The sequence below is a fragment of the Myotis daubentonii genome, chromosome 8 (assembly GCF_963259705.1).
Source record: "Myotis daubentonii chromosome 8, mMyoDau2.1, whole genome shotgun sequence".
In the NCBI taxonomy this organism is placed as follows: domain Eukaryota; kingdom Metazoa; phylum Chordata; class Mammalia; order Chiroptera; family Vespertilionidae; genus Myotis; species Myotis daubentonii.
Window position 1 is genome coordinate 2,970,133 of NC_081847.1, and position 67,989 is coordinate 3,038,121.

At 63.4% G+C, this 67,989-nt stretch overlaps 1 protein-coding gene across 4 annotated transcripts; it reads left to right on the forward strand.

The window, feature by feature from the left end:
- The first annotated feature begins 1,299 nt into the window (after positions 1–1,299).
- Positions 1,300–55,491, forward strand: KCNQ2 (potassium voltage-gated channel subfamily Q member 2). 4 transcript variants are annotated; one of them, XM_059705049.1, is made up of 18 exons: positions 1,300–2,190; positions 18,101–18,191; positions 18,682–18,808; positions 19,098–19,273; positions 20,109–20,234; positions 20,393–20,503; positions 21,252–21,347; positions 24,105–24,199; positions 25,261–25,290; positions 28,433–28,501; positions 38,222–38,251; positions 41,787–41,840; positions 44,819–45,042; positions 45,643–45,751; positions 46,195–46,326; positions 48,479–48,586; positions 51,112–51,235; positions 51,869–55,491. In XM_059705049.1, the coding sequence occupies exons 1-18, from the start codon at positions 1,895–1,897 to the stop codon at positions 52,598–52,600; spliced, it is 2,730 nt and encodes a 909-aa protein (XP_059561032.1). In that variant the 5' UTR covers positions 1,300–1,894; the 3' UTR covers positions 52,601–55,491. The 4 variants fall into 4 exon arrangements, with proteins under 4 accessions (XP_059561032.1, XP_059561033.1, XP_059561035.1 ...); XM_059705050.1 differs by lacking the exon at positions 41,787–41,840 and having other exon boundaries at positions 1,301–2,190; XM_059705052.1 differs by lacking the exons at positions 41,787–41,840; positions 48,479–48,586 and having other exon boundaries at positions 1,301–2,190; positions 44,855–45,042; positions 45,646–45,751.
- The last annotated feature ends 12,498 nt before the right edge of the window (positions 55,492–67,989 follow it).

The window sequence follows — 67,989 nt, forward strand, 5'->3', positions numbered from 1 at the left end:
ACTGACCGGGCCGGACGCCTAGGCCAGAGGCGTCAGGCCTGGGCAAGGGGCCGATCCTGCGATTGGAGGGTGATGGGGGTCAACGCCTGAGGGCTCCCAGTATGTGAGAGGGTGCAGGCTGGGCTGAGGGACACTCCCTGCCACACACACCCAGTGCACGAATTTCGTGCACCGGGCCCCTAGTTTTTAAATAAATGGAATTCCTGTCACTTGCATGGAATTCACCCCAACTGAACATGTTCATGATTTGCTTCACCTAGGCTGCAGGTGTGCTGGGGGGACACCAGACAGCTGACAATGCACAGGACACAAAACTGAAGACATAGATGATCAGTGAGCCGGCTCACTGAAAGGACATCATAACAGAGGAAGCAGAGGCTCACACCTTGACGCGCCTCCCGGAACCTACCAAGCGCCTTTGCAGATGAGAGAAGAGAGGGTCCCAGCAGTCATTCCCCGCCCCTCCCCAGCCAGGCTCCCCCTCACCCCTCACCTCCAGCATCGCTAGTCCTTCAGGGGCTACTTCACTGCACATCAAAGTCCCGGAAGAGACTCCCCTGGGAGGGACTGGCCGGTCTCAGGGGACCCAGGTGGAGTTTGCACATCTGAGTTGCAGCCACTTTGTCCAGCCCTCTGAAGGGTGAGAGCGAGGGTCACCCAGGTGCCATCCCTGTGGGTCCAGCTGTGTGGGGATGCAGAGTGCCCCTCCTTTCCTTTTGCCATCCAGCCCGCCCCCACCCTTCTGAATGGACCAGGCTGGTGCCTCCGACCTCAGTCTGGGCTCCGCAGGGTGCAGTCCCTGGGGCTGACCACTGGGCAGGTAGGCGCGGAGGTGGGGTCAGGAGTGCGGCCCCTGGGACCTGCCCTTGTGCACAGTCCAACACCAACACTTTGGATGACTCACAAATTAGCCCTGTGCCTGAGGGGCCATTGTTTTCTGTCAAATTAAAAAGAAAAAACAGGCCACATGGCTACTAGCTTTGGAGGCCAAAGGGTAGGGCTAGAGCTGTTTTTGAGCCAAGTTACCAGTTGGACAGCGACCACTTCTGAACAGGCCTTTCACGTAGTAGACCCCGCGGTGCTGGGCCAGTGTGGGAAGAGGCGGAGGTGGTCCCGAGAGCCCCCGGGCCCTGCGTGCGGCTCTGGCCCGGGCCTGGGCTCCGGCTCCGGCCGCCCCCGCTGCCCCCGGCGGAGTCCTCGCCCCTTCGGCCCGGCGCAGCCTCAGGCCCCCTCCAGGTCTGCAGACAAAGCCCAGGCCTCCAGGGGCGAGTCTCTCCGCCCACCTGATCGCTGTGCCCACGGCCCGGCCTCCGTGGTGGGGAGCCGCGCTCCCGGCTCTTCTGCCAGGGCCCCGCCTCTGCGCCCAGGTCAGGTCGCCTCTTAGGAACCCTCCCGGCCTAGACGCTCCGGGCACGGGCGAGGGCCAGCGTGGGGTGGGGGTGGGGTCAGGCCGGTCCACCCGAAAGCCACCCCGCCCCGCTTGGAGGTGCCGGGACCGCTCGGGCGTGTGCTCGCCTGGTCCTGTCCGCCTCAGAGGAGGCCAAGGGCAGGTTCTTTCGTCCGCGCGGCCGCGGCGGCGGGAGCGGGAGCGGGAAGGGGCTGGCCGGAGGCACAGAGCCCGGCCTCCTCTCGGTTCCCGCCTCCCCCGCGGCCCGCACGGCTTCGCAGGGGTTAACGGGGGCGGGGCAAGGCGGAGGGCGGAGCGAGGTGGCCGCCCGTCTCCCCTCCTCCCCCGCCCCGCGAGGCCCGGGCCGGCTGGAGCGCGGAGCCGCTGCCGCCGCCGCCCCCGCCGCCCCTGCCATGCGGCTCGCGCGCCGGGGGCCTGGGCTCGGGGCGCCCCCAGCGTGCCGCCCCCGCTGAGTCCGCGCCCCTTCCGCCGGGCGCCGCCGGCACCATGGTGCAGAAGTCGCGCAACGGCGGCGTGTACCCCGGCCAGAGCGGGGAGAAGAAGCTCAAGGTGGGCTTCGTGGGGCTGGACCCCGGCGCGCCCGACAGCACCCGGGATGGCGCCCTGCTCATCGCCGGCTCCGAGGCCCCCAAGCGCGGCAGCATCCTCAGCAAGCCGCGCGCGGGAGGCGCGGGCGCCGGGAAGCCCCCGAAGCGCAACGCCTTCTACCGCAAGCTGCAGAATTTCCTGTACAACGTGCTGGAGCGGCCGCGCGGCTGGGCCTTCATCTACCACGCCTACGTGTGAGTGTCCGGCCTCCGCGCCCCGCCGGGAGCTTGGGACCGAGCCGGGACCGCGTCCCCGGGCAGAAGCGCAGGGCGCAGACTGGAGAGATTTTTGGAGAGATCAGGCCGGAAGGAGTTCTGGGGTGCGGGGTTCAGATCAGAGTGGGGGCGCCTGTCCCCCGCCCTCTCCCGCCTCCCCCCTGCGGCTTGGCTGGGTCGCCTCAGCCCCTCCCCTGCGGGATGGGGTTTGTGTAGCCACAGCCACCCCTCCTTGGCCCTAGAGAGGCCCCTCCCCACGGCCATTGCACCAAACAAAGGGCCTGCGGGGAGGGAGGGTGGCGCTGCCCGTCTTGCCTCTGGATCTGGACTCCTGGGGGTCCCCCTAAGCTGGGCTCCCCCAAGGAAAGGGATGATGGGGGAAGGGCTGGCCTACCTTCCCCAGCCCCCCCAAGCAACTCACTCCATCTGGGGAGAGCTTCTGGGTTGCTGAAATGGGGAGGGGTCCTAACATGACTCCCCTCCCCCAACCCGAAGCTCAGGGAAGTTGAGTCCTGACCCTGGTGCTTGGAGCTGGCCCTGACCCTGCCTGCATCCCTGGATCCCCCCCCTCCCCCCTCCCCTATCCCCCTCCCCCACAGCCCCCTCCCGCACAGCCCTGAGGCCTCTCAGCGCCTTGGAGCAGAGCAGCCCGGCTGCAGAGCAGCCCGGCTGCGAGCTGATTGGGAGGAGCAGGGGTGTGCCTGACGCCCCCTGCTCATCCCAGGCTCTGACCCTCCTTGGCAAAGTGGACACCCAGGTGGAGAGGGGCTGCTGCCGGGGCCTGCCAGCCCTGACCGGAGAAGGGTGGTTGGTTCCCAGGCCTGGTGTTCAGGGAGCTCCTGGCCCCGGGTCAGGGCCAGTGGCCTCTGGCTGGCCTCTGTGCACATGAGTGTCGTGGGTGGTGTCTGAGAGTGCGTGTGCCTGTGTCCTCCGTGCACGGGCTCTGGGAGTGCAGGCACTCTCCCATCCCAGCCAGGCCGGCCGCTCGGCCATTTTGTGTGCGAAGCGTTTTTGGATGGGAGTGAGGGGCAGATTCTGGGAAACTGCCTCCCCCTGGCCTGATGCCCACCTGGATGAGAGGGGTGTGTGCTTGTGAGTGTGACCCACTGAGTGTGACCAGGGACCTGGGCCCATGTGTCTGGACAGACCCTCCATGGGAGGGGGCGGTGGCCCTGGGAGGGAAATGCCAGGCTGCTTGTGGGGAGGGTGTCCTGGGGGGACGCTGTCCCCAGCCCCGGCACCCAGCCGCCCTGGGAATCGCACGAGGCATGGGGTCCTGCATGGTGAGCATTAGCCCCAGGGCCCCCAGATGGCTCTGTTCTTCCGGGCGGGCTGCTCAGATGTGCTCTTCGGCCTCGGAAGGCCCGGTGTCTGCTTACCAAGGACCCTCCCCATCTGGCTGGGGCCCAGGGGCCTCTGGGTGGGACAGGCTGTGGTCATCCAGGTCCTGGCCCGAGGTGACCTCCGGTACATACACAGCCCATCCCCACAGCCCAGCCGGTGCTGGAGGGTTTGCCATGCTTTGGGCACAGATGCCCCTGGCTGGCAGCTTTTCCTGGGGGTCCCCTCCGGGTGGCCTCTCCCTGCTTGGGCCTGAAGTGGGCAGCTCTGTGCCAACTGCCTCCTGAGAGCGGCCATGTTCAGAATGAGAGCAGGGTGTGTGGGGACCCTGGGCCGGCTCTGTTCTGTTTTCTCTCTGGGCAGCCCTGAATCAGGGCATGGGGCCAGCAGCGTGGGGGGCGTCGTGGCATTAGCCCTCACTGCCAAGGCAGCCCTGCCCTGCAGCCTCTCAGGCCTCCTCGGCCCCTCTATCGAGGGCACGAGCTCCCCGTCGCCCCCAGCTCACCAGTGGGGGCTCAGACTCATGGAAAGGCAGCTCAGTGGTAGGCGATTTCTCTTGGGGAGTGGGATAGGCAGGAGGGATCTGCAGCTGCTGTTGGTTTAGGCGCTTAAGTCTAGTCTTTGCAGGCCTCAGTGATTCTATCAGTAAAGTGGGCACAGAGGGTCTGGTGGAGATGACTCCCAGGGCTGGTGCAGTGGGCTCTCCCCACTATGACAGGGCCATCCTGCTGTTGTGACTCGTTGCCTGCCATCCTGTCCCCAGGTGTGGAATTCTCCACTCTCCCTGTGCCCAGCCACCCATGGATCCCAGCCCCACCCTGACACAGGAAGCCTTCAGTGCCCACTGACCCCCAGGGTGTGGCCGCCCGGTGCCCTGCTCCCTTGCCCAGCTTGGGCTGACAGCCTGACTCATGCTTTGGCTTGTGGATTCATTAATTAAATGAAGTGCAAGTTCCTCCTCCTCGCCGGTTCTGCGCGGGGGTTCTGCATTGGGCTTGGAAACTGGTGGAGGGTGGGGACACGGTGTGGGGCTGGCAGTCCTAGTGGAGACCCATCCTGGGCCTGGGGCAGCACTGAGCCCTTCTTGGTCACCCTTTAGCCTTTTGTCTTCGCGCCTGGTTTCTGGAAGATGGGGGTGTCCCAGTGGATCTCGGGGGACAGCTGTTGCCAGAGGTGGGAGGGAGGCGACTGCCCTGTGGCCTCTGGGCTTTGTGGGCCTCAGGCCAGGTCCCCCTCCCCTCCACCCCCTGCGAAAGGGCCTCTCTCTGCAGACATGCCTGGGCACAGAGCTGTGGCCATCCCTCTCCTGGCCTGTGAGCTTAGCCAGAGGCACTCGAGACAGGAGCTGTCCCTGAATTGCAGGGGGAGGAGGGGGGAGGGGTCGGGGGGGAGGGGTTGGAGACCCCAAGATGTGGGCCAGCCTTGGCAGAAATACCTGGGACCTCCCTGCCCGAGGCCCCAGAGGGTCCTTCCTGTGCTTGTGCTGGATGGAGAGTGGGCCCTGGGCAGGCGCCCCAGGGCACACATGTGCTCAGGGTGGAATTCTGGGAGGGCAGCTTGAGCGTTTCCACGGCTCCCTCAGTGCTGCCTCCCTCAGGTGTCGCCTCTCAGCAGTGACCCCTAGCAGTGACCCAACCCTTCCATGGGAGTCCGGCAGCCCTGTAAGTGCTCCTCCCCACGTCCACCCTCACACCACGGCCGGGACTCAGGCCCTGGGGGTCTGTGCACCTGAAGGTGGGGGATTCTCTATGTAAGAGGATTTTCAGGTACAGGGTCCAGAGTTTGCAGGGGTTTCTCAAAGGGGGTTCAGAGGATGTGCTTGGGAGAGGGCCTGTGGGGGTGGGGACTGCGGGCTCTGGGCCAGCCTGGCTGGGACCTTGTCTCCACTGATGCTCCCAGACCTCAACCCCGAGTTCCTCATCTGTAATGTGAGGGTAGCACAGTGCTGGGTGCGTGTGACAGCCGTGCAGCTCGTCACCATGACTGGCTCAGCAGGAGGGGCCCCGTCCTGAAGGGGGTGTGGAGGGCCCAGCAGACAAGGGCTGGCCTGGGCTGACAGCGTCCTCAGCCCCTGCCCCTCAGTCCAGCCTTGGCCAGTTCTCAGTCCCGGCAGCCTGAGTGAAAGTCTCACTGCCAGCAAGGGCCTGCTGCCTGATGCGCATGGGAAATAACACGGTGGCACTGGCTTTTGAAAAAAGAAAAAGTCTTTTACTGTGAGGTCTACAGGCAAGGAGACAGGAGGTGGTGCTCAAATCTGTCTCCCCACCCAGGGCTCCAGCCGGATTTGAGGGTTTCAGCACCGCGTCTTCCTGGACAGCGCACCTGCGCTTCTGAAAGGCTCAGGCCCTCGTGCTGTCCCAGCCTGAGGCTCTGTGGGGGCAGCCGGAGGGTCCACAGCGTTACTGTGAGGTGTCTGGGTGTGACTTGGGAGTGAGGTTCACAGGTGTGACTCATGACTGGTGTATCCAAGGTTCAAACTTGGGTTTTGGGTTTTGTTAGAAATAGGACAGGATCAGTTTGAGCCGGCTCTGTGGTTGCCAAGGGGTTCGGGGCTGCTGCTTAGACACGGGGGCGCCCTTGGACGTGAGGCCTGGGTCTGACTCTTGCCCAGGAGACTGGCTGCTTTCCTAAGGAGACTCGAGCTCTGTGCTGCCAGGCATTGGGAGATGCTCCTGCTCTGCTGATGGCAGACATTCTGGCATCCTGAGGCTCCACACATGGAAAACACCACTGTGGGCAGCTTGTACCCATGAACCCCTGGACCGTAAAAAACGCCACGTGGGCCCTGGGACACTGGGTTTCCACGAAGGCTGTGTCTGGCGCCCCTCCCCCTTTAGGCTAGTCATGTGCTGACCTAGCTCACTTGGGCCGCGAGGCTGAGCCCACTTTGGATGGGACTGTCCCAGGAGCGTGGGAGATGCCTGCCAGGAGGCTGGAGCTCAGCTGAGCTTTCTGACACCCATCTGCGGACGGCGCTGGCAGCCTCTCTCACGTGCCTCCTTCGTGGCAGCGCACAGGCATGGCTGGCAGAGGAAGCGCGCCTTCCTGTTATGACTGCGTGGCGCCTGTCTGGCCCTCCCTACAGAGCCCCAGCAGCGGTTTGGGTCCAAGGCAGAAAGAAGAGAAGCAGACCCAAGATTGTCCCTCAAGAACGCCACCATCCACGCTGAGGGAAGTTGCTGAGGAAACAGCGTGGTGCTGGGCCTGACTCAGGCCTGCCCTGCCCCTGGCCAGGCCCCCTCTCCCCTCTGAGCCCGACCTGGTGTCCACAGTCCCGCATCCCGCTGACCTGTTCGCTTGCTTCCCTGGCAGCTGGTACAGCAGTGAGCGTGCTCCTGGTGAGGGGGGAGTGTGCAGGAGAGAGCCAGTGCCAGAGAGATGACTGTTTCTAAAGCCTGGCATCACTCATGTGAAGTAAGAGAGTCAGAGCCGTTTATTTAGCACATGGGCTGGTCTGGTGTTGGGGATGGGGGTTGGGGAGTTTGTTATTTGAGGCTGAGACAGACCATGCTTTTTTGTTGTTAATCCTCAGCCGTGGATATCTTTCCATTGATTTTTAGAGAGAGTGGAAGGGACGGGGAGACAGAGAGAGAAACATCAACGTGAGAGAAACACGTCAATTGGTTGCCTCATGCACGTGCCCCAACTGGCACCGTGCCCTTGACAGGAATCAAGACCCTTCAGTGCTTGGGCTGATGCTCTAACCACTGAGCACGCTGACCAGTGCATAGACCATGCTTTTAATTCATCTGGAAGGAAATAGGGCTGAAGACCTTGAAGGTCTCAGTGCCCCTCAGATGGGCACTCCCTGGCCCTGCTCGGGCCTATTCCGGAGGCTCTGCTGGACCCAAGTGGGAGCTGTGAGGACAACTTTGCAGAAGAATAGGTGCCTCTAACATGATTTGCCTCAGGAAGTTTGTGTGGCTGTTTCTGCAGCCCATTCAGAGTTGTCTCACTGGAGTGCTGGGCTGGTCGGCATCGGGAGCCTGCTGCGGAGGGGGCGAAGGGCAGGGATGCAAGCCCCAGTGGAGGGGTTCCTCCTGTCAGCAGGTCTGAGCTCTGGTTAGGTGTGGGGTCAGTCACAGGGGGTCTTGGAAAGGTGTTTCCCGGCTCCCTATTCTATAGGGACTGGTGAGACGATGGGTGTTGGAGTTTGATGTGATTCCTCTCAGGTGCTTCACACACCTGCTGTCATTTAGCCCCAGACACTGAGCTGCGGGCCCAGGTGAGGTAAGGGGGGCAGCCAGAGTGCAGGCCTGGCAGGCACCGGGCTTCAGCGGCCCCAGCTTCCCCTGTGGCCCCCGCGTACAGGGAGGGGAGGCCCGCTAGGGGTGGTGACCTGCCTGCCCTCCAGGAGGCTGTGGCTTCTCTCCAGCCACTGGCTGCCCAGAGCCTCTGTCCCGCTGCCCAGCAGCAGGCGTTGCCAAAGGGAGGGGACGCTGGGGCAGGCAGGACCATGCCTTTTGTGGCAGCTCCTTGCAGAGGCTCTGATGGTCGGGCTGTGGCTGCTCCACTTGGGAGAAATGGGAGGGTGGGTGAGTCCCAGGCCGCCTGCCCCCAGTCTGAATTTCGTCTCCTGGATGTTGGATGGTGTTCCTTCTGGATCATTCTGCAGAGTGTAGGCCCCTCCCTCCCCCAGGTCCTGTCCACTCGGCTCCAGCCCTACCTGGCCCCTCCGTCTTCACTTAAGTAGACAGCTTAGAACTTAGAGTTTGCTTTCCTGTTTAGGTTTGGAAAGAGTACTTGAAGCTTCGTAGGAGGATGAGGCCATGTTCTCCTGGGAGCCCAGGTGTGGGGAAGTGGTGAATCGCTTCCAGAGCTGGTCCCTCGGCAGGGGGCAGGGGGTGTGGTGGTGGGAGGAGCCTGGGCAAGCACTTTGCCAGCTGGTGTCTGCGTCCTGTGTGCAGGGCACTGAGCTGGGCCCCTGGTGGACAGGTTGTCACGGGAGCCTGAATGGGTCCACAGGAGTTGAGAAGTTTGTTCACCCAGAGAGACCCAGCCTTCATGAGGACGCGGTGGCTCCCAGCCCAGTATGCTGAGGGAGAGGGCCGAGCCGGGCGCTGGTCGTGGTCCTGAACACGAGCTCGTGGCTGTCTCTCCTTTTGGGCAGCAGCCGGCCCTCGTGGAGTGGGGCTTGGCCCCACTGGTGCTGGGGAAGGGGCTGCTCATCTGGATCTCCTGCTTCCGACTCCAGATCCAGCCCTTTGTGCTCACAGGGCCTCTGCTCCCCAGAGAGCCTCCTCTCTGACGGGGCATTAATGAGCTGAGAGCTGAGCACCATCTGGGGAAGGAAGTTGGTGTCTGACCCAGGCAGCGGCAGCGGGCTGACAGTGCCACTCTGTCTGAGCAATGGGATGCCACGGCCTCTGAAACACTTGGTTATGGTTTATTACCTTTTCCGATTGCAAAAATGACAATAACCATCGTAGGAAATTGGAAAGATGCTGGAAAACGCAAGGAAGATTGCTCACCCTCCTGAGTTATTCTCAAGCATGTGGGCTTGGCTGTGCATTCCTTCCACAAGAAAGGACGCAGCTCTGGGGTCCTGTCTGTGCTGTGGTGTACAGCGACAGTGTCCTTGAAGAATCCCAATGGAGGCATCGCTGGTGCCTCCTTGTGCAGGCGACAAGGTCGCCCTGTCCCCAGCTCCCCTTTGTCCGGGGCCCCTGGTGGCTCAGGGGAGGAGACAGCAGCCGTGGTGCTGTCTGGAGGGTGGACGCTGAGTGATCACACATCTGGTGACCAACCGGGAAGTCGGGACCAAGGCTGGCCTGGGAGGGGCATGTTCAAATGAGGCCTGCGGCGGGGAAGTGCTCTCGCCGAGGCTGAGAGGACACTCACTAGAGACGTTTGTAGGGCACAGGTATGAGGGGGCAGCCTGAGAACTGATTGGAGGGTCTTTAGGATGAGTTTAGGGGAGACTGTCATGGGGGAGGCAGGCCTGGCTGTCCTGTCAGCCTGGGGGCTGAGACCAGTGTCCCCCTCCGCCTCCCTGGTCCTGCATGGTGCTTCCTGTGTGAGGCTGAGGGCCCAGCAGGGCGGGGACATGGGACCTGCAGGGGCAGGAGTCAGCCGTGGTGGCCCTCTGCTCAGGCCAGCTCCTCTGGCAGAGCAAGGACTTACAGGACCCCAAAGGTACCGCATTGGGGGTGGTGTGGCAGGGAGCTCAGGACGGGCAGGCCCAGGGGACACAGGCCAGGACTGGGCCCACAGAGTGAACTTGGGGGGTGGGGCTGAAGCTGACAGACACGGAGCTCAGTGCAAGCTGTGGAAGGAGACACTTCTGTGAGGGGAGCCCCCACAGCAGGAAGCCGCCCTCCTGTGGGGACATGGCAGTGTCACCCCTCGGGCTTCCCCAGCAGGTGTCTTTGGTCTGGTGGGAGGGATGGGGCCCTTGCCAGTAGGGGGCTGCCCATGGCTCTCCCCACCCAAGCCTGTCCTGTCACAGAGGGAAACTGAGGCACGGGTGGGGAGGGCATGGCCTGGGCAGACCAGAGCTTCCCGAAGGCTCGGACCTGCCAGCATGGCCTTGTCTCGCTTTTTCCTCTTCGTTTCTTTGCCTCCATTTTCTTTAGTTGTGTGAGATTCACTGAACACACAAGTAACCTTTCCAACCAAACAATTCCATGATGCTGAGCGTATTCTCTGGTTTCAAAATTTCCCCATCGCCCCATGAAAACACCAAGCCCGTCCGCCCGTGTCCCCTCCTCAGCCCTCGGGGACGACTGGCTGCCCTGGAGCCGCGCCGTCTGTTCCTCAGGTGGCAGCCGCCGTCTGTGATCCTTCCTGCTCGAGGCTGAGGGTGTTTGCCCACACGGAGGCCCCCACCTGTTCGTGTCCACCTGTGAGCCACTGTGACACCCCTGTTCCAGTGTCTGCGTATGCTGCCACTCCTCAGGAATGGGGCCTTTTTAATGAGTTGCATTTGCCCCATCGTGGGCTCCCTGGGGCGGGCAGTGCCCCCCAGACCCCGCCCTCCACCTTGCAGCCTGCTGTGCGTGGCCCTACAGTCTGAGTGGGGCTTGGGCTTTGGCTCTCAAGCTGGATCTGACCACGGCGAGGGCAGTTTCGGCCGCCCCTCGGCAGCATGTGGGGGCCGCCCCTGTGTGTGGGTTTTGCTGTGCACTTGGGGAGCCTGGGAGCAGAGCAGGTGAGGAGAGCAGTGGACCCCTGCTCAGAGGGGTCAGGACCCCCTGCCCCTGGAGAGTAAACTGGAAAGAGTTGGGTGCTGGGCAGCCTCTTGGGGAAGCTGATGTTGAAAAGGAACCCTGGGAGACAGGGGCAGCGGCTGTGATGGATGTGGGGCAGGAGAGTCCCAGGCAGCAGAGGAGTGTGCACAGGCGCGGGTGCGGGGGTGGGGGGTGGGGGAGCTGGCCCGCGAGGCTGAGAACAGCAGAGGGAGCGGGTGCTCTTCCTCTGGGCTCTGGCTGCCGTGGGCACCTGGAGAGATGGGACAGTCAGGGCCCCGGGTGGAGAAGAGCCGAGATGCGTGAGGTCTTGGGAGGGAGAGGGATGTGCACGGGGACCCCTGGTGGGGGTCGTTGTCTCTGTGGAGGTGGGGCTGGGAGGTGAGGAGACCCAGACGGGGTGGCTGCTGCCCGATGTGTGTGGGCAGGCAGGGGGTGGGCTCTGATGTGGTGGGGAGGCACTCAGGCGAGCCATTGTCCAGCCCTGTGGTCTGAGTTCGGACAGGTGACTAATAGGGAGCCAATCACCCAGGTGCAGCCACTGTCTCTGGGGGTCGCCTGGCAGGCCCTGGGGAAGCCGCCTTTGCTGCGTGCGGAGATGGCGGGTTCCTGCCAGGCCTGGCTGCCCGGGACAGCCCTCCACACAGGCCGCAGCTGCCGGGGCACTAGGCCTCTCCCGGAGGCCTGCTCTTCCTGGAGGAGGGTAGGACCCCGACCTCCACACCCCCTGTCCTGGAAAGAGCCCGTGGCCGAGGCTTGGGAGGGATGCTGGCCATCTTGGGTCCCCTGAGAGCACCTTCCTGCCCTGGTTTCGGGAGAGAAGGGCTGGATGAGGGGCCGGTGTGAAAAGGCTGTGGACGTGGACGGGCTGTCCAGCCAGCAGGGGAGGGGCTGCCAGTGGGGGTGGGGCACAGGCCAGCCAAGGCTGCTGGTGGAGGCTTCAAATGCTGAGACAGGAGCCGGATCCGAGGATCTGGGGCCTCTTAAGTCGTGGACTCCCTGGTCCGAGCCAGTTATTGAGCATGTGCTGTATACAGGGTCCCGGGCGCTTGCCTGCGTTTCCTCCCTACACCCTTAGGCCCAGGTGGGAGCCACCAGAACCTTCCACCCTCAGATTAGGTGTCGGGTTGGACAGGAGTGGCCTGGGGGCCACCGCTTGGTGAGCCTTGGCCCCAAGGGAATGGTCTGTGTGCACAATCTCCAGACTTGGCCCCCGCTCCCTCTGACCCTGGCGGGATCACAAAGTGATTTTTCACGCCTGGTTTCCACCCGGAGCAGCCGTCAGCAGCTGGGCTTTCCGTCACTCCGCAGATTGGAAGTGGCAGTGGGTCCTCGAGGCAGAGCAGTTTATTAGGGGCAAAATTAGATTCCAGGCTGAAGTGCTAGCCGAGGTCCTCCCAGACAAGGCGGGCGGGGTTCCCCAGGGAGCCTGGCCAACAGGCTGCAGCGGGACCTGCCTTGAGCTCACACTGGCTGCGATGATCACCTGGCCCAGTCCCTGGGCACTGGCTGGAAGGGACATCATTCTGGGAAGGGGTGTTTCTGCAGACCCCTCCAGCGGAAGGGGGGGCTCGACCCTGTAGGCCCCCCCCCCAGCTCTTCAGAGCGTCCTGTCCTCATCTGTGAAATGACAAAGAGCCCCTTCCAGCCTTTAGGGTTGTCATGTGCCTGGTGTTGCCACCAGTTCCAGCCTGTGGGGAGCTCGATGTTAGGGACCCCTCCCCATCCACCTCGTCAGCTCTGCCTCAGAGCAGCCTGCAGGGCCGGGGTAGGGGGGCTATGAAGTGACTTGCCTTCACCCTACCCCTGCTATTCACTTGTTAAATGTTTGTTTCATTAAGTATGTAAAATGAGATTAATAACCCAGCCATCTCTTGAGTCAGTCTTTGGGGGGAGTGAGGGAGTCTGGGCTGGGGACCCTAGGAGGGGAGATAGGGCTCCATCCACCTGCATGGAGGTACTGCCCTATTGCCCCCTACCCCCCAGTGGAGGGGGGAAATCAGCAAGGAGGCGGCATTGGCTTTGTCATGTTTTTGTTTTTTTTTAAAAATTCCTGCATTCAGATGGGGAGGGCAAGAGGAGACAGATGCAGAGGGGCGTTTCTCTGAAGGTAACGGGGGGGGGGGGTCCCCTCCTAAGCATGAGGGCAGGCAGAGGGCATGTGCACACACCTGCATGCAGACGTGCACCTGGGCCTGCAGGTGTGGCAGGGGCCGACCACCTTGTGGGCGTCCTCAGGCCTTGCCTTGGGCTCCTCTGGTTGGTGACTATGCTCTCCACCCTGGTGGCCCATCACCTCCCCCAGGCCCCTCCCTGCCCGTCTCTTCCTACACCAGCCTCCCAGCCCTCAGGACTCTGTGTCCCCCTGTTTCATAAGAGGGGTCCTGCCTCTGCTCAGTGCTCAGGCTGCACCTAGAAGCCCCCGATGTCTGGCTGAGGTGTCTCCTACTTCTGTGGGTCCTGGAGGATGGGGCCAGCCTCCCTTGTGGACGCTTGTGACTGGGTCAGCGCTCGTGATTCTGGGGGCCTCTCAGTTCAGGAGGCCGTTCTCCCACCGCCCAGGCGAGCGCTCAGCCTGAGGTCACTTCCCACACTGGCCACCCTGACTGCCTTCCATCTTGACCCCTGGAATCTGGACCAGCTGCTTGAGATGCTTGTCTCCTTGGCAACTGCTGCCAGGATGGACTCTCCACTTCGAATTCATTATCATAATTAGCTTCAGGCTGCGGGAAACCACCCTCCATCTCCCATCTTTTCTTTCCTGCAGCCTGGACATCACCAGGGCTCCCAGGGCTGGTCCAGGTGTTGGAGAGGCCGGACAGGGCTGGCCTCTAGGTGCGGGCAGGTAGGGCTGCTCACCTGCCATCTCTCTTGTCTCTGTGCGGGGGTTAGGGGGGAGAGGACCCAGATCCTCGTGAGCTGCCCTTGTCCTCCAGGACTGGAGGGGGCAGCGCTCTGGGCACACAGGGCTGCCTCGGGACACATGGAGTGCAGTGCTGCCCCTCGCCTCTCCCGAGGGCAGGAGCGGGAAGAGGGTGCTTTCTTTCTTTTTAAAATGTTTTTATTGATTTCAGAGAGGAAGGGAGAGGGAGAGAAGTAAAGAAGCATCAATGATGAGAGAGAATCATTGATCACTGCCTCCTGCACACCCCCCACTGGGGATCGAGCCCATAACCCGGACATGTGCCCTGACTGGGAATCGAGCCGTGACCTCCTGGTTCATAAGTCATGCTCAACCCCTGAGCCACACTGGCTGGGCGAGGGGTGCCTTCTGACCCACAGCTCCCAGCTCCCGGAGCCCGGGGTGCGGGAGCTGGGAAAGGTCTGCGGGAACGGGCGGGAACACCGCCTGCTCGCATCCGGAGCGGGTGGGAGACGCGGGCTCGGCCCACGTGAGCCCTGGAACCGCAGGGCCGCATTGGCTACCACGCCCTCACCCCGCAGGAGGGTGAGCCTCCTGCCTGAGACCGGTCGCCCGGGGCTGGGCCTCAGTGGAGTGTCCCTGTCACTGAGGATGCTGTGCCCAGAGCCCATTGTCCTCTCAGGGCCTGCTCCCTCCTCTAAGTTCCCTCCGGCCGGGGCGCCCGTGTGCGGGGTGGGGTGGTGGCGGGCCACCAAGGTGCTCGCTGATAGGAAGAGGCTGGACATAATGTCCTTTCTCTGCTGTCCAGCGCTTGGCAGCGGGCGGGGGCCGGGGGGCGGGAGGGGGGTGCAGTCTGTAGGAGCCCAGGCCTGTCTGTAGGATCAGGCCTGTGGGCCTGGCTTGTGGGGATCTGTCGTCTTTGGGGAGGTGACAGGGAGACGCGTGAAGCCCCCTGTCTGAGCCTCCTTGGGGTGGGTGCCAGGAGCCTCACCCACTGGGTGCCATCTGTGCCCGTCTGTTCCAAAACTTCAAAAACAAGCCTGGAGCTGTTGCTGGCACTTTCTGGGGTGGGGCCACTGGGAGGCGTGGGCTTGTCTTCTCCCTGCTCTCCCGCCACTGCACTGGGACAGAATGTTCTGGAATGTCCGTCAGAGCTGTCCTCAGGAAGCGGGGCTGAGAGGGCCTGGCCACTTTGGGACTCCCGAGGGATGGCCTGTGTGGGGGAAGCCCTGCGCACGAGGGTGACAGCCAGGCATCTCCCTGCCCGCTCTCCTGTCTGTCAGACTCGCCTGGGGCTGGCCTGGGATACAGTCCTCCCGAACGGGGCACCCTCCTCCCTCTTCAGGAGCACCCTGCCCCTCTCCACCCCAGGCCGCCAGGAGCCTCCTCATGGACACCTCCGTGGGGAAGCCACTGGGTGAGGTGACGCCTGGCTCCCGCATCCCTGGCGCCCCTTTTGTGATGGGTGGTGCCTTCCGTGCCTCCCATGCCAAACCTTCAGGTCCCAGCCTGGAGCTCCCATCCCACCCCTGGCGGATCCACTCTGGGCACGGGCGCCCCTTTCCCACGGCCAGGTCGGGAGAAAACACCACCAGGCAGACAGACAATTACAATTATAAGACACAGAAGATATTTGGACTTTTTTCCAGGGCTCAGTTAATTGAATAAATGGGCTAATGAATGAAGGAAATGAATTGCGGTTTGAAATGTGACTGGTTCACCGTGGGCACTGTGTCAGCAGGACTGCCGGTGCCCATCACCCTCTGCCAGCGCCTCTGCCATGCCCACGCCCCAGGGAGGGGCTCTGTGTCTCTGGGCAGTCACAGGCTGTGGGCGCATGGGCAAGGCCACCGGAGGCTTCTTGGTGCTAAGTGCATGCTCAGGGCAGCCAGGCTGGGGCTCAGGCAGGACGCCCAGCAGTAGGGCACTCGCAGGGCTGGGGTGGGGCTGGGCCCGAGAGGGTGTTGCCGTGGCCAGGCTCAGGTTGGACAATGTAGTGTTGGCCCCAAAGGATCTCAGCCCCTCCACCCACTGGGACACTTATGGTCTCCACTCTTGGGACCCGTGGAGCTGGAGCTGGGAAGATGGGGTGTCCAGGTCGTTAGGACATGTGGGGGGGTGTGATGTGGGGCCCTGGAGCAGGCCCTCAGCCACCACGGACTCTGCTTCCTGAGACCCCACCCCACCCACCCTGCCTGTTCTGGCGGGTCCTCTGGGTGCTCTGGGTCCTCTGGGAGCTGAGGGCTCTGGGTCCTCTGGGTCCTCTGGGTGCTCTGGGTGCTCTGGGGGCTCTGGGTCCTCTGGGAGCTGAGGGCTCTGGGTGCTCTGGGGACTCTGGGGGCTCTGGGGGCTCTGGGTGCTCTGGGTCCTCTGGGGGCTCTGGGGGCTCTGGGTGCTCTGGGGGCTCTGGGGGCTCTGGGTGCTCTGGGGGCTCTGGGGGCTCGGGGTGTCTGGGGGCTCTGGGTGCTCTGGGGGCTCTGGGGGCTCTGGGTCCTCTGGGTGCTCTGGGGGCTCTGGGGGCTCTGGGTGCTCTGGGGGCTCTGGGGGCTCGGGGTGTCTGGGGGCTCTGGGGGCTCTGGGGGCTCTGGGGGCTCTGGGGGCTCTGGGGGCTCGGGGTGTCTGGGGGCTCTGGGGGCTCTGGGGGCTCTGGGGGCTCTGGGGGCTCTGGGGGCTCTGGGTCCTCTGAGGGCTCTGGGTGTCTGGGGGCTCTGGGGGCTCTGGGTGTCTGGGGGCTCTGGGTCCTCTGGGGGCTCTGGGGGCTCTGGGTGTCTGGGGGCTCTGGGTCCTCTGGGGGCTCTGGGGGCTCTGGGTCCTCTGGGGGCTCTGGGGGCTCTGGGGGCTCTGGGTCCTCTGGGGGCTCTGGGTCCTCTGGGTCCTCTGGGTCCTCTGGGGGCTCTGGGTCCTCTGGGGGCTCTGGGGGCTCTGGGGGCTCTGGGTGTCTGGGGGCTCTGGGTCCTCTGGGGGCTCTGGGGGCTCTGGGGGCTCTGGGTCCTCTGGGGGCTTGGGGTGTCTGGGGGCTCTGGGGGCTCTGGGGGCTCTGGGGGCTCTGGGTGTCTGGGGGCTCTGGGTCCTCTGGGGGCTCTGGGGGCTCTGGGGGCTCTGGGGGCTCTGGGTGCTCTGGGGGCTCTGGGGGCTCGGGGTGTCTGGGGGCTCTGGGGGCTCTGGGGGCTCTGGGGGCTCTGGGGGCTCGGGGTGTCTGGGGGCTCTGGGGGCTCTGGGTGCTCTGGGGGCTCTGGGTCCTCTGGGGGCTCTGGGTCCTCTGGGGGCTCTGGGGGCTCTGGGGGCTCTGGGTCCTCTGGGTCCTCTGGGGGCTCTGGGTGCTCTGGGGGCTCTGGGTCCTCTGGGGGCTCTGGGTCCTCTGGGGGCTCTGGGGGCTCGGGGTGTCTGGGGGCTCTGGGGGCTCTGGGTCCTCTGGGGGCTCTGGGGGCTCTGGGGGCTCTGGGTCCTCTGGGTCCTCTGGGGGCTCTGGGTCCTCTGGGGGCTCTGGGGGCTCTGGGTCCTCTGGGTCCTCTGGGGGCTCTGGGGGCTCGGGGTGTCTGGGGGCTCTGGGGGCTCTGGGGGCTCTGGGTCCTCTGGGTCCTCTGGGGGCTCTGGGGGCTCTGGGGGCTCTGGGTCCTCTGGGGGCTCTGGGTGTCTGGGGGCTCTGGGGGCTCTGGGTCCTCTGGGTCCTCTGGGGGCTCTGGGTCCTCTGGGGGCTCTGGGTGCTCTGGGGGCTCTGGGGGCTCTGGGTGCTCTGGGGACTCTGGGGGCTCTGGGGGCTCTGGGGGCTCTGGGTGCTCTGGGGGCTCTGGGTCCTCTGGGGGCTCTGGGGGCTCTGGGGGCTCTGGGGGCTGTGGATCCTCTGGGGGCTCTGGGGGCTCTGGGTCCTCTGGGTGCTCTGGGGGCTCTGGGTCCTCTGGGGGCTCTGGGGGCTCTGGGGGCTGTGGATCCTCTGGGGGCTCTGAGGCTCTGGGGGCTCTGGGGGCTCTGAGGCTCTGGGGGCTCTGGCTGGGGCTCTGGGTGGCACTTTGGATGGGGCCTGGGCATCCACGCTGCCTGCACAATGGCTCCCGATGCCTGTTAGTCAGGAGCTGGCAGCACAGCCAGCACACGGAAGTCCGTGGTTGGGACCCCCACCAGGGCACCGGGTCACACAGGAAGGGCCGCCCGCAGGAACACAGGCAAGGATTCTGGGCTGGCTGTGCGTGAAGGTCGGTATTAACAGGAAGACAGAAGAGTTTCTGCCTCAGAGCTGAGGAAGGACACGTGAACGAGGAAGCGTGGTGTTTGGGAACGCAGCTGGCATCGAGAGGCCAGTGGGCGTCTGGCTGCGGTTCTTACGTGTCCAGGAAGCTGGGCCTGTCCCCTTTTACTCTGAGTTTTGGGGCTGACCAGGCAGATGAGGGGCATGGGCGAGAGTGTGGGGTGGGTCCTGGGGCTACTCTGGGCTTCTCCTGTTTTGTGTCCTGGCTCACGGGCTCCTTCACCACCTCGGCTGACGGCGCCTCCCTGGTCCCAGGTTCCTGCTGGTCTTCTCCTGCCTCGTGCTCTCCGTGTTCTCAACCATCAAAGAGTACGAGAAGAGCTCGGAGGGCGCGCTCTACATCCTGGTGAGCCCGCGGGGGAGGGGCTGGCCCTGGACAAGGCGTCCCACCCGCCTCTCCCCCACACCCCAGCCCCCAGTTATGCCCCAGCCTGACCTGGCCTGGTCCCCACCGTGTCATCATAGCACCTGACCACCCCCATTGCCCCTACTGTCCGCTCTCACAGATCCCGAGGGCCCACCTGGCGCCCTCCACCGCGGAGACGTGGGTGTGCCCCGGTAGACGTGGGTGCGGGTAGGGCGGGGGCTGTGATGCTCACGGCAATCCCATGAGGGCCAGAGGCGGACGCTATGGCAACCACTGTAATTTCGGTGCTGCTGTGAGTGACAGAGGGGTCTCCCCTGTCCAGAATGCACCTCTGAGGAGCCCTCCCACCGCAGCCCTCCCCTGGGGCTGCCCCAGGCTTCGGGGAGGACCCTAATGACACAAGCTCAGCCAGGCCTCCCCAGCCGCTGCCGTAGTCCCTGCAGTGGCTCAGCTGCGGCTTCCCCTGCAGGAAATTGTGACCATCGTGGTGTTTGGCGTGGAGTATTTTGTGCGGATCTGGGCGGCGGGCTGCTGCTGCCGGTACCGCGGCTGGAGAGGGCGGCTCAAGTTCGCCCGGAAGCCCTTCTGTGTGATCGGTGAGGCCTGGTGGGGGTGCAGGATGGGCATAGGCTCTGGAAAGAGTGGGGAAGCCAGGAGAGACTGCAGAATGCTCCGCCCTCTTGGCATCAGAGGTCGTGGTTAATGTGGCCTGAAAGGCAGGGGCGCAGGGCAGCTGTGCCCAGGGCAGGGCTGGCGGATGATAGTCAGTCTCCACACTGGGTGGGTGCTCTGCATGCACCCCTGTCCATCTGTCCATCTTCCTGGAACCCAGGTGGAGGGTCCTGTCCCCCACACACAGCTGCCTCGAGCTCCCCCTCTCCGCAGACATCATGGTGCTTATTGCCTCCATCGCCGTGCTGGCCGCCGGCTCCCAAGGCAACGTCTTTGCCACGTCTGCGCTCCGGAGCCTGCGCTTCCTGCAGATCCTCAGGATGATCCGCATGGACCGGCGTGGCGGCACCTGGAAGCTCCTGGGCTCTGTGGTCTACGCCCATAGCAAGGTGAGCCGGCCTTGGCGGAGGGTGCAAGGGCTGGCTGGACAGAGCCCAGGAATTCTGGCCAGCTTTCCCGCACAGCCCCCAGCCCGTTTGGCCCTGTATGAAGCCACTGGCCCCGAGGTTGGATGGGCGTGCTGGGATCGATACCCGTCACTGCCCATTTAGGCTGCAGCTGGTGGTGGCTGCTGGCAGTGGGACCCTTAAGGTGGCTGCAGCTGCGTCCCAGCCAAAGCCTCTTCCCACGTTCTAGGGAGCTACCAGGAGGCCCAGACCCTGCCCTGCCTGGCTGTGCCCCCCTGGTGTGGGTCGGCTCCATTGCGGTGCTGGCCGCCAGCTCCCCAGGTCCCATGTCCCCCTACCCACTCTCCCTCCTGTCTGAGCCCTGAGGTGGGGGCTTGTTCAGCAGGAACAAGGGCGTTGGTCCCTCAAGGTGCTGAGGTGCTGGACCCCTCAAGGGAGGCAGGCAGTCAGGTGTCTCCCCAGGCTCAGGGAAGTTGAGGTAGGGTGTCAGGTTCCAACATTCTTGCCTGATGGCCTGTCAGCTGCTTGGGACACTCCCAAATCTGCATAGATGTGTGTGCTGGGCTGTCCTTGCCACTGTCTTCCCAGGTGTGAAGGGCACGGGTGTGGGGACACCCAGGAAAACCAGCCACCCTGTTGCCTGCTCTGAGCTTGGAGCCATGTGGCTGGGCAGCTGCTGGCCCAGGCTACTGGGGACTGTGCATCCACTGCCGACGCCCTGGAGACACCGAGCCTCCTGGGACGACCAGCCCTGGTGCTCTGGGGGCGGGTTGGGCTGGACGCTGGCCAGGTGCTGTGACATGGCTGTCTCTTCCAGGAGCTGGTCACCGCCTGGTACATCGGCTTCCTGTGCCTCATCCTGGCCTCGTTTCTGGTGTACTTGGCAGAGAAGGGCGAGAACGATCACTTCGACACCTACGCAGATGCGCTCTGGTGGGGCCTGGTGAGTCCCAGCCGCTGGGCTCATGGTCCTTTATTGAGGATGTGCTCACTGGGCAGGGCCTTCCTTGGGGACCCTCATCTACACCCGCCCGCGTGTCCTCTGTGCCCCTGTATGGCCGCTGCCAGGCCTGGTGTGTGAGCTGACTCGCTGTCCTGCAGATCACCCTGACAACCATTGGCTACGGGGACAAGTACCCTCAGACCTGGAACGGGAGGCTCCTGGCGGCCACGTTCACCCTCATTGGTGTCTCCTTCTTTGCTCTTCCTGCCGTGAGTCCTGCTCCCCTTTCTGCCTTTGATGGAGGTGGGGTGTTGGGCTCCCAAGGTAACCTTAGGCTGCTCTGGGCACCTGTCCCCTAAGGGAACGTGGGACAAGAGCGGGGCTCCAGGTAGGGCCCACAGCCCTCTGGGAGCTGGAGGTGGAAGCTCAGGTGCAAGGAGGTACCCTTCCTGGGAACCCAAGTGGAGCTGCTTGGGCCTGGCCTGGTAGCTTCTAGAACACATCATTAGCGTGCTCCGAGTGTCCCCAGGCTGTGGCTTCTGACCCCATATCTGTTGGTCACTGTCAGCTCCTCCCGGTCCGGAGGGACTGGCCAGTAGGGTCCTCATGACCAGGATCAGTGCTGTGTGATGAAACGGCTCCCTTGTCGGGTCTCCAGGGGACCAAAGACCCCATCTCCTCAGAAAAGGCAAAGACTCTGTTCTGCCCACCTACCCCCGGGCCAGGCAGAGGGCCAGCAGGTGAGCGGCAGGCAGCCTGGAGAGTCTGGCCTGCACTCGCTACAGTGTGGACAGACCAGGGAAGGGGATTAACCTTTGGGCCCAGATATGTTCAGTGTGGGCACTGCCATGCTCCTGCAGGCTGACATGTCCTTTACTTCACATCCAAGTGTTTCCCCCCAACCTGGTATCCAGGGGGTTAGGGACTGAGAAGGTGGGAGGTGGAGCCAAGAGGCAAGTGTGGGGTGGGGGTGGGGCACTGCGGTCCCAGGCGCTTTCTGACACCAATGACTTGTAGGGCATTTTGGGGTCTGGTTTTGCCCTGAAAGTTCAGGAGCAACATCGGCAGAAGCATTTTGAGAAGAGGCGAAACCCTGCTGCAGGCCTGATCCAGGTGAGCCCAGGTGGCCCCCACTTAGGACCAGTGGAACCCCCCACCTGGTCCCATTGTGTCCAGGAGCAAAGCCCTGCTTGGTGTTGTCCCTGTGTGTGGGCAGGCCTTTGTCCCGCTAGGAACTTGGGCAGGAAGGCTAGTGCATGTGCTGAGAACCAGTTCAGAGGCCCAAGGCTGGACAGTAGCACAGGGCACTATCTCACGGGTCCTGCACGTGTGGGTTGGGGCTCAGAGACTACCTCTCACGTAGCCAGGAGTTGCTGAGCCACATGTGTGCTACCCTTCACACAGCCAGCCCCACCACTACGGAAACAGCAGCACTCCATGTCCAGCGGTGCTTCCTGAGCCCTCTAAGAGTTTGCCTTGGCTTTATTCACCTGGAAACTCACAGGGCTCGGGTGTCTGTCCAATGCAGCGGCCGCTGTGCGAGCTGCAGCCACTGGGGCCAGGTGCAGCAGGTGTGACCAGCCGTGGGCAGATGGAAAAACCTAGAAGGCACGGTTTGGGAAGCAGACACAGGAAGAAAGTAGGACTCCGGAAAGACCCCGTATGTGAGGGAACTACAAGACCACACACATGTCCAGGGCTGGATGCAGGGTCAGAGATGACTGGAGAAGACCCCAGCCTTCCCCTCAGGCTGACCTCTGGCTTTGTGCAAGCAGGAAGTACAGGCTAATGCGGAGTTGTAAGTGGCCTCACCACATGTTGAAGGAGTGTCCAACACAGAGCCAATTGGCAAAACTGAATCGTGTTCCTCGGGTTTAAGGAAACCTCCGTTAAAGCAGTAGCCGACCACTGGCTAATGGAGCAGAGACACAAAATACAGCGTGTCCGAAATAATTTAGAAAAGTCAGTAAACAAACAACCACAATCAACAACAGCAACAGCATACCCCGAGGAGGGGCAGAATCTGACTTCCAGAGGTTTGACGTTACAACATCCAGAACATCCAGTTCTCTTTTTCTTTTCTTTTTTTTAAAATTTAATATATTTTTATTGATTTCAGAGAGGAAAGGAGAGGGAGAGAGAGATAGAAACATCAATGATGAGAGAGAATCATTGATCGGCTGCCTCCTGCACACCCCCTACAGAGTCTGCAACCTCGGCATGTGCCCTCACCAGGAATCAAACCATGACCTCCTGGTTCATAGGTTGATGCTCAACCACTGAGCCATGCTGGCCAGGCCAGAGCATCCAGTTTTCAGCAAAAAAAATTATGAGGCAGAAGAGAGGGAAAGAAAGGGGCAAAAAGAACATTTGAAGAAATAAGGTTCAAAACTTTCCAAATTTGATGGAAGATGTGAATCGACACATCTAAGAAGTTCAGTGAACTCCAAGGAATAAAACAAAGACCCACAAGACACATTGTGGTCAAACTAAGACCCAAAGACAAAGACAGCATCTGAAGGTAGCAAGGGAAGCGGCTCTTCAGGGATGAGGATCCTCGGAAAGACTAACAGCTGATTTCTCATCAGAAACTATGGAAGCCACAGGCAGTGGGATGACATATTTAAAGTCTTGGGGGAAAAAATGCTGTCAGACAAGAATCATATTTCTGGCAAAACTATCCTTCAGAAAAGAAGGAGAAATGGACATTCCCATGTAAACAAGAGCTGAGGGAGTTTGTCACTGGTAGACTTGCCTACAAGAAATGCCACAGGGCATCCTTCAGACTGGTCAGTAACTCAGGCCGTATGAGCACTGGGAGAGGTAGCCAGAGGCAAACAGAAGAGCAGTATTAAATTTTTGGTTTGCAACTCATTTTTTTCCTATGTGATTTCAAAGACATGCATAAAGCAGTAATCACTAATCTACATTTCTGGGCACACAACGTATAAAGGTGTAATTTGTAATAATGACAACATAAGGGGGCCTGCATAACAGCAGTTTTGTATCCTACTGAGGCTAAGTTGGTGCACACTTTTAAGTACACACCCGAAGGAATTGAAAACGGTGTTTACTTAGAAATGTGCACACCAGTGTTTGTAGCAGCCTTATTCACAGCAGCCCAAAGACGGAAACAACCCGTGTGTTCATCAACAGAAGAATGGATGAACGGAACTGCTGTCACCCATCACACCGAATACTGTTTATTCAGCCTTAAAAAGAACGAGGCACGTGGATGGGCCTCGCAAACACGCTGCGCGAAGGAAGCCAGCACCAGAGGCCGTGCGTCTCTGATTCCATTGGCTGGGAACCCGGAGGACTGTGTGGCCCGGGGTTGCCGGAGCCTGGGGTGCACAGGGGTGATGGCTGAAGGGGGAGGGGGTGGTTGATTCTGAGGTGATGAGGATGGAACCAGATGCTGTGACTTCACCACACATACACAAGTTGGGGGTGGAGACCCAGGCCAGGGCAAGACGGCTAGCTAGCAGGCCAGGACCCCACACTGTGCCCACGTTGACTCCCCCATGGTCTGTGGGCCACTACGCTGGGAGGATGGAGGCCTGTGTTCCTCGTCCCCCAGCTCCTGTGGTCCCACAGGCCATGTATGTCTCTTCAGGACTGGGGAGGCAGGAGGTGACCATGAAACCAGGCTATAAACTGCCAGGTGTCAGGTAAGACTGATGAGGAAAGGAGCAGCCTGCTGGTGTGCCCCCAGTCCCGCCGCCAGACCCTGCCAGCTGCGGCGGGCAGGTGTGCCCTCCAATCTACAGGGTGAATCAGGGCCTGTGGGCAGAGATAGGTGGGAGGGCCCGTGTGGTCCCCACGCCCTGGCCCTGCCCTCGTGGTTGACCCGTCATGTCTCCCCTGCAGTCTGCCTGGAGGTTCTACGCCACCAACCTGTCGCGCACGGACCTGCATTCCACATGGCAGTACTACGAGCGCACCGTCACTGTGCCCATGTACAGGTACCGCCGCCCTGTGCCATCGCGCCTCCTCGCCTTTCATTTCCCATCTGTTCTGAAGCCCCATTTTTTGATGTTCATTATTTTTATTGATTTTTGTTTCTTTTTTTCTTTAAAATTTATGTGCTTTTCAAAATGGAGTTCCGTGTGTGGTTTATTTCGCTGTTGATTTAGCTTTGTTTCATAGCTCGCAGCTTTTTTTTCACCTCCACCCCCCCACTCAGCCTCCTCGCCAGGTACATGGTGTGGGCACTGCGGGGATGGCCCCCGAGAGCTCGGGCACACGCCCCAGCACAGGACCGGGGGGCAGCTCCCCCTTAGAGGACTGGGGTCTGTACACCGGAAGGAGGGTGACCCCTGAACACAGCGAGGCTTTAGGACCGGGAGATACATGCACCCCGGGGTCCTAGGCGCCCCTTGTTGGGCGGAAAGGGGCCGGAAGCCCTGTCTAGGCGTGGTTGGCGGGACGCTGCCAACAGGCCCATGAGTCCGCGTGGCCAGCAGGCAGAGCTTTCCAGGCAAGAGCAGCTGGCAGCCTGGATGAGAGTGGCTGCCCAGGGTTTGTCTGTGCCGGGCTGTTCCTTAGACGTCAGTCTGAGGTCATAGGGGCTGGGGGCTGCCCGGTACCTGCCCAGGCCTCATGCCCTTGGGAGGGTGGGTGCTGCCCTGCCCTCTGCCCTCTGCCCTCTGCGGTGAAGCTTCCCAGCCCAGGATGCCCCTTGCCCGCCCAGGGTTGGTGCTCAGGGAACCCTCACCTGAGGGGCTGGGCAGGGTCCTCCCGAGGTTCCCGAAGCCAGGGAGGGCCTGGCAGGAAGGCTGTTCCCGCTGCCACCGGCCTCCGAAGAGACTTGCCATCTGGGAGCTGCGCCCACGTCCATGGGGAACGCCTCCCGCCCCGCAGCTCCAGGCACTGTGGCCCCTCCCGCCGGGCGGACGACTGCGCTAATTTTCTCTGTTCTGTTGTTTCCCCCACTCTCCTCGACTGTGTTTTCATTTTCTTTTCCTTATCCCGTTCTTTTTAAATGTCCGTTCTCTCCCTTGTGTGTGTGTGAAACACTTGAAAGCTCGCAAGCTCAAACCTACGGGGCCTCCAGGTAGGACATGCATGGGACGAAAGCGTGGTGTGGTCTGTCCCCTGTGTGACTGTCACGGCCACCCAGTGTGCCAGCCAGTGGCCGCCCTGCCACGCCCCTGCACCCCTGCCCAGTCTGGGCCTGGCCAGGCCCTGCCCTGTCACCCTGTGTCCCCGCCCGGAGTGCACTTTCCTCGCCTCCCCCGTGCCCTCTCTCAACTGTCCCCCCACACCCCCAGCCGCTTTCTTGTGCTGGATCCGTCTGTCCAGGTCTTGGTCCTCATCCTGCTTCTTGCCTGTCTCAGTGGCTGGGGTTCCTCCCTCGTCCACCCCCACCCCATGAGCCTGTGTGTGCACAGCACAGACGTGCTGGGGCTGGAGACTCCTCCTCCCACTCGGGGGCCACTCCACACACGGCCGGCCGGCCGGGCAGCTGGCCTCTGGGCCTGCCTGGGCCCTCCCTGTGGATTCGACACCCCTTCTTCCTGCTGCCACAAGAGGGAGACACAGGCCCTGGGAGGAGAGGTGGCCCACGGTCCATCCCGTCCACTGGATCTCTGTGTCCGCGTCTGCACTGGGGCTCTCTCCTGCCTGGAGGGAGGAAAAGATTGGGGTGCTGAGCTGCTACAGGGAATTTCACCCCACACAGCACTCCTTCCCTGCGGAGGGGGCGGACTGCTGGACCCACACAGCCTGCAGCGCGAGCGGCCTCCGTGTGGACAGAGCGGGGTCCTGGGCAGAAGCTCTCCCGCCCCCTCCAGGGCCCCGTCCCTTGGTGGCGCGGAACCTTGTTAGGAAGTTAACCCGCCAGCCCCAGAGGGAAGAAGGGTGTCGGGCTGGGCAGTGCAGGGCCAGGCTCCACGATGGGCAGGCCCTGAGCCCCCACGGCATCCCCACTGCTGACCCCGAGGCTCCACGCTGAGAAGAAGGCGGTGGCAGGAGCCGTGTCCTCCCTAGTCTGGGAACCGGGATTCCTGAGGCTCCAGGCTGCCTGGGCAGTTGGGGAGATCCTGACAGACTCCGAGACCTGGACGTTTCCCTGATCACCCTTCTGGCCGGCCCAGATCCTCCAGGGTCTGCAGAGGCGCCCCTCCCCTCCCCACGGGGCCTCGGTGGCTCCAGGTGCCCGCGAGCTGGCTGACCCCCAGACTAGCTGCTGTGCCTCCTGGGAGATGACCCTGGCGTGTCCCCGCTCCTGTCAGCACACTGCACCCCCATCCTCCACGGCCGCTGCCCTCGGAGATGACGGCTGTGTGCCTGGCCCTGCGTGTGGTGCCTGCGTATTCCTGCCCACAGCCCTGCCCGCCTGTGTTCCGTCCCCTGTGCTGTGTCCCGGGCATGACGTCCCCTCTGAGTGTTCCTAACCTTGGACCTGCATGTGTGGGGCCGTCCCGGGCTCTCTGCTCCAGGCCCGTGGCTGGTGGCCGAGGAGAGTGGGGGAGCAGCTCTGTCCCTGTGTTCAGGCCTGGGGAGGGAAAGGGCTCCCAGGGCCACCCCTTCTCCAGCAGGTCCCAGCACGCCAGGAAGCAGGGCTGTGGCCAGGGAACAGGGCTGTGCTGGGAGCTGCGGGGCTGTGTCTGGACCCTGCTGGGCGGTGGATGCCTGTGGACGTGTGGTCCCTAAACCAGTTTCCTGTGCCCCTGTGAGTGCAGGCCGAGCCCCTGAAGTGGGGTTTCTGGGAGGAGGCCAGCCCAGGCGAGAAGTCCCAGCAGGGGCAGTGCCTGGGGGTCAGGGTCAGGGCCACTCTAGGAGGGGTCTTCGCTGCTGAGGGGCAGATCCGGAGTTGAAGGTTTCTGGCTGTGCCGGGCCTGCAGATGGGCAGTGACTGGCAGGCCCGGGGGAGGAGGGTGACTGGAAGAGGGGAGTGCGGAGGGGCCAGAGGGAAGCCAGAGACGAAGGGGCAACCATCAGAGTCAGGTGTGCAGTGGAGTCCACGACCTTTCTGAATGCGTGAGCATGAGAATGACAGGAGCCCATCACACTGAGGGACCAGACTTTGAAGGCCTAGGCTGAAGTGTGGGAGGGGAGGAGCGGGCGTGGAGGGGCTGGGCGAGGTCGCCAAGGTGAGGCTCAGACACAGTCCGGGGGTGGGGATGGGGGTGGGGTGGGGCCAGGGGCCCCTGGAGTCAAGAAAGACGCAGGCTGGGGCTGGGGAGAGGGCTGGGGCTGGGAGAGGGCTGGGGCTGGGGCTGGGGCTGGGAGAGGGCTGGGGCTGGAGAGAGGGCTGGGGAGAGGGCTGGGGCTGGGGCTGGGGAGAGGGCTGGGGCTGGGGCTGGGGCTGGGGCTGGGAGCGGGTCTTGGAGCCTGGTTTTAGGGAGGGACTGGGACTCAGCAGGCTGAGGGGTGAGTGGGGTGTCACAGTGATGGGGGCTGGGCCAGGAGGGAGAGGCCTGGGGTCACACCGGGTGAGTGGAAATGAGGGGCAGGAGGTGGCGAGGAGCTGAGAGTGGTGTGAAGACGTCTTCCTGATGTTGGAGGGGACTCGAGCCCCAAATGAGGCTCCTGCCCCGTCCTGCAGGTGGAACTGGGGGGCCTGGGGCCTCCCCAGGAATCTCCTCGGTCCACAGATCTTACGCCCTGGTGTGAAGGCAGGCCTGTGTGGAAGTCCGCCTGGACCTGCCCCGGGGCCAGCAGGAGGGGTGGGGTTGTGTGTGTGTGTGTGTGAGGCTGTCTGTGGGTGTGATTGGGTCTGGGGAGAGGGGCCTTGGAGCAGAGCCGGGCCAGCTGTCCAGGCCTCTCCCTGTCCAAGCAGCCTCTTCACAGTGACCTTGACCTTGCCCTGACTTGGCAGAGCGGGGTCTGGGAGCCTAGGCTGTTGGTACTGTGTGTGTGGCTGTGCTGCCCTGGGGTGTTCAGGGATGGGGAAGGGGACGGGAGGGGGCGACCCCTGCCTGTGCCCGGTGCCCTGCTTGACCCGCTCCATGCGGTCAGGGGTCGGAGTCTCCGTGGATGGCAGCCTGGGCGCTGCTCCCTTCCCTCTGCCGTGCATGCTGGTCACCGGCCACTTCCAGGGCCAAGGCCCCAGGACAGGTGTGGCCAGAGCACGCAGATGGGCTTCCTCTGCCGGCGACCACCCCACCCCGTCCCTGGGCTCCTGTGTGTGAAGTGGGAGCTGGGGCGCGGTCCCGGCTCAGGCGGCGGCCTCACTGCCCTCTCCCCCTCAGACTGATCCCACCGCTCAACCAGCTGGAGCTGCTGCGGAACCTCAAGAGTAAATCCGGACTCACGTTCAGGTCAGCGAGGCGCTGCGGGCTGCAGCTCGGGTGCAGGGGTGGGCTGCCGTCCTCCTGAGGGCACTGCTGCCCCTAGGGACCTGGACGGGGGGACACCGGACACCGGCTGGACACAGGGCCGGGTGACGTCCGCGTGCTCGACAGAGGTGGGTGTGGAGTGGAGAGGAGGGTCCCGGTCCCCGTGTCAAGAGCTCTGAGTGGGCAGAGCAGCTGCACGGTCCCTGCCGCCCCGTCCCCCGGAGGCGGGTCTGGGCCTGGAGCCTGTGAAGGGACGGCGGTTGGGGAACCTTGTGGGTGTGAGTAAGTGAAGGGTCTCAGTGGGAGGTCGCTCTGGGACAGCGAGGCCCTAGATCCAGGCACGCGTGTCCTCACGAGGGGTAGCGGAAAGGGCCGTGTGAGTGCAGGGGGAGACGGGCCCTGGAGCCTCGGTCCCAGGAGCCAGGGCAGGACGGCCCCCGCAGTCCAGGGGAACCCCCTCCCCAGCTTGGACCCGGCTCCAGAATGGGGGGTGTCGATTTCTGTGGTTCAAGCCCCCAATTGGTGGTCCTCGATCCAGAAGAAACAGGAAGCTCATACAATCGCGGGAAGTGGGGCCAGCACGTGCGGAGCGGCCTGGCGCCTGGGTGCTGCGCAGGCAGTTTGGGGACGGCTGTGAAGAGGGCGAGGGACGAGCCCAGGTCGTGTGGAAGAAAAGGCTGCTGGGAACGGGACGGGAGGGGCCCTGTGTCCAGTTGCTGGGACTGCGGTGTGAGGGGGAGCGGGACGGGAGGGCCCTGTGTCCAGTTGCTGGGACTGCGGTGTGAAGGGGGAGCGGGACGGGAGGGCCCTGTGTCCAGTTGCTGGGACTGCGGTGTGAAGGGGGAGCGGGACGGGAGGGCCCTGTGTCCAGTTGCTGGGACTGCGGTGTGAAGGGGGAGCGGGACGGGAGGGCCCGGTGTCCAGTTGCTGGGACTGCGGTGTGAAGGGGGAGCGGGACGGGAGGGCCCTGTGTCCAGTTCCGTGGACTACGGGGTGAAGGGGGAGCGGGACGGGAGGGCCCTGTGTCCGGTTGCTGGGACTGCGGTGTGAAGGGGGAGCGGGACGGGAGGGCCCGGTGTCCAGTTGCTGGGACTGCGGTGTGAAGGGGGAGCGGGACGGGAGGGCCCTGTGTCCAGTTCCGTGGACTACGGGGTGAAGGGGGAGCGGGACGGGAGGGCCCTGTGTCCGGTTGCTGGGACTGCGGTGTTAAGGGGGGACAGGATGGGAGGGCCCTGTGTCCAGTTGCTGGGACTGCAGTGTGAAGGGGGAGCGGGACGGGAGGGCCCTGTGTCCAGTTGCTGGGACTGCGGTGTGAAGGGGGGACGGGAGAGCCCTGTGTCCAGTTGCTGGGACTGCGGTGTGAAGGGGGAGCGTGACGGGAGGGCCCTGTGTCCAGTTGCTGGGACTGCGGTGTGAAGGGGGAGCGGGACGGGAGGGCCCTGTGTCCAGTTGCTGGGACTGCGGTGTGAAGGGGGAGCGGGACGGGAGGGCCCTGTGTCCAGTTGCTGGGACTGCGGTGTGAAGGGGGAACGGGACGGGAGGGCCCTGTGTCCAGTTGCTGGGACTGCGGTGTGAAGGGGGGACGGGACGGGAGGGCCCTGTGTCCAGTTGCTGGGACTGCGGTGTGAAGGGGGAGCGTGACAGGAGGGCCCTGTGTCCAGTTCCTGGGACTACGGGGTGAAGGGGGAGCGGGACGGGAGGGCCCTGTGTCCAGTTGCTGGGACTGCAGTGTGAAGGGGAAGCGGGACGGGAGGGCCCTGTGTCCAGTTCCTGGGACTACGGGGTGAAGGGGGAGCGGGACGGGAGGGCCCTGTGTCCGGTTGCTGGGACTGCAGTGTGAAGGGGGGACAGGATAGGAGGGCCCTGTGTCCAGTTGCTGGGACTGCGGTGTGAAGGGGGAGCGGGACGGGAGGGCCCTGTGTCCAGTTGCTGGGACTGCGGTGTGTAGGGGGGACGGGACGGGAGGGCCCTGTGTCCAGTTGCTGGGACTGCGGTGTGAAGGGGGAGCGTGACAGGAGGGCCCTGTGTCCAGTTCCTGGGACTACGGGGTGAAGGGGGAGCGGGACGGGAGGGCCCTGTGTCCAGTTGCTGGGACTGCAGTGTGAAGGGGAAGCGGGACGGGAGGGCCCTGTGTCCAGTTGCTGGGACTGCGGTGTGAAGGGGGAACGGGACGGGAGGGCCCTGTGTCCAGTTGCTGGGACTGCGGTGTGAAGGGGGAGCGGGACGGGAGGGCCCTGTGTCCAGTTGCTGGGACTGTGCTGTGAAGGGGGAGCGGGACGGGAGGGCCCTGTGTCCAGTTGCGGGGACTGCGGTGTGAAGGGGGAGCGGGACGGGAGGGCCCTGTGTCCAGTTGCTGGGACTGCGGTGTGAAGGGGGAACGGGACGGGAGGGCCCTGTGTCCAGTTGCTGGGACTGCGGTGTGAAGGGGGAGCGGGACGGTAGAGCCCTGTGTCCAGTTGCTGGGACTGTGCTGTGTAGGGGGAGCGGGACGGGAGGGTCCTGTGTCCAGTTGCTGGGACTGCGGTGTGAAGGGGGAGCGGGACGGGAGGGCCCTGTGTCCAGTTGCTGGGACTGCAGTGTGAAGGGGGAGCGGGACGGGAGGGCCCTGTGTCCAGTTCCGTGGACTACGGGGTGAAGGGGGAGCGGGACGGGAGGGCCCTGTGTCCGGTTGCTGGGACTGCAGTGTGAAGGGGGTCCAGGATGGGAGGGCCCTGTGTCCAGTTGCTGAGACTGCAGTGTGAAGGGGGAGCGGGACGGGAGGGCCCTGTGTCCAGTTCCTGGGACTACGGGGTGAAGGGGGAGCGGGACGGGAGGGCCCTGTGTCCGGTTGCTGGGACTGCAGTGTGAAGGGGAGACAGGATGGGAGGGCCCTGTGTCCAGTTGCTGGGACTGCGGTGTGAAGGGGGAGCGGGACGGGAGGGCCCTGTGTCCAGTTGCTGGGACTGCGGTGTGAAGGGGGGACGGGACGGGAGGGCCCTGTGTCCAGTTGCTGGGACTGCGGTGTGTAGGGGGGACGTGACGGGAGGGCCCTGTGTCCAGTTGCTGGGACTGTGGTGTGAAGGGGGAGCGGGACGGGAGGGCCCTGTGTCCAGTTGCTGGGACTGCGGTGTGAAGGGGGGACGGGATGACCCTGTGTCCAGTTGCTGGGACTGCGGTGTGAAGATGGAGCGGGACGGGAGGGCCCTGTGTCCAGTTGCTGGGACTGCGGTGTGAAGGGGGGACGGGAGGGCCCTGTGTCCAGTTGCTGGGACTGCGGTGTGAAGGGGGAGCGGGACGGGAGGGCCCTGTGTCCAGTTGCTGGGACTGCGGTGTGAAGGGGGAGCGGGACGGGACGGCCCTGTGTCCAGTTGCTGGGACTACGGGGTGAAGGGGGAGTGGGACGGGAGGGTCCTGTGTCCAGTTGCTAGGACTGCGGTGTGAAGGGGGGACGGGAGGGCCCTGTGTCCAGTTGCTGGGACTGCGGTGTGAAGGGGGGAGTGGGACGGGAGGGCCCTGTGTCCAGTTGCTGGGACTGTGGTGTGAAGGGGAGACGGGACGGGACGGCCCTGTGTCCAGTTGCTGGGACTGCGGTGTGAAGGGGGAGCGGGACGGGAGGGCCCTGTGTCCAGTTGCCGGGACTGCGGTGTGAAGGGGGACGGGACGGGAGGGCCCTGTGTCCAGTTGCTGGGACTGCGGTGTGATGGGGGAGCGGGACGGGAGGGCCCTGTGTCCAGTTGCTGGGACTGCGGTGTGAAGGGGGAGCGGGACGGGAGGGCCCTGTGTCCAGTTGCGGGGACTGCAGTGTGAAGGGGGAGCGGGACGGGAGGGCCCTGTGTCCAGTTGCTGGTACTGCGGTGTGAAGGGGGAGCGGGACGGGAGGGCCCTGTGTCCGGTTGCTGGGACTGCAGTGTGAAGGGGGGACAGGATGGGAGGGCCCTGTGTCCAGTTGCTGGGACTGCGGTGTGAAGGGGGAGCGTGACGGGAGGGCCCTGTGTCCAGTTGCCGGGACTGCGGTGTGAAGGGGGACGGGACGGGAGGGCCCTGTGTCCAGTTGCTGGGACTGCGGTGTGAAGGGGGGACGGGACGGGAGGGCCCTGTGTCCAGTTGCTGGGACTGCAGTGTGAAGGGGGAGCGGGACGGGAGGGCCCTGTGTCCAGTTGCTGGGACTGCGGTGTGAAGGGGGGACGGGAGAGCCCTGTGTCCAGTTGCTGGGACTGCGGTGTGAAGGGGGAGCGTGACGGGAGGGCCCTGTGTCCAGTTGCTGGGACTGCGGTGTGAAGGGGGAGCGGGACGGGAGGGCCCTGTGTCCAGTTGCTGGGACTGCGGTGTGAAGGGGGAGCGGGACGGGAGGGCCCTGTGTCCAGTTGCTGGGACTGCGGTGTGAAGGGGGAACGGGACGGGAGGGCCCTGTGTCCAGTTGCTGGGACTGCGGTGTGAAGGGGGGACGGGACGGGAGGGCCCTGTGTCCAGTTGCTGGGACTGCGGTGTGAAGGGGGAGCGTGACAGGAGGGCCCTGTGTCCAGTTCCTGGGACTACGGGGTGAAGGGGGAGCGGGACGGGAGGGCCCTGTGTCCAGTTGCTGGGACTGCAGTGTGAAGGGGAAGCGGGACGGGAGGGCCCTGTGTCCAGTTCCTGGGACTACGGGGTGAAGGGGGAGCGGGACGGGAGGGCCCTGTGTCCGGTTGCTGGGACTGCAGTGTGAAGGGGGGACAGGATAGGAGGGCCCTGTGTCCAGTTGCTGGGACTGCGGTGTGAAGGGGGAGCGGGACGGGAGGGCCCTGTGTCCAGTTGCTGGGACTGCGGTGTGTAGGGGGGACGGGACGGGAGGGCCCTGTGTCCAGTTGCTGGGACTGCGGTGTGAAGGGGGAGCGTGACAGGAGGGCCCTGTGTCCAGTTCCTGGGACTACGGGGTGAAGGGGGAGCGGGACGGGAGGGCCCTGTGTCCAGTTGCTGGGACTGCAGTGTGAAGGGGAAGCGGGACGGGAGGGCCCTGTGTCCAGTTGCTGGGACTGCGGTGTGAAGGGGGAACGGGACGGGAGGGCCCTGTGTCCAGTTGCTGGGACTGCGGTGTGAAGGGGGAGCGGGACGGGAGGGCCCTGTGTCCAGTTGCTGGGACTGTGCTGTGAAGGGGGAGCGGGACGGGAGGGCCCTGTGTCCAGTTGCGGGGACTGCGGTGTGAAGGGGGAGCGGGACGGGAGGGCCCTGTGTCCAGTTGCTGGGACTGCGGTGTGAAGGGGGAACGGGACGGGAGGGCCCTGTGTCCAGTTGCTGGGACTGCGGTGTGAAGGGGGAGCGGGACGGTAGAGCCCTGTGTCCAGTTGCTGGGACTGTGCTGTGTAGGGGGGAGCGGGACGGGAGGGCCTTGTGTCCAGTTGCTGGGACTGCGGTGTGAAGGGGGAGCGGGACGGGAGGGCCCTGTGTCCAGTTGCTGGGACTGCGGTGTGAAGGGGGGACGGGAGAGCCCTGTGTCCAGTTGCTGGGACTGCGGTGTGAAGGGGGAGCGGGACGGGAGGGTCCTGTGTCCAGTTGCTGGGACTGCGGTGTGAAGGGGGAGCGGGACGGGAGGGCCCTGTGTCCAGTTGCTGGGACTGCAGTGTGAAGGGGGAGCGGGACGGGAGGGCCCTGTGTCCAGTTCCGTGGACTACGGGGTGAAGGGGGAGCGGGACGGGAGGGCCCTGTGTCCGGTTGCTGGGACTGCAGTGTGAAGGGGGTCCAGGATGGGAGGGCCCTGTGTCCAGTTGCTGAGACTGCAGTGTGAAGGGGGAGCGGGACGGGAGGGCCCTGTGTCCAGTTCCTGGGACTACGGGGTGAGGGGGAGCGGGACGGGAGGGCCCTGTGTCCGGTTGCTGGGACTGCAGTGTGAAGGGGAGACAGGATGGGAGGGCCCTGTGTCCAGTTGCTGGGACTGCGGTGTGAAGGGGGAGCGGGACGGGAGGGCCCTGTGTCCAGTTGCTGGGACTGCGGTGTGAAGGGGGGACGGGACGGGAGGGCCCTGTGTCCAGTTGCTGGGACTGCGGTGTGTAGGGGGGACGTGACGGGAGGGCCCTGTGTCCAGTTGCTGGGACTGTGGTGTGAAGGGGGAGCGGGACGGGAGGGCCCTGTGTCCAGTTGCTGGGACTGCGGTGTGAAGGGGGGACGGGATGACCCTGTGTCCAGTTGCTGGGACTGCGGTGTGAAGATGGAGCGGGACGGGAGGGCCCTGTGTCCAGTTGCTGGGACTGCGGTGTGAAGGGGGGACGGGAGGGCCCTGTGTCCAGTTGCTGGGACTGCGGTGTGAAGGGGGAGCGGGACGGGAGGGCCCTGTGTCCAGTTGCTGGGACTGCGGTGTGAAGGGGGAGCGGGACGGGAGGGCCCTGTGTCCAGTTGCTGGGACTACGGGGTGAAGGGGGAGCGGGACGGGAGGGTCCTGTGTCCAGTTGCTAGGACTGCGGTGTGAAGGGGGGACGGGAGGGCCCTGTGTCCAGTTGCTGGGACTGCGGTGTGAAGGGGGGAGTGGGACGGGAGGGCCCTGTGTCCAGTTGCTGGGACTGTGGTGTGAAGGGGAGACGGGACGGGAGGGCCCTGTGTCCAGTTGCTGGGACTGCGGTGTGAAGGGGGAGCGGGACGGGAGGGCCCTGTGTCCAGTTGCCGGGACTGCGGTGTGAAGGGGGACGGGACGGGAGGGCCCTGTGTCCAGTTGCTGGGACTGCGGTGTGATGGGGGAGCGGGACGGGAGGGCCCTGTGTCCAGTTGCTGGGACTGCGGTGTGAAGGGGGAGCGGGACGGGAGGGCCCTGTGTCCAGTTGCGGGGACTGCAGTGTGAAGGGGGAGCGGGACGGGAGGGCCCTGTGTCCAGTTGCTGGGACTGCGGTGTGAAGGGGGAGCGGGACGGGAGGGCCCTGTGTCCGGTTGCTGGGACTGCAGTGTGAAGGGGGGACAGGATGGGAGGGCCCTGTGTCCAGTTGTTGGGACTGCGGTGTGAAGGGGGAGCGTGACGGGAGGGCCCTGTGTCCAGTTGCCGGGACTGCGGTGTGAAGGGGGACGGGACGGGAGGGCCCTGTGTCCAGTTGCTGGGACTGCGGTGTGAAGGGGGGACGGGACGGGAGGGCCCTGTGTCCAGTTGCTGGGACTGCAGTGTGAAGGGGGGACGGGAGAGCCCTGTGTCCAGTTGCTGGGACTGCGGTGTGAAGGGGGAGCGGGACGGGAGGGTCCTGTGTCCAGTTGCTGGGACTGCGGTGTGAAGGGGGAGCGGGACGGGAGGGCCCTGTGTCCAGTTGCTGGGACTGCAGTGTGAAGGGGGAGCGGGACGGGAGGGCCCTGTGTCCAGTTCCGTGGACTACGGGGTGAATGGGCAGCGGGACGGGAGGGCCCTGTGTCCGGTTGCTGGGACTGCAGTGTGAAGGGGGTCCAGGATGGGAGGGCCCTGTGTCCAGTTGCTGAGACTGCAGTGTGAAGGGGGAGCGGGACGGGAGGGCCCTGTGTCCAGTTCCTGGGACTACGGGGTGAAGGGGGAGCGGGACGGGAGGGCCCTGTGTCCGGTCGCTGGGACTGCGGTGTGAAGGGGGAGTGGGACGGGAGGGCCCTGTGTCCAGTTGCTGGGACTGCGGTGTGAAGGGGGAGCAGGACGGGAAGGCCCTGTGTCCAGTTGCTGGGACTGCGGTGTGAAGGGGGAGCGGGACGGGAGGGCCCTGTGTCCAGTTGCTGGGACTGCAGTGTGAAGGGGGAGCGGGACGGGAGGGCCCTGTGTTCAGTTCCTGGGACTACGGGGTGAAGAGGGAGCGGGACGGGAGGGCCCTGTGTCCGGTTGCTGGGACTGCAGTGTGAAGGGGAGACAGGATGGGAGGGCCCTGTGTCCAGTTGCTGGGACTGCGGTGTGAAGGGGGAGTGGGACGGGAGGGCCCTGTGTCCAGTTGCTGGGACTGCGGTGTGAAGGGGGGACGGGACGGGAGGGCCCTGTGTCCAGTTGCTGGGACTGCGGTGTGAAGGGGGGACGGGACGGGAGGGCCCTGTGTCCAGTTGCTGGGACTGTGGTGTGAAGGGGGAGCGGGACTGGAGGGCCCTGTGTCCAGTTGCTGGGACTGCGGTGTGAAGGGGGGACGGGATGGCCCTGTGTCCAGTTGCTGGGACTGCGGTGTGAAGGGGGAGCGGGACGGGAGGGCCCTGTGTCCAGTTGCTGGGACTGCGGTGTGAAGGGGGGACGGGAGGGCCCTGTGTCCAGTTGCTGGGACTGCGGTGTGAAGGGGGAGCGGGACGGGAGGGCCCTGTGTCCAGTTGCTGGGACTGCGGTGTGAAGGGTGAGCGGGACGGGAGGGCCCTGTGTCCAGTTGCTGGGACTACGGGGTGAAGGGGGAGCGGGACGGGAGGGTCCTGTGTCCAGTTGCTTGGACTGCGGTGTGAAGGGGGGACAGGAGGGCCCTGTGTCCAGTTGCTGGGACTGCGGTGTGAAGGGGGAGCGGGACGGGAGGGCCCTGTGTCCAGTTGCTGGGACTGCGGTGTGAAGGGGGAGCGGGACGGGAGGGCCCTGTGTCCAGTTGCTGGGACTGCGGTGTGAAGGGGGACGGGACGGGAGGGCCCTGTGTCCAGTTGCTGGGACTGCGGTGTGAAGGGGGACGGGACGGGAGGGCCCTGTGTCCAGTTGCTGTGACTGCGGTGTGAAGGGTGAGCGGGACGGGAGGGCCCTGTGTCCAGTTGCTGGGACTGCGGTGTGAAGGGTGAGCGGGACGGGAGGGCCCTGTGTCCAGTTGCTGGGACTACGGGGTGAAGGGGGAGCGGGACGGGAGGGTCCTGTGTCCAGTTGCTTGGACTGCGGTGTGAAGGGGGGACGGGAGGGCCCTGTGTCCAGTTGCTGGGACTGCGGTGTGAAGGGGGAGCGGGACGGGAGGGCCCTGTGTCCAGTTGCTGGGACTGCGGTGTGAAGGGGGACGGGACGGGAGGGCCCTGTGTCCAGTTGCTGGGACTGCGGTGTGAAGGGGGAGCGGGACGGGAGGGCCCTGTGTCCAGTTGCTGTGACTGCGGTGTGAAGGGGGACGGGACGGGAGGGCCCTGTGTCCAGTTGCTGGGACTGCGGTGTGAAGGGGGAGCGGGACGGGAGGGCCCTGTGTCCGGTTGCTGGGACTGCGGTGTGAAGGGGGACGGGACGGGAGGGCCCTGTGTCCGGTTGCTGGGACTGCGGTGTGAAGGAGCCCTGTGTGTGGGGCAGGAAGCGGCTGAGTCGCCGCGGGGCCGGCCGGACAGCAGAACCTGCAGGGTCGAGGCCCTCGGTGTGGTTTCCAGCTGTGCCGTGTCCCCTGCTGCTGGTCCCTGGTGGCAAAATGCACAAAATGTGGGAGGAGAGGCGAATCTGGGGAGGAACTGCTGGGCGGAGACGCCAGCCTGAAAGACGTGGGGGTTGGCCGGCCAGATGGCGAAGGACAGTAACGTGGGAGGGAGACCCAGTGCAGGAAAGGCACTTCAGGGAGGGCCCGGGTGGGCGTGCGGGCGGACTGTGGGGGAGATTCAGGACTCGTGGTTCCAACCAGCCCTCCTTGCGGGAGCAGGCGTGGAGAGGGGCCTCTGGGGAGAAGCGAGAGCCCCTGAGCGGTGACCCCTTTCCCTGGGCCTGCCCCCTGGGGCTCAGGAGCGGTGGCTGTGGGTGCGGGCAGGGCGGTGAGGGGGTGGTGATGCCAAGGGAGGCCTCCTGGCCCCTGGCGGGTGGGGTGTGCCTTGGGGGGTCGTTCCTGACCATCTTCTTGCTTCTGTTTGAAGGAAGGAGCCACAGCCGGAGCCGTCCCCCAGGTCAGTGCTGCCCACTCCCGTGTCTGCGTGCGGTGCCAGGGGGCCAGGGCTGTGCTGGGAGCTGTGGGGCTGTGTCTGGACCCTGCTGGGCGGTGGTTGCCTGTGGAGGTGTGGTCCCTAAACCAGTTTCCTGTGCCCCTGTGAGTGCAGGCCGAGCCCCTGAGGTGGGGTTTCTGGGAGGAGGCCAGCCCAGGTGAGCAGTCCCAGCAGGGGCAGTGCCTGGGGGTCAGTCAGGGTCAGGGCCACTCTAGGAGGGGCCTTCGCTGCCTGAGGGGCAGATCCGGATGTGCTGAAAGTTTCTGGGGAGAATGGGAAGTTCCCTCTTCACACAGGGTCTCAGCAGGCCCCCCCATTCTGTGTGGCAGTAGGTTAGAGACCCGAGGAGGGGCTCTGTGGGTGACCTCTGTGCAGGTGGAGCCAGGGTGTGGCCCAGTGTCTCCCTCATGGCAGCAGAGAATTCAGGCCATACCACAGCTTCACGTCGTGAGCTGCAGCCTGGGGGTCCCCCAGGCCCCATCTACTCACTGCAGAGGGAGGCCAGTCCCCCGATGGGGGCCAAAGGCACCACCCTCCTGCTGCTCCCCACGGCGGTGCCCTCCGGGACCACGGCGGCTCCTCTGGCTGCTCTGGTGGGATAGACGGAATCGGCTGAGCCCACCTCCAGCCCTTGAGGGCACACTGCTCCATCCCTGGGCCCCAAGGAGGGAATGCTGGCCGGTGCCTGGAAGGGGCCGTGCTTCTGTCCTGAACTGCCCAAAAGGGCCGAAGCGAAGGGACCCCTCAAAGAGGCTGAGGAAATGCTTTTGGGCAGGAGTTGGTTTAGCCCAGGGGTGGTGGGGGCTGGTCTGTGCCTCGCTGGGCACCTGTGGGTGGCAGCCTCTGGGGCCACGCCCACCTGTCCTCTGCCCATTGTCTGTGAGAGCCCCCGTGGCCTGAGGCGGCTCCGGTGGGCTCCCTGCCTCATGGCCCCAGCTGCTCTCCCCTCCGGCAACTCTGGTCTCAGCCTCTCTCTCTCTCTCTCCTCTCCTGCCCTCCCCTTCCCCGATCTGGAAATCTCGCCCCCAAGTGCCTTTAATCATGGCACTACCCTTCTTGGGCCCTTTCACGCGCGCTCTGTCTTTGGGGATGAGGTGCTGGCCCTGAAAGCAGGACTCAAGGTGAGGACACACGGGCGCCTCCGGGCTCTGTGCTATGCTCCCTGCCCCTCACCAGTCCTCCGTCCTCCCGTGTGTCCTGTGTCCCTGCCTGCCCCTGGCCCAGCAGCTTCCCCCGGGGCCAGCCGGGCCCCGCCTCCTCCTGGGAACCAAGGACTTTGCCTCACTTGGAAGGCACACCTATCAGCCAGGTAATGGCTGGCGCATTTCTGCCCCTCCCCTGGGGCAGCCACCCCCTTTTTAGCACCATGGTAGGTGTGTAGGAAATCGTTCTGCACTGCACTTGTCCCCAGGGTGTCCGTGGGCTGCCGGGAGCGGTCCTGTTCCGTAAGTGCAGGGGGATGGGTGGACGCAAGGACCCTTGCTCAGCTCCCGTGAGCCGGGCTCATGGTGGGCACACATCACGGCTGTGGTGGCGTCAGACCAAGGCCGTCTGCACTAGGGCTGGAGCTGGGGGCCGGGGCAGCCAGGGGTCTCGGGCTGTGCTGCTCTGGGCGTGTCCCTGACCCACCCTCTGACCCTTCCCATTTCTGACTGCCCCCGCCCCCACTCTGTCCCTGGAGGAGACCCCTGCTCCCACCGCTTTGCCCCTTGTCCATGTGCGTCCCTCCTTGTCACAGGCGTGTCTGTCCAGTCGGTCTTGGTGAGTGTCTGTGATGGGTCTTCCTCCCTCCTGGGCCTGGCCTCCCTGGACTTGAAGCCGAAGCTCTAAGACAGGTGACGCCCGGGTTGGCTGAAGGAGGCAGGAACACCAGTGCCAGCCTGGAGCCCAGAGGGGACAGGCAGAGTCGGGAGTCCTTGACGCCCCAGGCTCAGGGTTGGGGTGCCAGTAGCCCACGGTCCTCAGCTCCGTCAGGCTCCGAGGCTGCACTGCCCCACACAGGAGCCACGGCCACGTGTGGCTGTTTAGGTTCCCACTGACATGAATACAGTGAGCAGCCGGCCCTGCCCCCAGTGCTCTGGAGCCGGGTGTGGGCTGGCCGTCAGACCGCAGTGGGAGCCGTCGTGCGGGGGGCTGAGGGGCCCTGGGAAATGCTTCCAGGGCAGGCGACTGAGTGGGAGGTTCGCAGCAGCAAACCGGGACCCTTCACGGTCCGGGAGCCGAGCCACCCCGTCGCTCTCTTTCCCAGGGGCAGCCTGAAGGTGGAGCTGCATGTGCAGGCCTCGGACCCCGGGGGCACAGCAGGCTCTGGTGGACTTGTGGCTGACATGGAGGGTGCCCTGGGAGAGAATGTTTGCCCCAAATTTGAGGGGCTTCTGTGAGCAGCCGGAGCTGCCAGGCGGGGGTCTGGGTCCTGGGAATACGGAGTCACGGGAGGTTTGCCCCGTGTGAGACCACTTGCCGGGCAGCTGGGCCCCAGCTCCCTCCCGCCGGGACTAAGTCTCCTGGCGGGTCCTGTGCTTCACCCAGACGACAGGACAGGTCCCACAGGAGGAGGCTCGCGGGGCACAGGTTCTTCTTGGGGGAGCATGGGGGGCCAGGGGAGGGCTTCGAGGACCCTGGGCTGGCTGGCTCGGAGGTCATCACGTGGTTCCTTTATGTGGGAGTGGAGAGAGGTGTCTGGACACCAGCAGGTGCCACCGATGTTTCAACGAATGTGTGTGTGGATGCTGAGCCCTCCTCCGGGAGCTGAGGCCAGCAGGTGCGTCTGGGTTCCTCAGGTGCACAGTGTGAGACCTGCTGTCTCAGGAGCAACAGCTTCAAAGGTGGAGAAAGAGGGAGAGGCCCCAGGAAAGCCAGGGGTTTCTTGTAGTTCTTGTTTCTTGCTTCCTTGCGTGTTCTGGTGCAGAGATAAGTCCCCTCTCGGGAGGTCCTAGGGTGCTGACCGTTGGGGGACACCCCCAGGCACCCCCTCCCTGGCCTGGCAGGTCCACCGACTTTGGCCCCCACCCCCCTCCCTCCTGAGCCTCTGACTGGGCAGCTGGCTTGGCTCAGCCACACCTCACGATTGGTTTGTGAAACCAAACTGCACGTTTTCCTCCCTAAACGTGTGCTTTCCAGAATCCTGTCCATCTAGTGCAAGCCTTTTGCAAAGTCTTAGCCCATGTATTATTTTTTTATTCGCATGAATGTAGCAAAAAATAATACATCTTTTAAAAAGACGTGACCCCAAGCTCTGACTCTAGAAGGAACAGGCATTTTGGGAGGGAAAAACAGGGAATTTTATCTTTTCTCCCAAAACGGGACTGTTTCTTTCCCAGGCCGGCGGAATTCTTGATGTGCGGCCTCCGCAAGGCCCTTGCTCAGACACAAGCTCTGTGGCTGGTGGACCCTGAGCCCAGAGCTACCCCAGGGTGGTCATGGTGCCTCAGTTTACCTGCCCGCTCGCCCAGCCCAGGCTCCCTGCCCAGGGGACTAACTGTGCTCTCCTCATTTCCAGTAAAGGCAGAACGTGCAGAGAGGGCCTGTGTGGATGCTGCCCTGGACACTCTAGGTACCACGGACGCATGGCACGGACGCCCTGCTGCACGGCTCTTCCGCTCCAAACACTGCTTATTAGAAGTTCTAGATGAGCCGGAGAGGCCCCGGCTCCCCCAATTCTGATTGGCAGCTAGGCCCACAGCCCGTGTGGGGCAGCGCTGGGCGCCCTCCGCCCTCTGATTCCCAAACTCTTCTCCTTAAGCAAAGGAGCCCTGCTCCCAGCAGGAGGGGCCGGCCAGGGGCTTGAGGACCCAGAAAGGGCGCTGGCCCTGGGACCCTGACTGCTCCAGAAGCCTCTCTCCAGGGCCAGTCTAGCACCTCTACTAGGCACCTGGGTCAGCTCCCCCTCATCCGCCACCTCGCTGCCTGCCGGGGCAGCTCCATCCTGTGTGTGGCCGGCTCCCGTGGTGCTCACACACCAAACACACCAGAAAGCCAGAGGCCCACAGCTCCCCTTCCCACGTACAGGCCTGGTTGAGGGCAGACTGGAACGGGCCGGCGGAGAGGCGCACCCCGTGACACCATGAGCACCTCGACGGCACCGTGTGCTCCTCTGTCCGCTGTCAGGGGTGGGTGCAGAACTGTCTGTCTTTCTGCTTGCTCAGAGTGCACCCACCCATTTCCCTCCTGCCCGCCTCCTGCCCTGACCGGGGCAGCCCTGCAAGTGTGGGCAGCTACTCACGTGTCCTGTGCATGTGGTCAGTGCCGAGGGGTAGGCGTCGGGAGGGGCCGTGCAGCAGGATCAGGGCCCAGGCGGCCGCATGCTTGCACCTCTGCACTCTGCACCCGTGCATGCTCCAAACCCTGCTCCACCCTGAGGGGCTCAGAGGGTCCCCCACCTGTCCATGCTGCCTGTGTGTTCACAGATGTGGGCGCTTGTGGGATGACTTGTAGCCCCAGGAGGAGAGATCTGGGCTGGGCAGAGGCGGTCCTGCTTGTCCAGAGCTGTGTCCATGGTGCATCTAGCCACAGGCTGCTCCCTCAGGTCAGGGACTGTGGTCAGGCAGCATGGGGATAGAAGGGCCAGGAGGCCAGGCCAGGTGCCGTCCTGCTGTGCACAAGCCTCAGGAATGTCATTTCATCCTGGGCATCGGGCCCAGCCATGCCCGGCAGCTCTCCCACCACTGGGTGGCCCCCCGTGCAGACCTCTTACCCGCCCCATCCCAATTTGCAGCTGGCCCCACATATTGAGAATTTCGCCCTGGGCATGGCAGGCAGGAAGGGGAGCTGGGCCTCGGTGTTCTCTCCCAGGTCCTCCTGAATGTGCCCCCAGCCCTATGTAAGAGCCAGGGCCTCAGCCCCTCCCGTGGGCTGACTCTGTCCTTGGCTTGCGAGGTGAGGGAGGGAGGACCGGCGTTTGGGCATCTGGAGTTGGGGCAGGTCCGGGTGGCTGCGGTGGGATGCAAGTGGCTGGGTGCACTGAGCCTCAACAACTGTGGAGGTCCCGGTGTCCACCCTGTGACACCTTCCAGCAGGGGACCCTTCCTGGTCTAAGCAGGTGCACGGTGGGGCCAGGCGGGGCCAGGGCAGGCTCCTTCCTGTGGCTCCGTCCTCATGGGGCTGAGTTCCTGGGCCGCTGTGTGCTGCCTGGGCCGTAGGTCCTGCCAGGGTCCCCAGCTCTCCTGGCTGGGCGGGACCACACTGCTCAGGGTCTCCCTGGACCAGCTGGTGGCCTTTGTTGGGACAGGAACACAGAAGAGGTCATTTGTCCAGAGGCCCCATGCTGCCTCAGTCCCCACCTGCCCTTTCAGGCCTTGCCTGCCCTCAGTGGTCACCAGCTCGGAACCAGTGTCCTGTGCAAGCTGACGCCTGGCCTTGTGCTCACAGGGGCTCCGGGGGTGGGGGCTGCCCACAGTGGGCTCCACACCTTGGGGCCATCTGCGCAGTTCTGTTCTGCAGAGCCCCTGACCTAGTGCACGGTCTGCGGGCCGGGGCAAGGAAGGTGCCAGCCAGGCCAGGTGGGCCGGTGGTGGGCTGCCTCTCCATGGCCGGTCATCACTGCGCCGCCAGACGGTGTGTCCAGGCTGTGCGTTCTGGTTGGGGCCGAGGGAGGTGGCTACCCGGGGTAGCACGGGGGGCTGGCGATGTCTGAGGTTAGCAGGTGTGGCCGTTCCCACAGGAACCCCTGGGCAGGTTTGTCATAAGCCAGCAGGGGCAGCAAGGGGCCCAGTTCACAGAGCCTGCTGTCTTCTCGAGCACATGAAGGGACTGCCCAGTGGCCGCCCGACTCCTGGCTGCTGCCCAGAGGGTATGGGAGCCAGGCACACTCAGTGTCAGACCCATCTCCACAGTTACTAGATGTGTGGACAGGGAGGCCCGCGGGGCTGTGGCTGGCCAGCCCTGGCCACCCCACCCTGCCAGGGCTCAGGACAGCCAAGTGGCCGCAGAGCATACCCACCTACTCTTCCTCCAGGAGCGGACCGTCAGCTCCCATGCGCCCTGGGGGTAGGGGTGGAGCCTGGGCGGCTCCGGGCAGAGGGGAGGTGGACAGGGACCTCCCCAGGATGCTTCTTGTGTCATGCCCTCACCCTGCTCCCCGGGCTGCAGAGCTTACCCCTCCTGACTCTGGGGCAGTTGTAGAGTGTGGAGGCGAGACAGGGAGCCTGCGGTGGTCAGGTGCCCACACTGATGCCCAGGGAGGAGCCGCTGGTGCTGGGCATTTGGGGACTCGTTCTGCTGTGGGTGTCACCGTGGAGAGGGAGGCCTGACTGGACAGTGTGGACAGGGCTGGGCCCCTTTTGGTGGTAGGCAAAGTGATGCACGAGTTCCCTGACCAGTCCCTGAGCCAGCCCAGGACCCCATGGTGGAACTGACCTGGTGACCTCTGAACCCCGGGCTCCAGGCCAGGCCAGCGGCCCAGCGGGCATTTCTCTGGGGCTGGGCTGCAGCTGCTCGCCATGTGGGAAGATGCTGGCTAAGAGCAGCTGACGGGTCCAGCGTGCTGTCCGGAGTGACTCCTGCTCTCTTTCTGTGTGTCCGTCCTGGGAGCAGCCAGAAGGTCAGTTTGAAAGACCGTGTCTTCTCCAGCCCCCGAGGTGTGGCTGCCAAGGGGAAGGGGTCCCCACAAGCCCAGCCTGTCAGGCGGTCGCCCAGCGCCGACCAGAGCCTGGAGGACAGTCCGAGCAAAGTGCCCAAGAGCTGGAGCTTCGGGGACCGCAGCCGTGCGCGGCAGGCCTTCCGGGTCAAGGGCGCCGCGTCTCGGCAGAACTCGGAAGGTGGGTCAGGTCTGCCACCGCTGTGGCCTGGCCGCTTCCAGGGCTCACCCCCAAGTGCAGGCCCACTTCATCCGTTGCTTTTATTGAGGTGAAATTCACGTCCCGTAAAATTAGCCATTTTAAAGTGAACCGTTCAGGGGCATTTGGCATGTCTACTCTCTAGCTCCAAGCCATTTCCTCTCCCCAAAGGAGCCCCCTTAGCAGCCTCCCAGCCCCCGGCCACGCCAGCGGCTTTCCTCTCAGGAGGTGTCCTGGACGTGTCGCGCAGGCGGGCCGTGCGGCTTCTGTGTTGGGCGCCCGGCTGAGCTCATGGGGTGCTCTCTGGGCTCCTCCGTGGCGCACGTTCCTTTTCGTGCTGAGCGGTGTTCCGCCGTTACTGGGTGTGGACACGCCCCACTCTGGCCCCCGTCCGTCCACTCACAGTGATGCCCCTGCAATCCGCACCTCGCACCCCCGCAGGCCAAGGCCAGCAAAGCTGCTGAGAAAGAACAGGTGGAATCTAGAGCATGTGGGCCCGACATGCCTGAGGGGTTCCCTGACGAGGGGCGCCATGGCGCCAAGGGACTCGTCTCCTCATGGGCCATGTCCCCTTCCACCCAGAAGCAAGTCTCCCCGGGGAGGACATCGTGGATGACAACAAGAGCTGTAACTGCGAGTTTGTGACCGAGGACCTGACCCCGGGCCTCAAAGTCAGCATCCGGGCCGTATGGTGAGTGACCCTGCGTGTCTGGGGTGAGGACGCCCCCCTCACAGGGTCCTGAAGGGCAGTCACTGTCCCTGGAATGCAGGGATTTGGGGGGCTTGTGTGAGGGCACGCGCTCGGGGGGGACACTGGCCGACACCCCTTTAGTCCCAGCTCCTTGTGGCTCAGAAGGCCCCTCGTGTCACAGGGTTCCTTGCCCATCACCTGGATGTTAGTGAACAGCCCCTCCCAGGGGGTTCTCTGGTGGATGCGGGTCTGTCTGAACAGCTGGGACCAGGAGCGGCTGGTGTCTTTGGTGGGTGGGTGGCCCAGATAATAGGGACAAGTTGTCCAGTGCACATTCTCGGAGATGCTGGGGGGGCCCAGGAAGTGGACGCTGGCGCTGGCCCTGCTTGGAGAGTGTCCTGAGGTGGCTCTGCCCTGGGCTCACGGCCCTGCCCAACCCTCAGTGTCATGAGGTTCCTGGTGTCCAAGCGGAAGTTCAAGGAGAGCTTGCGGCCCTACGACGTGATGGACGTGATCGAGCAGTACTCGGCCGGCCACCTGGACATGCTGTCCCGCATCAAAAACCTGCAGTCCAGGCAAGAGCCGCCCCTGAGCCCTGGCGCGGAGGCCGGTCCTCCTGGGCCAGGCTGACACGCCATGAGGTGGGGAGATGGGTCCTGTGGAGGGCTGCCATGCTCTCCACCAAGGGGGGCAGGGGACAGGGCTGAGGCGGGCACAGTGGCCAGACCTGCTTGCTGCCACCTCTGGGCCCTTCCTCTCACCCCACACAGACTTTCCTTCATGCTTGTTTTTAACGCCTCTCGTCTCTCTTTTTTCTTCCCTCCTTCCTGCTCTGTGATGGGAAGCATGCATGTGTGAATGCACATGTGTGTGGGTGCACGGTATAGGTCTCTGTGTGCATGTATATGGGTGCATGCATGTGTGTGCGTGTGTCCAGTGTGCCATATGTCATCATGTGCACACGTGCGTGTGTGTTGAGAGGTGAAGCTGTGGGCATGCACAGACCCATCCAGTGTCACTTATGCACCTTGGCACCTCTTCTGCCAGGACAGAGGGCCTTGTCCCCCCGCCCCACCCCATGGGTCTTCTCACCTCCTGGGCAGTAAGTGGGGCTGGATGCATGTCTGTGGTGTACAGTGGCAGGGCACACACTGCTATCTCCAAGCCCACGTGTGTGAGAACTGGCTTGCTCACCCTAAAAGGTACCTGTACATACATGTATATAGGCATGAGCAAGGGCCCGAGGCACACACAACACAGATGAGCACACAGTGTACACAAAGGCCCATGTCCATCACCACATACACACACACGGTAGTACACATGTACACACACACACACATGCTCTTAGCCTGATACCACATGCATGTACCACATAATTACACACACACAAATGCACTGCCAGTACAGGTGTGCTCATAGGCACCCCCCCTCCACATATAAATGAGCTGTGTACACACGTGTTTGTGGTGTTTGTGAACAGGTCACAGCTATTGTCGTGGGTGTCTCCTGAGGTGGGTCACATGCTCCCGCCTGTCAGAGGCCCCGCCCCGCCCACGGCTCCTGAAACAAGGCTGCTCCACGGGGGAAGCCTGGGCCCCAGCTGGGAGGGTCTGAGTGGTCGGGGGACAGTCCTGGAGGGTAGCCCTGCTCCTAGCCCCCGGGGAGGGATCGAGTCCTCATTCTGGAAAGCTGGTGCATGCCGCTCTGGGGGCCTCCCTGTCCTGCTCCTGGGCCAGGGGTGGGTCTCGCTGGGCCTTCACTGGCTCCTGTGGGCAGAGGTCAGGGAGTGACACCTCCCTCTGCCTGGACGCAGGCCAAGAGGCCAGTCCTCCCAGAGCATCGACTAAACCTGTGTTGTGAGTGTGAGCAAATGTGTGTGTAATTGTGCACATGGAGGGAAATGTGTGAGCATGTGAGTGAAAACACATGTGAGCGTGTGCAAGCATGTCCGGTGTGCACGTGTGGGCAACACGTGTGATTATGCATATGACTGAGTGTGCACATGTGTGCATAAGCAGATTGTGTGAGTGTATATGAGTGTGTGAGTCTGCCTGTGTTTATAAACAGACATGTGTAGTGTGCATATGACTATGTATGCCTGTGTGTGCATAAGCAGGCTGTGAGTGTACATATGAGTGTGTGAACCTGTCTGTGTACACATAAGCAGACATGTGTGCATGTGTGCACATGAGCAATTTGTGTGTGCATGCGTGTCTGTGTGAGTGTGCGTGCATGTGAGCAACATGTGTGAGAGCAACATGCGTGCATGTGCGTGTGCGCGTGTGAGCAATTGGTGTGCGTGTGAGAGAACAGTCTGGGTCTCCCTCGCTGCAGCTGTGGTGTTCCCAGGTCCTTCTGTCCTGAGCTCCCCTTTCCTTCCCTTTCTGTGGGAAAATGAAGTGCTCCCCAAGGAGCCGGGCGTGGGTCACTGGCCAGCAGTCCGAGAGCTGTGAGAGCTGGCGCTGCTGGCACTGCTGGCGCTGCTGGCGCGGGGCCGCTGGCCTTCGCCCTGCACGTGTGCATGCCCGCCGGCAGGCCGGGCACGGCCGAGACGCCGCGCAGGGTCGTGCTCGACTGAACAGGGAGCATCACGTGCGCGCGGCGCCCACTGTGTTGTTGCCAGTGGACGTAGTTGTGAGAAGGTCTGCCGCTTCGGCAAGCCCCGCCGCCCTCGCGGTGCTCACGACGCGTCTGCTGGTGTCTCTTCTCTTGTTTACTCGCCAGGATAGATATGATTGTGGGCCCCCCACCCCCTTCAACTCCCCGGCACAAGAAGTACCCCACCAAAGGACCCACGGCCCCTCCGAGAGAGTCACCCCAGTACTCGCCTAGGTCAGGACGCCAGCCTCTCCTGCCTGTGTCTGTGGAATGGCCAGCCCCCTTCGCTCCAGGCCACATGACGGCAGACCCGCACTGCCCTTCCGAGGGTGGAGGGGACGTTTCTCTGTCACTGACCAGCCAGACCGGGAGCAGGCATTCCTCTGCGGAGCCCGGGTGGCTGTGTTGGGGCTGCTCCTCTCGGCAGGGCCCGGGGAAGCTTTCCAAGGACCCCTGTGTGCCGTCCTCCCGGGGCAGGGCTCCTTGGGCAGGGGCAGAGGCCAGGATTGGGGTGCCCAGATGTGCAGGGAGGACCTTCAGGGCTCCGGGGACCATGGTGTCCTTGCCGACCAGCCCCCAGCGCGACTCAGGCCCCAGCACCCGCACACCTGCAGGGTCGACCTGTGAGGATCTGAGCAAGTCCCGTCACTACTCTTGCCTTGAACCTGTGGATAAACATGGGTCAGCATCATGGTAGCATTATGAGGAGGACGTCAGCTGATGGGCAGAATGGACGGTGAGTTAGCACATGCAGGTCCTTTAGGAACAAATGCAGACGGCGGAGCCCTCCAGCACCCCTGGGACCCTGCAGAGGAGGCTGTGGCCCGTCCACCTTCTCCAGCAAGTCTGGTCAGTCAGGAAGAGTGGGGTCCCAGAGGAGGGATGTGAGGGTAAGGAGAGATGCCCCCGGCGGTGCTGACAGCTGGGGAGCAGAGGGGCCCAGGGCACCTGGGGGCCAGGGTCAGCGTGTCAGACATCTCCACCTGGCATTCTCAGGGGAGCCGGCCTGACCCAGGGCAGCCCCAGACAATACTTTCTAGGTTCCCCGCTCTACCATGTCCCCCGGCCCCAAGGATGTGGTACCTGAGACCCACGCCATCCTGGGAGTTGCTTCAGGGGTGGAGCTGGAGGTTGAGAGCCCAGAGCTGGGAAAGCCCTGCTGCCTTCGGAGCTCCAGGCCTCCCGGGCCGCAGTCCGAGCGCTCAGCCATGCAGAGGAGGGGCAGGAGGACAGTCTTGGCAGGTGGGGGCTCAGGGGCTAAGCCACCTCCTCAGCCTGAGGCCCAGGGGCAGGGTGCACAGGATCCTCAGAGGACCCTCCCTCAGCCCCAGCAGCAGGCCGAGCCCACGGCCAAGGCTCCCAGGGGACCGGCCAGGCGGGTGGTCATCATGTGGCAGGGGTGAAGGCGCTGAGCCGGGCCTGGCCTGTATGCACATGTGGCAACACCACGAGCCCCTTCTCCTTGTCCATTTCCACGGGCATGTGCTTGGAGCCCAGGGCGCCCGCCGCCCTCCCCCCTGCTGGTCCTTGGGTGCATGCGTCCAGCATGAAGCCCGTGAGAGCATGCGGAGGCTGCACCGTGGCAGACGCAAGCCTGAACCTTCTGCTTCCTGCAACAGAGAGAAAATCACCCCAAGTGCCCCCATCAGAGGCAGACAGGGTGGTCCTGTGGTCAGGAAGGAAGCCCAGCTGTGGCCCCAGCCAGCTCACAAGGTCCCTGCACCCCAAACTTGAGAAGTGGGCTTTGTGCTGGGGGCTCCAGGCCCGAGATGAGGCAGGGGCTGCAGGCCTCGGCCTGGGTCGCTGTCCGGCTCGTCTGCATCCCGGCTCAAGTGCTGTTTGCCGGGCAGTTTCGCAGCAGCTGCCCCAGGGCTTGCAGACAGCGAGGCCCTTGATGCTGAGTGGCGTCCACACGCTCGCCATTCGAAAAGGCCCCTTCTGAGCCCTTCCTGCTCAGCGTGGGAAACAGAAGCCCTCCCTGAAGGAAGCGCCTTCTCCGCCTGTGGCATTCATTAAGGCCTGTTTGAGATAAGCTCAGCTGTGTTCTGCATCTTGCACATGTGTGCGCGCACACGCACGCACACACACGTACCCACCTGTACACAGGCACACATGAGACACACATGTGCACACACTGGATGCAATGTACACATACATGGTGCACACAAATGCACAATATACACAAAACACATGCACATATAGACATACAATGTACACTGTGCATGCACACATGCACACATGCAAGCACACAAAGACCCCCTCTCTGATTGTGCCTGGGCAGTTTCTGTGCTGGTCTGTGTCCCCACGCCCTGTCCTGTGCATGGAGCCCCAGCTCACTGTCCCCGCCTCCCTGCTTTGTTGTCCCCACGTAGACGTTTAACTGTCCCCATCGGACTGGCTGGGCAGAGGGCTCAGCGGCACATTAGGAAGGATGGAAGCTCAGGTGGGGGCAGTGCCGGGGTGGACAGAGCACAAAGGGGCCGAGCTGAGGGGTGGATGGCCCCAGTACCTTCCTGTGCCTCCTCACCAATGTGCCGGCCCACTGGGATGGGGTGGGCAGGGAGCAGGCCTGGGAGTCCAGAACCAGGCGAGAACAGGTGCTCGGCATCCATCTGTCCTGGCACCTGCTGCCCCCCAGTCAGCTCTGGGTGTGGCCTGGAACCTGGATCTGGAGGCTGTGGCCTAGCCCAGGAAGAGAGGGTCATGGGCCACCACAACCACTTGAACTTGTGCTGTGGCGCGGGGTCTCTTCCTGGCAGAGTGGACCAGATTGTGGGGCGGGGCCCGGCGATGACAGACAAGGACCGTACCAAGGGCCCGGCCGAAGCGGAGCTGCCGGAGGACCCCAGCATGATGGGCCGGCTGGGCAAGGTGGAGAAGCAGGTGAGCGGAGCCTGGAGAGCCGCCGTGATGTCAGCCTAGGTGGACGCTGTGGGAGGGGTCCTCGAGCTTCCAAGGGCCTGGGCCCATCACAGCTTAGGGTGCTGCATGCCCCCTGAGCCCCTCCCCAGTCTAGGGCATGTTCCCTTCCTTGGCCACAGGCCCTCAGGACCAGGAGCACCATTGATGCCCCTTCCCTTGCCTGGGTGGGGGCCACCGAGCGACACCACGTACCGGGCCTGTGGGTGGACTCTGTCACCTGGGCCTCATCCCCAGAGCCCTCTCCTGTGGACACACACCAGGACTCCCACCAGGCTCTGCTCCTGCCGTGGAGGGAGGAGAGCCATGCGTCCCTCTGTGGCGACTGCTCTGATGGGTGGGCCCGCGGCGGCAGCGGGCAGCCAGATGAGCAGGAGCACCCAGGTCCAGCGCTCTGAAGCCCTGAGGCCACACACAGTAATGGGGTCAGAGGCTGAGCTGCTGGTGGGTCTGCCTCCCTCTGCCTCTGCACCTCTGCAGGGAGCAGCCCGGGTTGTCCCCACTTCTGCAGGGAGCAACCCAGGTCCCCCCACCTCTTCAGGGAAAAGCTGGGTCTCCTCACCTTAGGGAGCAGCCTGCCAGCAGCCCCTCTTGCAGGTCCTGTCCATGGAGAAGAAGCTGGACTTCCTGGTCAGCATCTACACGCAGCGCATGGGGATCCCACCCTCAGAGACTGAGGCATACTTTGGGGCCAAGGAGCCCGAGCCGGCACCGCCGTACCACAGCCCCGAGGACAGCCGCGATCAGGGGGACCGCAGTGGCTGCATCGTCAAGCTCATCCGCTCCACCAGCTCCATTGGCCACAAGAATTTCTCAGCGCCCCCGGCTGTGCCCTCCACTCAGTGTCCACCCTCTACTTCGTGGCAGCCTCAGGGCCATCCGCGCCAGGGCCACGGTGCCTCGCCCGTGGGGGACCACGGCCCGCTGGTGCGCATCCCGCCACCTCCCACCCATGAGCGCTCGCTGTCTGCCTACAACGGGGGCAGCCGGGCTGGCACGGAGTTCCTGCGGCACGAGGACACGCCAGCCAGCAGGCCCCCCGAGGGCGCGCTGCGAGACAGCGACACGTCCATCTCCATCCCGTCCGTGGACCACGAGGAGCTGGAGCGCTCCTTCAGCGGCTTCAGCATCTCCCAGTCCAAGGAGAACCTGGACGGCCTCAACAGCTGCTACGCGGCGGTGGCCCCCTGTGCCAAAGTCAGACCCTACATCGCCGAGGGCGAGTCGGACACGGACTCGGACCTGTGCACCCCGTGCGGGCCACCGCCCCGCTCGACCACGGGCGAGGGCCCCTTTGGTGACCTGGGCTGGGCTGGGCCCCGGAAATGAGGCCCCACCCGCTTTTCCCTGACTCTTGGCCTTGAGGTTTCAAGGCGGGACCCTCCGGTGCCCATGCCTGATGCGGTGGCGGGCAGTGGGGGCGCCTCAGTCTTCACGGTGAAGGTTAACGAAAGTCCTTTTCCAACAATGGGCACCGGGCTGCTGTGCCCACTCTGTAGACCGCCGGCCCAGGTGTGAGAGGGTGGGTGATGCAGAGGACAGGTCCCTGGCAGAGGCTGGAGGTGTGGAGTCAGGGAGCAGGGCCAGAGTGAGGGTGCCCAGTGCGGGACAGGCCTGTCCCCCTGAGGGTGTGTCCATGTGCACGGCTGGGAGGATGCCCCTTGCCTCCCGTGCCCATCCACTGTGCTCTGAGTGTCCTGTGTGGGAGCCAGCCCTGCGTCCAGGGCCCTGGCCGGAGAGGAGGGGCGAGGCCTCAGGACACACAGGAGCATGGGGACCTCTGTGCTCCACAGGCTCCTGGCAGAAGGTCCTTGGGGGCTTTCCCGGCCACAGGAGACCTGGGGGGTGGGCACCCCCTTGTCCTCTGTGCTCTGCCCTGTCCGGGTGCTGGTCAGCAGGCTGCGGCCAGCAAATTCACGGAGACCTGCTTGTGGGCAGTGGTGCTGGGCAGGTGGGTGCCACACTGGGGCTGGGGGCTGTGGTGAGCAGGCTTCCTGCTGCCCTTTGCAGGGGCGCTGCTTCACCTGTCCCCACGGGAGCCCTGACCGGACCCAGGGCTGGAAGGGGGTATAGTCACTGGCAAAAGCTGTCCAAGTCCCCACGCGACATTAGACAAAGGCAGCTTGCTATAGGTTCTCTTCTGTCCCCGCTGGAGCCGCCCGCCCGGCCCGCTAGTCTCTGCGGCTGGTCCCTTGGCTGTGGCCTGCTGGTGTCTTGAGAGAAAGGACACCGTCCCCACCCTGGGCCCCCACTCTTGTGGGCACCTGGCCCGGGGAGCAGCAGCTTTGAGCCGGGAGCCCAAAGGCGGCGGTGGGCCCCCAGCAGGCAGTGCGGGGCACCTGGCATTTGGGGTGATGGACCGCAAGCCTGGCACCTGGCACCCTGAGGCAGTGACCCCATGGGTGCAGGGCTGAGCCCAGCTAAGGCCACCAGGTAGCGACTGCCCCGAACGCTGGGTCCAGGGAGAGCTGGGCTGTCTCCTCACCCATGTGAGCCCACACTGGCTGGGGGTCTCTGAGGCGGCAGCAGGTGGGGCTCGGGCCACGGCTCTGTGTGGGGAACAGCCTCCTCAGGGCCCCCAGGCTCAGTGCTGACAGCACATGTGCCCTCGGTGCCCGCCCACAGTGGGGCCCCACTTCGGAGAAGCCTTGTGCACTGTCTTGGGTGTGCGTGTGCCAAGACAGGAGTGTGGCTGACACCCCACACCTGTGCTCAATCACAGGCTCACACATGGGCACACACACCACACACACACTCACACATTCAGAAATTGCACGGGCACACCCATGCACACACACACACACACACACACACCACTTAAGCATACATACGTGATACACCTCACACAATGCACATGCGCACACACATGCATGCCTCACACACATGCGCAGGTGCACACGAACACAGCCATGCACATGCGTGCCCTCATGCACACACGCACACATCGCATTCTGACCGGGCAGTCCCTTGGCCTCTGGCTGCTTTCTGGCACGAGGACTCGGGACTCGGGGAGCCACAGTGGCTCTGCCACCCGGGCCCCTGGGCAGAAGTGGCAGAAGGTGCCCTGGAGCCATGCAGGGCCCCACGCTGTCCTCCCCTTGGCACGGCAGTAGCTGTCCAGAGTGGTTGGGTGGCCAATGGCCAGGGACAGCCTGGGCTGGGCCAGGGAGGGCCCGGCACCTGTGGGGTGTCCGGATGTGATGCTGGGGCTCTGGCCGGCTCCTTGGGCCCCTTGGTCAGTGGCCTGGCCTCATCACCACCGAGCAGGGGGCTGCCCTCTCCCTTTGTTGGCCTACCGTCTCCCTCCTCTGTCCCTGTGCAATCATAAGCCACACTCGTGCTGGGCCACCTGGGAGGACGGAGGGACCAGCCAGGTGGCAGAGGGCTCCCTCCCGGCCTGCCCACCGGCCTGTCCCCACACTTGCCTGCTCAGCAACACCATCCGTCCCGCTCCAGGACCCCGTGCTGCGAGGGCTGCTCCGGGGGCCAGCTGCCTCCAGTCACCACGGCTGAGCCCAGAGCTGCCGCCAGCCAGGCAGCGTCACGCATCTCCAGTGTGTTAACTTATTAACCCGCCTCTCCCTCACTAGGCTGTCCCCTCCCCTGGCCGTGGATTTGAGATGTGAACATGGGAGAGGGGTCATCCTCTCTGTGGCCCCCACATTCAGGTCCCCACCCGCTGTTCTCGGAAAGAAGTCTGTGCGAGGCATTGCACATGCTTTCTGAAGCCCAGAGGCGCTGCTGCTGGTGCTCTGGGGCCTCTGTAGAAACACTGGTGTTTGTATCTATTTCACTTTCGCCCCGAATTGTAAATAATGTACAGATGATCCTCAGCTGCCCTCTGGGGTGGCGCAGACCTGCCTTGGTGATCTCCAGGCCGCCCCCCTTATATACTGACGTGGGTGTGAGGCAGGAAGGCTGGGGGCCCGGCAGTGCTGCCTGCTTCCAGAGCCCGGGGAGCCTGTGTGGCTGTCCCCAGCGGCAGCCTCCACTTGGGCCCCCACCAAGGACAAAACAGAAACAACCAAGGAGGGCTTCCTGCAGGAAGCAGTGTGGTGCAATCAGGGCTGCGCCTCTCCTTTCAGGGGCCTGGGAGAGCCAGCAGCCCAGGGCAGGACACTGTGGCCCCTGGAGGAGGCAGAGCCCTGAGCGGCGGGGCTGCCCGCTGACCCAGAAGGCTGCTCTGCTGGGGGCGGGGCTTTAGGACACAGGGTAAAGGGGGGAGGGAGGCCCTGGGGAGGAGAGGGCCCTCTTCACAGCCTTTGGAGCCATCTGTGGGGCTGGGAGGGGTTGGGTGGTCTTTTGTCTTGGACACTTGCGAGGGTGACACGCTGACTAGGACGTGAGGACAGGAGGGCGGCCCTAGTCCTGGGCCTCTGGGCAGGTGTGCACACCTGGCTGGGCTGCACGTCCAGCTCTGACTGGGTCTCATAAAGTTGTTGCCTTAATGCATGTTGACGGGGAGTCGCTGAGGTCGTCCCTGTGCCCTGGGTGACCTCCAGGCGCTGATGCCGGGCCCGCCCCTCCTCCCCCGCCTGCGGTCCGCAGACCCGCTCCACAGAGGGCACCGAGCAGGCGGTCTCACCATCTCACACCCGCTGGCCCGAGGTGCCGCCTGCCTGGATGCGCCCGACCCCACTGCGCCCGTCGGCTCGGCCGCCTGGGCCCAAAGGCGGCTGCAGCTCCCCCATCTGCGCTGTTGCCTTGGCTGTGTTTGCACTTTTGTTCATGCTCCAAAGAATATTCATACTGCCTTGCGTGTGACGCGCTGGCTCGGCGTGCGCGCGCACACAGCGACCGGGCCTTCTCCGTGACCGTGTCACCACCGCGCACTTGTGTCTCAACCGCACTGTTGTTTTCCAAGGAAAGACGCCAGGGCCGGGCCCAGGTTTGCTAGGAGCAGTGAGATGTGTGCGCACGCAGCGCACTGCCAGGCCAATGCTCCCGGTGAGAATGGGCCCAGCACAGGCTCCCCAGGGGCCTTGGTGTGGAATCTGGCGTCAGGGATGCATCTGGAAAGTTCTGTTGCCACAGGGACGAGTCTGGGTGCCCAGAGGGCCTGCGCACTGAGTAAAACACAGTGATCTGCCGGGCGGTGCGTGCCTCCTTCCTGCCGTGTCCTGTCCTCTCCGGCGGCTGGCCTGCGCCGGGGCTTGTGGTGACAGGGACAGCGACAGACCCCAGGAGGCCACTGTGCTCCCACAGGGAGGGCTCTCGCTCTGCAGGGTCCGGCGCCGGCTCTGTCTGTCCCCTCTGCCACCACCAAGGACCGCCAGCCGGTGGCCCCCAGAGCAGAGGCTCCGGCTCGCCCCCTGCAGGCTCCTGCCCGCGGCCTTCTCTCCACCCTCCGGACAGCTGGGTCCTGGGCTACGGAAGCTTCAGCCCCTACCACTCCCCTCACTCCCCTGGCTGGGTGAGGGGCTAGGGGCGGGGCGTGACGTCCTGTTTCCCACCCGAGGGTCTGGGCCTGGTCCTGGCTGTAAAGGGGCTTGTGCTGAGCAGCTATGCTGCCCGCCTTCTGGAATGTTCCTCCCACCAGACCCCTCTGGCCTCTGGGGGCTCAGCTGAGCAGGCAGAGCAGATGGGCAGGGCTCAGTGGCCCAGAGGACTCATGCCGAGCCCCGCACAGATGCCTGGCCCTACAGTGGTGGGGGTGGGGTGGGGTGGGTGTGAGGGAGGGCCTGGCAGGTCCGGGTGACAAACCGGAGGTTTATATTGCAAGGCTTCCAGAAACTTCTGGGTTGGGGTGCCTTTCTTTGGGCTAACTGGATGGTGCTCCCGGCCCAGCTGGGCTGCTGCACTCACCTCTGTCCACCCACAGCACTGACGACGGTCCACAGCGTCCCCTGGCCATCCCTGCTGGAGACAGGGACAGAGGGCTGCTGTCACCGGGAAGCCCGAGCCTGGCCCTGAGTGCGGGGGGCGGGCCAGCATGATCCACGGCCCTTGGCTCTCTGCAGGCTTCGGCCTGGTGAAAACCCGGACCCCCGTGTGCTCGGGGCTCTCTAGCTGCCCCTGGTGCTGGGGGCTGCAGTGGGAGGGAGGAGCACCCCATCGGACCCCTCCACACCCACGAGACAGACGTTTCATTATCTCACACTCGGCGGTTTTGACTGCTTGCCTGAGAAAGTTCTGTTTTCCAGGAATTGTCCCTAGAGTTAGGATTGGATCTGGGCTTGGCTGTGATGAACAGAAACTTTAAACAACCGCGGGTTCAACAGAAAAGACTCCTATTTGTCTTTCACGGTCGACAGTCCAGAGGGAGGCTGTCTGGACTAGTGTGGGGGCCCCTATGGTGCCAGAGTCCCGGGTCCTTCCTGTCCTGTTTCTCTGTTCTACATGGTTTCTTCCTCAGGGTCACCACGTGGGCCAGCGTGGCTGCTGGAGGCCAGCCCTTGCACCTTCATCCCAGCTAGCGGAAGGGAGTGTGGGGGAGAAGGGCACCCTTTCCCCTAACACACGCACACGCACACGCACTAGCACACACACACACTAGCACACACACACACACACAACAGCACACCTGGGGTGTCTGCTTACATCCGTAGGCCCCAGTCACATTCTGTAGGGACGACTGGGAAATGGAGTCTTTACACTGGGTGCCCATGCTTGGCTAACCCAGGGGTTTGTCTCTAAGAAAGCAGCGGACAGGCTCCTGGGGGACCAAGCCGGCCTGGGCTCTGCTCCCAGCAAGACCGACAGGCCCTGGGTGACACTGGCCACCAGATGTCAGAATAAGCAGAGCAGGGGGCAGGACAGGTGTTTGGGGGTCTGTCCTCCCCTCTCCGTGCCCGGCCCATGCAGCCACATGCCCGCTTGGCCCTGCACCTCATTCTCTGCTCTGTGCACGTCCCCCAACCCCATGAGGGGTATCACCAATCACCCCATTATGCAGGGGTGATCCATGGCACAGAGAGCTTGGGTGCCCCAGTTCGAGGTAAGCGGAGGGTCAGGATGTGGCCCCGAGCCTTCCTGGGGACGTGGCTGGAGCACGTGCAGAGCTGGGCCCTAACTGAGCTGCCCTCTTGGGTCCCCTCAACATAGCTGCCCTGGTTTCTGGAACTATCTGTGTATCACCCCACCTCCGCCCAGGACCAGAGGAGCCAGGCACACCGGGGTCCCATGGGCACCTTGTCTGATCCCAGGGTGGTGCAGCTCTGCCGTGGAGATGCAGGGCTGCAGGTGGCTGAGGCAGCCAGCAGCTTGAGGGTGGGCAGGTGGCATCCAGAACTGTGTCCCCAGCTGTGGGGTGGGGTGCTGTGGACAGGGCGGGGGGACTGAGGGCCCCGTGGCTCTGGGCTCAGGTGAAGGGCCACTGCAGAGCTCTGGGGGCTGAGTTGTCCCTCCCATGGGTGCCGGCCGAGGGGCACGGATAGGGGGCCTGTTGCCCACCACTGGAGCCTGCTTACCACTGAGGCCCCTCCCCCATCCTCTGGACAAGTCCCCAAGAGGGCAGGGAGGTGGTGACAGCACATTGCCCGGCGCTGGTGGGGCCCCCACACTCAGGCACAGGTGCCCCCACAGACACCCTGCCTGCTTGCTGTCACCCATGTCCCCCTGGGTTCCATCACATAGGGCAGATGGCAGGCACCTCTGTGTCCAAGGCTGCGCGGGCACAGGGGACCCGGGGGGTGTGCGGCGGCTGCAGGGCTCAGAGGGGACTGTGGTCAGTGGTGTGACAGGACACAGTGTAGGCAGGAGCTCTGGGCAGGGGCAGGAGGCCCAGCTCTGGTGGGGGGAGGGCTCCGTCAGTCCCCACCCCAGGTAGACACCCCTCTCGCACCCAGAGGAGGCTGCCTGAGGAGCCGGCCGAGCTCCGAGTGACCCACCACACCCATCCTTTCACTCAGCGAGGCCACTTGGAAAGGCCGCCCACGGCCCGAATCCCGAATCCGAGGCTTTTTCTAGACTGGTGTCCTCAGGCCTGGCCCTGGACTCCAGTGAGCCTGAAAGGGGTCAGAGGAGGGCCCCTATCCTGGGGGAGGGGGCTCCCGCTGGCGGGGGCCTGGAGGGGGGCCCTCAGGCCTCAGGTCAGTGGGAGGTGCTGCTCCAGGTCCAGACCTGGCTGGCCTGGCTCCTGGTGCCCACAGACTCGCCCAGTGCCTGTATCCAGCTCCTCTTCCTGCTCTGTGCCCTCGGACTCACATGCGCCACCCCCCCAAGACTCTCAGGCCTGCAGCCCCCAAATAAAAAAAAACCTGCAGGAAACTGCTGTGAGCTCCTGCCAGGAAAGCTCCCCTCTGAGTGGTCATCAGGCCCACAGCTACTGTGCGCATGTGTGTGCATGTGTGCGCATGTGTGTGTGCACGTGGGTGGGCGCTGAAGCAATCAGCCTGGGAAGGAGCTCACAGGTAGAGGGGCCTTGAGGAGGCCTGTGGCATACCAGCTCTGGGGTCTCTGGCAGCCCTGGCCAACATGCTGGGCAGCTTTTTTCCAGGTAGAGCCCCATCCACCCTGGATCAGCATTTCTGGGGAGCCCTGAAGCAAGCCTGGAGCCTGAACTCTCGGGGGTCCACAGTGGGCTGGGGATAGTGAGGGCCACTGCTGGGATCCCCTCAAAAAGTAGAAACGCAGGGAGAGAACCGTGGGCAGGAAGCTGGCCGGTGCCAAACCGAAGTTGATCTGTTTTGGGGGTCAGAGACTGGAACAGAAACGGGGCCCCCAGCCTGTCCCCCACCTCCAAGGCCGAAGCTGCCCAGAGCAACGCCTCTGTTGTACGTCTCACTTTCTGGACGCTCGTGCCCAAATCTCCCCTGGCCTCCTACTGCAGCTCCTCCTGTCCTGACCGGAAGCAAAGGGCAGGAAGGGTGCGGGGGCGTGGGGACTGCTTGCCAACCTCGACTACCTCCTCCCGCCAGGCTCCCTTTGCCCTCCTCTCCCGTGGGCCTTCCCCCAGCCTCCAGCCAGGCTCTGTCCCCCACCCCCGGCTTGTCCCTGGCCTGGGCAGCCGCCCTTGAGGACTCGCTGGCGGTGGACATCAACGAAGTCCCAGAATCCGGGTACCAATGGGTCCTCAGGAACCCCTACCTGGTTGCAGCCATCGCCTACTTTTATAAGATGCAGAAATGTGATTTCTTTCCACGTAAAAGTAAAATGTTTAGTTCACGAAGCTGGCATTTACTTCTGCCAACACAGAGAGGTGTCACCGGAGACCCTGGTGCGTGGGTCCTCTGACCCCTTCCCACGGAAGCTGCCTGCTGGTCTTCAAGGGCGGCCATGGGCGGTGGCGGGCTGGGCAGGAGAGAGCCCAGTGGGCAGTGTGGAGCCGAGGATCGTCCCAGCTGACCCTCCTGCCAGGAGGGAGCTGGGATGGGACCTGTCTCGATCTACAATCGGCCAGTGGACAGAGAGACCTGGGACCAGGAGTCCCGTTCAGCAGAGCCAGAGACCACGTGGCCAAGTGCATCTACGGAGCACCTGCTGTATGCACCCACTGTGAGAAGCCATGGCCATGCCCTTGAGCCCTCAGAGCCTGCTGGACTAAGGACAGCGGGATTCTGGGGGGCTGAGGGGCAGCTCTTTGCTGCCCTGGCTGCAGTCTCTGTCACCCCTCCCTCAGGTGTCACCTAGCTCTCCTCTGACTCAGTGCATGGTCAGTCCTGAAGCCCATGATGGATGGTCACTCAGCCTTGGTTTGCCCTAGCCTGTTCACTGCCCTCAGATGGCCTGTGTCACACCTACTATGACTCCTCTTTGCATGCAGCCCACAACTGGGCACAGGAGCCCAGGGCACTCACCCAGTAGAGGCCAGTGGCCCTATCCCCTCCCACATTCCAGACAAGAGAACTGTTGTAATAAAGCCAAGCTGCATCCTGGGCAGCTTGCGGCCCACTAATACCTTCAGCCCTTTCTTCGGGACCTGATCTTGGCCCGGACAGTGAGATGCAGGTGTCAGTTTGGCAACTCAGGTCAGATATTTTCTCCCTGTTACATTTTTAAAAATATATTTTATTGATTTTTTACAGAGAGGAAGGGAGAGAGATAGAGAGTTTGAAACATCAATGAGAGCCGAAACCGGTTTGGCTCAGTGGATAGAGCGTCGGCCTGCGGACTGAAGGGTCCCAGGTTCGATTCCGGTCAAGGGCATGTACCTGGGTTGCAGGCACATCCCCCATGGGGGGCGTGCAGGAGGCAGCTGATCGATGTTTCTAACTCTCTATCTCTCTCCCTTCCTCTTTGTAAAAAATCAATAAAATATATTTAAAAAAAAAAAAAAGAAACATCAATGAGAGAGAAACATTGATCAGCTGCCTCCCGCACACCTCCTACTGGGGATGTGCCCGCAACCCAGGTACATGCCCTTGACCGGAATCGAACCTGGGACCCTTCAGTCCACAGGCCGACGCTCTGTCCACTGAGCCAAACAGGGTAGGGCTCCCTGTTACATTTTATCTCTGGGCCTGGACAGGCCTCTCCCTCCCTGTGGCTCTCCTGCCAGAGTCCTGAAGCTGCCTCCCTCCTGTGCTCGGCGTCACAGACAGTCCAGTGGCCAGTGTGTGCCCTGCGGAGGCCCCCCTCCAGCCGCCACCTCCTCCCACAGCTGCGGCCCAGGAGCTGGAGATGGCTGAGCCCTCCCCCGCCAGCTGGAGCAGAAGGAGCTGAGTCCCTCCGTGCCATTCAGAGTTGCTGAGTTTTCAGCGCAGGCGGGCTTGACATTTGCATTGGAATCAGTGTGTTGACTTGCTCCCTGTGCTCCTGTAGACTCCAAGGCCTCCGGCTGCTCCTCAGTGAGCCCTCACTGCCTGGGGCAGACCTGGTGTGGGCACCTGCAGCCCATCCAGCCCATGTACCCTCACCCTGGGGCCAGTGTCCCCATTATTTTAGTGCCTCACTCTCCTGTCACCTCCCAGGGGTCAGGGGCTGGCTCTTCTTTCAAACTCAGTGCTGACACAGGACGTGTATACACTCGGTGCCCAGTCATCTGGCACAGGGTATGTTTACACTTGGCGCCCAGTCAGGCAGAGAAGCATCGGTGACTCTACCGTGTGCCACTCCACCCTCTGCCTCCTGGAGCTGCGGCAGATGCAGCTGACACAGGTGGATGCCCACGGGCTGCGGTGCGGAAGGCTCCCCTCCTCTGTAGACGAATGCAGCCTGAGTGGGAGCTGAGAGGACCCGTGGGAGGCGCTACGGGGCCCTGGGCAGAAGTGCTTGGAGAAGACTCATCCCAGCCTGGTCCCTCCCAGGCTGGTGATGGGGGTGGAGGGTGGGGCTTGGGCTCACCTGGTGTGTGGGGGCGGGGAGCTGGCTGTGAGCACAGGCCAAGTGGTTAATGGGGAACAAACACCAGACAGGGTCCTGGTCCCGGGAGAGGAGGGGTGCTGGGCCTGGCTTCCCAGTGTGCCCATAAGACGCATTCCAACCGGTAAAGAATCTGTGTGAGTTATTTGAGCCAAACTGTCAACAATTGCCAGGAAGCAGAACCTCAGTGGCTTCAGACAATGCTCCGGAGAAAGGTGCTTTTTACCCATTTTTATAAATTACCATCAAAGGTGAAGACATAGTGAGTGACATGAACTCCACTGGCGGTGGATGAGGGAGGCGGGAGAGAGCAAAGCAGGAAGCCTCTGGGACTGGATAAAAAGTAAAATGATGGACACATGCTTCTCTTACACAGGGGGTGCCGGATGGTTAACACTCAACAATTAACACAATAATGATAACAATGAGGGAATCTGTGGCCTCCGCCCTGGCACCCTGGCACATTGGTTGTGCCCTGAGGGGTCCAGAAAAAGGGAAGTTACAGGTTACCCTGACAGTCCACAGGAATATTATCTTAGATGCAAAAAGACAACAGACTCAGTAACGATCAAAAGTTGATCTTTGTCCAGGAAGATACTGGCCTAAGACATGACTACCCACTATGAACTGGAGAGGTTTTAATTTCGGACCATCCTATGGTTACTCCAGGTCTATGAGTTGCAAGGCTGCCACGCAGGCCTTCCCTGAGTTAGTCAGGTCAGCAGGGGCCCCTTTCGTCCACACCAGTCACTATGGGCCAGCAAGATGCCTGGAGACAGCCTTCTCCCTTGGCGGCTCCTGGTACTCAGCTCCCGTGAGTTCTGGAGTGTACTTGGTTTTCCCCGGGGCTTCCCGATGGTGCCCCCCACAGGACAGGCAGAGGTGGGGTGGTCCAGATGCTGGGAGAGGGGCCCTTAGACTCGATCTCCTTGGCCCTTGAGTCAGAGAACACACAAGTGAGAGCGTGGACTCGTGAACAGGCTGAGAACCACCAGAGGGTTCAATGTCAGTCCTCACAGCCGAGGCACCGCCCTTCCCCACCCCCAGGGAAAGGCCAGCGTCCAGGTGAGGCCCTGGGTCCTGCCGGCTGCCGCTCTCCGCTTCTGCGCCCTCAGCTGTGGTCTGTTCTTGTGTCCAGGAGGACACGTTGGCCCTGAGCCGTGTGGGCAGCCAGGGCTGTCCTGGGGGAGCCAGCTGCCCAGCCCCAGGATGGAGGGAGGCTGGTCAGGGCTCACAGACGCAGGAAGGCCGGGGTCTGACAGCACCCAAGGTCGCACTGCTGCCCAGTGGAACCCCTGACAGAGGCTCAGTGGGAAGCCACTCACCCATGGCCACGTGGCAGCAGGAACAGGTGGATGCAGACCCCTGCCCTGCTCTCTGCACCCTGACACCCCCCATTTGTGCTCCGGCCGCAGGAGACTGTTGGGGTGCAGGTGGGCTCACTTGCCAGGGGCAGTGGTGCCTCCAGAGCCTTGGTGTCTCCCAGTGCTGACAGATGGGGGGACACAGGGAGCAGGATGGGGTGGGCGGCGGTGAGAGAGTCTCCTTGATCCAATTCTCTATATAACTCTACGGAAATGGTTACAGACACCGTGCATTAGTTTTGTGATTTAAAACACTGAGCCAATTTCCAATCAGTTCACCACTAAGGAAATAAAATAATAAGAAGATCAAGGTAGACCAGGCAGTGAAACCTGCTTGGGGGGTCCCAGGCACCGAGGCTGAGCCCCGCCAGGCTGGTCCCAGAGCCTGTGGCCATGACCCTCCAGGGCCGCAGGCCTGGTGCTGAGAAGGTGAGAGAAAGGACCAGTCAATATTTTATGTGCCTTTTCAAAAACGGGGCCTAGAGAGGCCTCTGTTTGCCAGACAGCCTACCGGCACTGATAAGCCAACGACACGGAAAGCCACAGGCATGTCAGCGGTTGGACGGTTGGATGCCACAGCTCAAAGCCCTACCTGTCACCTGCCACTGGGGGCTGGGAGGGAGGGCACCTGCTGTCTGTCTGAAGCAGCTGTGGCCGGGAAAGAGGGGTGCCTTTGCTGACAGGCCCCTGACTGTAGGGGCAGGACAGATGGACTGTCCCTGTGGGAGAGCGTCCTGGTGAAGCTCCATGCAGAGATGGTGGGTGGTCCAGCTCCCGGTCCACAGGCCCGGTTGCCCACACAAGGCAGAAGGCAGAGCTCAGATTGCAGGGGTGTCTGGAGCCCCTCACTGAGCCCCGTCTGCCCGATACCACCCCAAGACTGGCCAGGCCAGGGCATGGTGGGCCGAGATGCCTGACCCCTGCCAGTGGGGCCTGAGTCTGGGCCAGGGAGATCCCCAGTGCGGGGAGGGTCCCCCCTCTCCTGTGTTTATCTTTCCTGCAAGTGTCCCCCCACTTCTGTCCAACACATGCTCCCCAAGACAAGGGCACAGACATCGACAGCTGCAAACACATGGGGTGCTGGCAACCCCCTGTTCAAGCTCACATGGAGGAGTCAGGATCCTGTCACCCCCAGGCCCCAGTCACCAGCCACACCCCAGGCCCAGGCTCAGTGCTCTGCTCAGCCTCTGCAACACCCTGACATTTCCGAGGTGAGTGCTAGAATGCGAGCACCTTCCTGTGAGAGGGGAGCACCCACAGGACAGCGGTGCTGTCACTGAGCCCCACTGAGAAGACACCACCACGCCCAGGTGTTGGCGTCCCCCAGGCTTGGGCAACAGGGGAGCAGGTGTGGGCCTACCCATGGCCCTGAGGAAAGGGGGGTCTGGTGGGACGGAGGAAAGGAGGCGGCAGACCACCACTCTCTCCCGGGACTCCCCCAATGACACTCTTCTCCTTGGTGAGTCCTGTGTTCTGTGTGCTCCTCGAAGGGGGTAAGCTGTGCCCCATCTGCATGACCCCCCTCTCACCGGAGCTAAATGGAAAGGTTCTGTGGGGGAGCACAGGAGACTTGGTTGGAAAGTTTGTAAGGAGGAAATTCTGGAAAAAGGAGTGGGCTGAAGGCGGCCTGCTCTGTTTATCAGAAATCTGACTTAGGGGAGTTTGGCCGAAGGCGGCACCCCTAATTGTTCCTTGACCTTTCCAAAGAAGTCTGTGCACGTGCAAACCCTCAGGTGTTTACCAGAATCTTTATGCTTATCTTTGGGTGTCCTTGCTTAAAGGACACACAATAAAAGCCTGAAGAGGCAGGCGATCGAGGCTGTCTGGTTCCTTTAGCCAGGCAATCCCTTAGCCCTCTCTTTCACAGCAAACCTACATCAGAGTAATCATTCATCTGTCGCTCAGGGTCTGCTGGTCAGCCCTGGCAAGGTTCTCTTCTGGGCCTCAGTTTCCCTGTCTTCAAGATGTCCTCCAGAATAAATGAGACCATGGACACAGCACCCCTGTTCACTCATCTGCCCCCTTGGGAGCTGAGCTAGTATCCCCTCTTCTCCCAGTCTCACAGCAATCCAGGTCAGGGCCAGAGACTTCAAAGAGCTCACAGACAGCCCAGCTGGCATGGCTCAGTGGCAGAGCGTGGATCTATGATCTGGGAGGTCACAGTTTGATTCTGGTCAGGGCACATGCTTGAGTTGTGGGCTCAATCCCCAGTGTGGGTGGTGTGGGAGGCAGCCGATCAATGATTCTCTCTCACCAGTGATGTTTCTATCTCTCTCTCGCTCTCTGAAATCAATAAAAAATGTTTTTTTAAAAAACAACCAAAATACAAAGAGCTCACAGCCGTAAGAGATGTGACCAGCAGAGGCACGTTCAGGTTGCTATGGAAACATGCAGGCTATGGGCTGCGGATGGGCCCCAGAAAGTCTCAGCTGAGGTGTTGAAAGATGAATGGGTTTCTGAGCAGAGCAGGGCGGGGAAGAGGTGGGCGCCGGGGACAGAGCTGGGCGATGACAAAGCTGCTGGGATGCTGGAGAGGAGGCGCCCTGGGCCCACACAGGTGCCAGACCGTCTCTTCAGGAACCTCTCGGCAGGACCAGCAGCAGGACTCACGGGGTGCCTCCCCGGCTTGGGTGTGCACAGGTGGCCCGCGATGGCCGATTCCTCCCGTCTGTAAGCACATGCTCTCCACCACGCGCTCCTGTGATGCTCCAGGTAGACCCCAGGCCGAGTGTGGGTGCCGCAGACTGTCAGCCAGGCCAAGCGCCAGGGTCCACCAGGTGGGCCCTCGGAGGGGCACATGAGTCCCCCGCTCTGTCTGTACTCAAGGTCCCCTAAACAAAGTCCTTCCCCAGCTCTTCCAAACAGCAGGTCACTGGGGAGGGCTCTTTCCTGGCTACAGCTCCGAGCTGTGTCCCTAAGTGCCTGGCCCCAGCCTGGCCCTTGGCAAGTGCTGGGGAGCAGATGGCTGTCCTGCTGGGGGCTGGGCACCAACGTAGCTGTGATTGGATAGGGAGACCCGGGCGACCACACGGCCTCAGCCCTGCACATCACAGAGCCCCTCCCAGGAGCAGCCTGGTGTCCCCTTGCAGGACTGCAGGCGGGTGTGGGGGGAGCCGTCTGCAGCACTGGGTGCAGGGGTTGTGTGCTGGCAGCCCCTCTTTGGAGAGGCAGGCTCCCTGGCACCTGGTCTGAGGAAGAGGCAGGGAGGGGTGCCTTTGTTCTGGAGTGGCTAGGGCCTTGCAGGGACACCCCAGCTTCCTCTGCCTTTCCCTTTCCTGGAAAAGCCTTTTTGCTGTTTGCCTTGAGCCACTCAGGTCCCAGACCCTGCGTCCAACGCCAGGGCCACACGGCTGCTCCTAGTGGCTGCCAGTGGTGGCCGGTGTTTGTCCTCTGGGTGCTCACTGGACGTGCTGCCTCGGACCTCCCTGTTTTCCTCTTTCTCTGCCTGAAGCACCACCTTTCGACTCATAATCAGCATGAGTGGAAAGGGCCCACCCACACAGGAGCCAGACCCATGGGCTGTCTCAGGAGGCCTGAGCCGGCAAGGTCACCCAAGGTCGTCTCCTTATGTCCTGGTCATGCGTTGCTGAGGATTCAGCTCTTGAACACCCTGGATGATGGGTGTGGGCTGTGGGGACGAGGGGGTTGGAGAGGAGAGTCAAAGGGAAGGGGGTTGGGCATGGCCCTGCCCTGGGATGCCCTCCCCGCGTGCCCCTCCCAAAACCTCCCTGGAGGCTGCATGCAGCAAGCAGGACCAGGAGCGTAGAAATCCCATTAAAACCGCTCCGCTCTGAGCTGGCGGTCTCTCCCTCGGAAGCCGCAGGAGCCCTGGTGAGCGGAGCGCCTGCGGCATCAGCACCCGAGCCGGCAGGTGCAGGGCCCGCACGTTCCGCTGGCTCAGCTCGGCCGCTGGCATCCCGGCTTGGGAGGAGGCAGGAGGCGCTTTTCGGGCAGCAGCTATCATTACAAGGAATATCAGCCATGCTCTGTTAACTGTGATGGTTTTGTGCGGAGTAAAGAAAACACATGCTAACCTGGCTGGCATTGTACCTGGGACCTGGGGCTCCCCTGGAAATGCGGCCCATCCTCCCCATCCGGGAGCCGCCTGTACCA

Excerpts from the sequence above, each read along its gene's own strand:
- KCNQ2 (XM_059705049.1), top strand. The coding sequence starts at position 1,895 with ATGGTGCAGAAGTCGCGCAACGGCGGCGTGTACCCCGGCCAGAGCGGG. Across the intron at positions 18,809-19,097 it reads GAAGCCCTTCTGTGTGATCG|ACATCATGGTGCTTATTGCC; the intron begins GTGAGGCCTGGT and ends CCCTCTCCGCAG. Across the intron at positions 20,504-21,251 it reads CCTTCTTTGCTCTTCCTGCC|GGCATTTTGGGGTCTGGTTT; the intron begins GTGAGTCCTGCT and ends AATGACTTGTAG.